This window comes from Humulus lupulus, chromosome 8 (genome assembly GCF_963169125.1).
Source record: "Humulus lupulus chromosome 8, drHumLupu1.1, whole genome shotgun sequence".
In the NCBI taxonomy this organism is placed as follows: Eukaryota; Viridiplantae; Streptophyta; class Magnoliopsida; order Rosales; family Cannabaceae; genus Humulus; species Humulus lupulus.
This window is the reverse complement of record NC_084800.1, coordinates 94,718,396-94,790,484: the sequence shown is the minus strand read 5'-3', so window position 1 is coordinate 94,790,484 and position 72,089 is coordinate 94,718,396. Positions and strand designations below refer to the sequence as shown.

Below are 72,089 nucleotides of genomic sequence, written 5' to 3'. Positions count from 1 at the left end.
AATCACATCTCTATCAGCCATTTCTCATATGGCTTTATGAAATCCAATCTCAAATGTGTAACATATAATATACACATTATTGGGTAATATTTGGGAGTTACAAATTTGTGATGAATTTGTAACACCAAATATGTTACATGTTTGGATTTTTCACATATATCCAAATAATGTAACTCTCTATTATATGTTACAATATGTGACACTCTATGTCACATTTATTTAATCTAAAACATTATATTATAAAATAATATAATATTACATTATATTATAAAATAATATAACAATAGCTAACGCCGAAACTCCAAGCAAGTTCAAAATGCCTACACTCCCAAACTTTGACGGGTATGGAGACCCAATGTCTCATGTCAACAAGTTTGAAATTCAAATGGACATTCAGAAAGTGTCCGAAGACACTCGGTGCAGGATCTTCCCTGCAACACTTTCTGAAGCCGTGCAGGAATGGTTTTTTAAGTTCCCTCCCGCAAGCATAGTTTCCTGGGAAATGTTCGTAAGGGAGTTTTACGGGCAGTTCTATGCAGGTCGTGTGCATCCGACCGAAGCAAACCAGCTGGTTGAAATTCTCCAGCAGGATGGAGAGTTAGTAAAGGACTACATCCAGCGCTTTATGCGAGCAGCGGCTGGAGCAAAAACGATGGGGGACGAAGGCAAAATGATGGCCATTACCGCAGGGGTTAAACGTCGTTCTCCTCTTTGGAAAAGTCTCCGAAAGGAAGGAGTGAGAACTACCCAAGAATTTTTGGACCGGGCTGATCGCTCCATCAAACTCGAAGAAGCCATTGCTGACGATGGAAAGCCCTCAAGCAAGGATAAGAAGGCTTCCGAACCTGCCAAAGCCGCCAATGGTTCCAAACCTAATGGCAATGGCAAAGGCAACGGCAATGGCAAGAATGGTGGAAAACGGCCGTATAACGAGCCTTCCACCTCTGACAATAAACGAGCCAAGGGTAATCGTTATGAACCTCGGTTCACTAACTACACTGCCCTCGTCGAGTCTCAGGGAGAGGTTTATCAGGCCACAAGTTCTAGTGTGCCTTATAAAAAACCTGGCCCCATTCGAAAGGATATTTCGAAAAGAGACACTACCAAGTTCTGTCGTTATCATAACGACTACGGACATGACACCAATGAATGCAACCAGTTAAAAGACGAAATAGAGTTCCTTATTAGACAAGGACACTTGAGAAGGTACGTATGGGCCTCGGGAAATTCCCAACGAGAAGCTCCGGGTAGCAACGAGCAGGCGCCCGCGCGCCAACGCTCGCCACCCTTACAGCCTGCCCCCGTGACTGGCACACTCTTAACCATCTGTGGAGTCCCGCACCTTGCGGGAAATAGCGGAAAGGCCAGGGAACGATATGCTCGGACTCTGCGCCACGACCAGGACATCGAGATGATGACTGTGGAGGACCGTGCACCAAAAAAGGCTCGGTCAGAGGAAGGTGAGATAACCTTCTCTGATGGCGATGCCCAACACGTCCGGTTCCCACATACCGATCCACTGGTCGTGGACATCCAGGTGGCCAACATGATGGTAAAGAGGGTACTGGTCGATACAGGAAGTTCGGTGAATATCCTGTATAAATCAACACTGGAACGCATGAAATTGTCCATTAAGGACTTGGAGCCCTGCAACCAAACAATATACGACTTCTCTGGAGAAGGACTCGCCCCCGCCGGATTGATCAAACTGCCAGTAACGACAGGTACAACGCCTGCAACAAGGACATTACTCGCCACTTTTGTAGTGGTCGATTGTCCTTCGGCGTACAATGCCGTTATTGGAAGGCCTATATTGGTTGATCTACGAGCCGTCATCTCTATGTGGCACTTGGCCATGAAGTTCCCAACAGACGCGGGGGTAGGATGCGTGTTAGGGAACCAGAGGGAAGCCAGGGAGTGCTACAACGCCTCAATCACAAAAGCAAAGAATGGAACGTCGAAGAGCACTACCTCAGATAGGTTGCAGATGGCAGTAGATACACAAGCCCAATCCGGTGATGAAGTCACCAAATAGGGTGTTGCCCAAAGTGAGGATAGAGACTTAGATCCTCACTTTGGGGATTTTGAAGAAAACGTTGGACCTGTCGAGGACCTGGAGGAGGTCCAACTCGACAAAGAAGACCCGACCAGAGTCGTAAAGGTTGTGAAAAACTTAGAGCCTACCACGAAGCACGCATTGGTGGAATTTTTGCGAAGGAACCAGGAGGTTTTCGCCTGGTCGCATAAAGACATGGCTGGGATAGATCCTGCAGTAATCAGCCATGTCCTGAATATAGACAAGACCTTTCCACCCGTGCAACAAAAGAGACGGCTGCTCGATAAAGATAGGTCGAGAGCCTTAAAAGAAGAAGTCGAAAGACTAAAGGAGAATGGGTTCATCAGGGTGGCATTTTATCCATTGTGGGTCTCCAATCCAGTGCTGGTTCCCAAGCCTAATGGCAAGTGGCCGACCTGCGTGGATTTTACAGACCTCAATAAAGCCTGCCCAAAAGACTGCTTCCCACTCCCAAGGATCGACCAGCTGGTCGATGCAACTGCAGGGCACGAGATCCTCTCATTCATGGATGCATATTCAGGCTACAACCAGATTAGCATGCATCCCCCTGACGAGGATCACACCAGCTTTTGGATCGATACGGGCTTATACTGTTACAAAGTAATGTCCTTCAGACTAAAAAACGCAGGTGCGACTTACCAGCGGCTAGTCAACTACATGTTTAAGGAGAAAATCGGAGTAAACATGGAGGTATGCGTGAACGACATGCTGGTAAAGTCTAAGAAGTCATAAGGACATGTGAGGGATTTACAAGAGTGCTTTGATGTATTAAACAAATACTAGATGAAGTTAAATCCCCTCAAATGTTCCTTCGGAGTTGGATCAGGGAAGTTTTTAGGATTTATTGTAAATTCAAGAGGAATCGAGGCCAACCCCGACAATATAAAAGCCCTAATCGACATGAAATCGCCAGAAAGGATCAAAGATGTACAAAGTTTAACTGGGAGAATCGCAGCCCTAAGCAGATTCATTTCAAAATCAACAGACAAGTGCGTCCCTTTTTTCAACCTACTTAGAGGAAATAAGAAGTTTGAATGGACGATAGACTGCGAACAAGCGTTCCAAGCCTTGAAAGCCCATATGGCACAACCTCCCATCTTATCAAAGCCAATCGAAGGAGAAACTTTGTTTGTTTACCTGGCGATTACTGAAGTTGCTGCCAGCGCAGTACTAGTGCGAGAGGAAGAAGGCGTACAGAAAGCAGTCTACTATGTCAGCAAGAGACTGATCGGAGCAGAATTGAGATATCCGCCAATCAAGAGGTTAGCATATTGCTTAATCCTGGCCTCTAGGAAGCTACGCCCCTACTTTCAAGCTCATCCTATTACAGTTCTAACTGACCAGCCCCTTCGGAAAGTCCTCCAAAAACCAGAGGCGGCTGGGCGATTATTAAAATGGGCAGTCGAACTAGGGCAGTTCGACATAACTTATTCACCACGAGCAGCAGTCAAGGGACAAGTTTTGGCCGACCTTATTGCAGAGTTCACCGAACTCCCAGACAGCGAATAGTGGGAACAGCCTGAAGCGCCTGAGCCTCAAGACAAAGCTCCTTCGTGGAAGTTATTCACGGATGGGTCGTCCAACGAATCCCACGCTGGAGCGGGAGTGATATTGATAACGCTGGAAGGGCATCGATTTCACTGTGCCATCAGGTTCGACTTCACCGCGTTGAATAACGAAGCTGAGTATGAAGCACTCCTCGCTGGATTGAGAATGGCAAAGGATATGAGCATAAAGACGCTTGATATCTACAGTGATTCACAGCTGGTGGTGAATCAGGTCCTAGGAGAATATCAAGCGCGAGGCTTAAAAATGGTGGCCTACTTAAATAAAACAAAATACCTGCTAGCCCAGTTCACTAAATACACCCTCCAGCAAATTCCGCGAGGTCAGAATTCAAATGCAGATGCCTTAGCCAAACTCGCAAGCGTGAAGGATGCTGACACTTTAAACATTGTGCCAGCAGAAAGACTGAGTAAGCCGAGCATACAAGCGGCCGAATCCAGTATGGAGATTCGAATGGAAGCTACATGGATGGCACCTTATTTGGAGTATCTAACAAATGGTACGCTACCAACAGATAGAAACAAATCCAGAACTCTACAAAGGCGAGCCGCTAGGTACATACTGGTCGATGGTGTTATGTATCGAAGAGGATATTCAATGTCACTACTCAGATGCGTTACACCAGAAAAAGCTAAGGAACTCATGAAAGAGGTGCATGAAGGCTTCTGCGGGGATCACGCTGGGGGGCAGAGTTTGGCAAAGAAGATTCTAAGGCAAGGCTACTTCTGGCCAACTATGAACGAGGATTCGATGGAGTTTGTACGAAGATGCGATAAATGTCAAAGATTCTCCAAGATTCCACAAGCAGCTCCAAACGAATTAAAACAGATGCAAAGTCTGTGGCCTTTTGCAGTATGGGGGATAGATTTGATTGGATCCCTACCTATAGGGAAAGGCGGAGTAAAGTACGTAGTCGTACCAGTCGATTACTTCACCAAATGGGCCGAAGCTGAGCCGCTCACTACCATCACGACCAAGAAAGTCCTTGACTTTGTTATCAAGAACATTGTCTGTCGATATGGTTTGCCTAGAAAGATAGTTTCAGACAATGGAACCCAATTTGACAGCGATTTATTCACCGATTTCTGCGAAAGACATGGAGTCATTAAAAGCTTTTCTTCAGTTGTACACCCCCAGGCGAATGGGCAGGTCGAAGCCGTGAATAAAACTCTTAAAGACACCCTGAAGAAGAGGCTCGAAGAAGCTAAGGGAGCGTGGCCAGAGCAATTGCCTGAAGTCCTCTGATCATATAGAACGTCTCACTGAACAGCGACAGGACATACCCCATTTTCCTTGGCCTACGGATATGAGGCGATGTTGCCTGTCGAATTAGATCCCCCCTCACATCGACGATTAACATACGACCAAGACTAGAATAGCCAACTGATGATGGAATCCCTAGACTCGATTGACGAGATACGGGAGAAAGCCCAACTCCGAGTTGCTGCATACCAACAAAAAGTCGCCCGGTACTTTAACTCCAAAGTTAAAGAAAGAAAATTCAATGTCGGAGACTTGGTGCTATGACGAGTTTTCTTAAATACCTGCGACCCTACTACTGGAGTGCTCGGACCTAATTGGGAAGGACCTTACCAAATTGAAGAAGTCCTTCATCCGGGCACCTACAAACTTGCACGCTTAAACGGAGATCTCGTTCCGCGTTATTGGAATGGAGAACACCTGCGCAAGTATTATCAGTGAACAGTTCTTTTTAAAGGACTGGCTTGTATTAATTTTTCTTTTTACAAGCTTAGCAAAGAGGGTTAGCCACGCTACATGGCTAATCGCTCGTATATGTAAGATTCTATTTCAGAATCACTCGTAAAGACATGTTTAGTCCATTTTTAATACGAGATTATAAGGGACTGTGCGCAGCCAGTCATTCTTTCCAACCTTTGTGAATTTATATTTACAAGTATTTGTTCATTACGTGTGTTGTTTTGCGGTATTACAAGTATTATTTTTCACCCGAGCAGAAATGTTCGAACAGGCCGTGGTCAAGGCAAGTGACCAAGGACCTAAAGCTCCTCGATCACTTGGGGGGCATATAAGGCACATCAATAGCAAAGCGTACCATGAGGTATGTAAACACATGAACAAAATGAGTGAAAGCATGCTGAGGTACTTAGAGTATTTTTCAAAATTTATATTTTGTTAAATCATGCGAAAGTACTATGCTAAGTTCGGTCATACAGACAAATGTTATAATAAATGAAAATGTTATAGCATCATGCAATCTTTTACACCGCAAGCATCACTGCTTGGATGTAATTGTTCAAGTAAAAGAAAAAGATTTACTGCCCATGCAGCAAAGTTTAAAATGAAAATATTGTCTTTACATCATGACCCGTGGGTCATGTAGTCAAAAGAAAAAATAAATGAAAAAGCTTAAGAGGCATTGGGAGCAGGAGGGTCTTTAGCAGCATTCTGGGTGACAGCATCCTCAGCAGCCCCTTCTTCCTCTACGCCAGCGATGCTTGGGGAAGAAGGGATCCTTGCTCTTGCCTCCTCTTCAGCCAGTTGGGCAGTGCAACGAGCCAGCTCGGCAGCCCTGACATCCTCTGAAAGATAGCTGAAGTCGGCTCCCTGATTGTGTTTCCAGAAGTTGTAGAAACATCGGAGCGTCGTCCTCTTATACCTTTCCAGATTTTTGGAATTGTCGAGCTTCAGCTGCTTTACTTTGCCCTCAAGAGTGGCGATGGCCTCGTCCTTGGGCTTAAGCACCTCTTCCAATCTTTTGACTTCGCGAAGATGGGTTCGGCTAGCATCTTGATACTCCTGTCTCGACTGTACCGCAGCCGCCTTTGCAGCTTCAACCTCTGACAACTTGGTCACCGCAGCATCCCTCTTTTGAACTATCACCTCCAACTCCTTAGTATGCCTGGCCTTTGCAGCCAAAAGCTCCTCGGCTGCTTTCACCTGATACCTCTCAATGGCCTTTGCCCTAGCCTGCTCGATGGTGGCTTGGGTGCGGGTGCGAGCAGTGGTGGCAGACAGCAATGCCTGAGAACAGAGGATAAAAGTTAGAACCTGTGGCAAAGACTAAAAGACTGAAGCCAAAAAGATTAAAGGAGTACTTACGCTGGCTATTTCGTTCAAGGTCCTGTTCAAGATTAGGTCGACCGTCATATTTTCTGCCTCAACCATTGCATCCTTGACACGGTCGTTTTTCCTGATATACGCAATGCGGTCTTTGGCTGCTCGTATGGCATGGCTCGAGAGTTTGGCCCCAAGAGTTTCCTCTCGTTTGTCTTGTTCCCTTCTGGGCGCAGCCAGAGGAGGGTTCATTGCGGCAGGGGGAGTTTCCTTCTCAGCAGGGGCCGGAGGATGAGCAGAAGTTTGCCCAACAGGCACGTCTCTAGGAGGGTCTTCTATTCGACTCTTTTTTGCAGGACCCTGGCTCGTCTCGCCAGTTTGTCTCCGTGACGACTTCCTCCGAAGCTGAGGAACTTCCTCTTCCTCCTCAGCCTGGTATAAGTCGAAGACATTGGGAGTGGCCATATCTGCACACAAGTAAAAACATGCAAAGGGTAAAGATAAAAGCAGATGAAGACTCTCTATCAAAACGAAAAAGAAGGTCACAAAGTTAGTAGCCGAGCTACAACTACTGGTCGGTATACTATTGACTCTATTAGTCACACACTCATTATCTGGCATGAAGAAGTCTGGCCCTAAATTTGAAGTATATGTAAAGTTGCCCTCCCCATCAAACAAATGACAGGGAATTGGCAAGCTACTTAAAAGAAAAATAACTTTACCATTTTCATCAGAGGATTCCCCCAGGTCCATAACTGGCTCTTTGGCCTTTTGTTTCCCCTTGCCTTGGGGAGCAGAAGGCCTTTCTGCGGAAAGATTGCCCGTGGGCTCCCTGATTGTAACCCCCGTTGGCCTCCTTCGAGGAGGGGACGCAGGAGGTTGCTGCTCGGGAACCCCCTTGGCAGTGGCATCGTCTACCACGGACCCTCTTGTTTCATGGCGAGGAGTCAGGAGGCCAGACAGCCTCAAGTTTTCATCGGTAACCAGGGACTTGACGTTTTTTCTGCGTCTGTCATCCTGGCCAGTCTATTGGACCTCAACACCATGTCTGGTGTTGGGGTCGGACGTAACCATGGGCCTGAAAGACAAAGTGCAGTTTGAGAAAAATGAAAGAAAACTCCTTGATTAAAAGTATCGACCAGTCAAAGACGGTACTTACCTCCTCGAGCGAAGGCCAGGTTGTTGCTGGTTATGTTCGGAGTAAGGAAGTACTCCTTACTGTACTGCCCCACATTAGATATGTGCGTAGTGTCACTCAGGAATGTCCGGTTTGTCTCCTGGTGATAGAAGTGGAAGAAACCCGTTCCATATTGTTGCGGGTTGGATTTTAGGTCGAAAAGATAATTGACCTCGTGGGGAGTAGGTTCTGGCCATTTTTTAAGTTTGTACAAGATATAGAGTGCGACCAGCATTCTATATCCGTTTGGAGTAATTTGGAAGGGGGCGACATCGAAATAATTTGCCACCCCCTAATAAAAAGGATGTAGAGGGAGGAAAGCCCCCGCCTCTATGTGATACCGAGACCAGGCGCTGTATATACCTCCGGGAAGGTTGGCCCTTTGATCTGCGGCAGGAAGTTTGATGGTGACCCCTGTGAGGTGATACTTCCTGAAATAATTAGCAACCATCCGAAGGGTCACCACGCTGGTCGGGGAAATATACCACTCGACATCAGGCAAATTCTGATGCCGAGGGCGGGCTCTAACTTGGAGGTTAGGGTCAGGAACAGGATTGTCTCGACCGCTGGTCGAGGGAGCCCTAGCCTATGAATCAGGCTGGGCAGGAAGGTTTGGACTGTTTTTAGACTCAGGTCTTTTCTTGCCTACGGATTTGGAACGGGCCATTTGAGGAGGAGAAGGACGAGGTCTGGTAGAGGATCGTGAGAAGGGAATCTCGTGGACTCGGTCGGCCGGTTGTTCTTCGCCTTCGAGCAACTGGGCGAGAAGATCGTCGTCGATGGGCCGTTCACCTCCCCACAAATCTGGCATCAATGTCTGCAAACAGAAGAATGGGGAGGTGAGGATAAAGAATTTCTAAAGGCTTTTTAGAATAACGCTGGTCGAGTATAAAAGCCAAGCTTTTATACAAACAGCATTCTAACAAAAAGCTAAGTTTTCCGCACGAACAGTTTGAAAGACGGATCAAAGGGTGAAAGTAAAAAGTTTTTTCAAGAAAGCTTTTTTCAACTCCCCTTAGGGCGGGAAAAACCTATTTCCAACTAGCCTAAAGATCGAATTTTTACTTCGATTTTACGTCCTAAAAGTATGATCCTGATTATTAAACGAACTCGTGACCCTTTTTTTTGCCTACAAAACATTCCACTCACAAGCGTCTCAAACCAGAAATAGATGAACTTAAACAGTCAACATACAGAGGCATGCATCATGAAAATTCGAAGCATGAGAAGTCGAAAACTTACCAAGAAAATGATCGTGGAGATGGAAAAAGGGTCTTCGGAGATCAAGGAACTCTCGGGCTGAGTCTTGAAAATGCAGAAGAACGGTCTCCGGAGAAGTTTAAAACTCTGGTTTTTAGGGTTTCTTGTGAAGGCAATGGCATGTGTAAAAAGAAAAGGAAGATTACGAAGGTATTATATAAGTTTGTTTGTGGCATTAAAAAGGTGTAATCATCAGTTTCCCTTTTTCGAAGTGTGGGGAAGCGGAATGGCCGTCGAATTATTACTAGGGAACCGAAAAGTCATGATTAGACAGAAGTAGGTCACTTTTTCCAAGAACACACGAAGGGTTCTGACACGAAAGGCGGGGTTACCGAAGAGTCGTTCGCTCAAAAGTTTATTTATTGCTCGTGATAAATAAACTTGGGGGGAAAATGTTATCCAAAAAAATTAGCATTGATGACGTGGCAAGTGATCCCTGGACACGTGGCTGACACCTGGAAGAGCTCTGCTAGGGTATCGACCAGAAGACGCATTAGAAGCAGTAAGCAGCCCAGTTTTACCTGCGACCAGTCTGGTCGATGGTTCCGCATACAAAGCAACATTACTGAGAAGATCTTTGTAAATCCCGAATTTAACTCACACAATCTCCTGAGTATCCGATTATTCAGGAAAGAATATCTGTAACAATCTTTTGCAATCCCCCTTGAGCCTATAAATAGCAAAAGATAGCTCAAGGAAGGGACTTTTGGCTTTTGAACCATTTGAGATTAGAGTAATTCTCCTAGTGATATTGTATTGTTCTTCAGAGGTTAGTGAAACTCATTGAACCCTTGTTCTTTGATCACTCATTTGATTCTTATATCAATAACAGTCTAAGTGGACGTAGGTTATTACCAGATCCTGGGGCCGAACCACTATAAAAACATCGTGTTGTTATTACTTTTTGTTATTACGTTCTTCGCTACACATTCATTCATATCAAGTATATTCTTACTCCATGTCAGTTGACCAAAATCTGGGTCAACAACTATTATTATTTTAAATTTGAATATGATATTAATTTTTTATTTATAATAATATGTTCATATCTATTTTTGTACACCTTTTTTTAAATTAAAGATATTTTATAAAAAATATATTTCTATATATGAATATAAATTTAAATTTAAATAATTATTTTTTAAATTAATTAAATATTATTCTCGATGAATATTATTAAATATATAATTATTATTATTATTATTATTATTATTATTATTATATGTGAAGTTTTAGTACAATTTGAATTGAATCTTATAATTTGATATAAAAGCCTATAATCCCTCTCAATAATTATTTCCTTTTTCCGAAAGAGATACGAATAAATAGAATGGAAAAAATATAAATTTACCATCTCATCAAGATATGTTGCTACATAGAAAATTTAATATATGTATTGTAATATCTTTTAGTAGCAATAGTATATAATAACTTATCACATCTGCCAACTTCCAAAACTAACAAGTATGAATAATGTCACTGATCAATAACATATACACGCATTTAGGAAGTTACCATACAAGGTAAACAATAATCATGTCCAGAAATCCAATTCATCAAATCTAAATGGAGTAAATTGACTCTATGCATAAATGAACTTAATAATAAGAAGCAAAAAACCCTTAAAACTTGGCTTTATAGAATTAAGCTACTCAAGTTTCATTTGTTCTTAAGCTCAAATAATTAACAAATCAAAATCTAGGATACTGTCATTGCATTGACAATAATGTTATAAACCAATTGAAGCAATTTTATTTGGCAAAAACATAAATAATACCTATAAAGTTTGTCGTCAGATATATTTTAAATGACAATGTAAAAATTGGAAAATGTCACACATTTTTTTAAAAATAAAAGGAGAATTCAAGTTAAAATCTCTAATCTATTTCTAATTTTCTACTGTTGACGCCGTTTTTCGTCAATCAGTGAAAGAAGAGCACGTAAACAACAAATAGTAATGAACAATTAAAATATAACAACACAAAACACGATTTTTACGTGGTTCAGCAGTTAAATCTGCCTAGTCCACGAGTCTCTGTTATTAAACTCAAGATTATCTCTGAAAATTCTTAAGCATGAATTCTTCAGAGTTTTCTCTCAAGGTTCAGAATTTCGGTCCTTTACAATGGTGCACGACTTCTCTATTTATAGAGAAGGATGCAGAATACTATCCCACATTTTTTGGGTAGTTACTCTTTTTGTGTAAATAAAATAAATGGCTTTAAATGCCTGCAATCCGATATAAAAGGAAACGTCCCCTGAAGACCAGGGGGCGTATAACTAATCGAATAATATCCCATGATTTTATGGGATTTACAATAATAAATGCAGAACACGCCCCTTATAAACAACACTTATAGATATTCAAAGTCATTATCATATACCTCCAGGGCCTTAATCTCCCAGATTTCTCATCAGCTTTCGAGCTAATGACATCTCCCGAGGTCACATGGCTTTGAGATCGTACATACGTCAGGCTCGGAGTCCCTGATCCGAGGTCATTCCTGAGGATAGAGGCATCTCGAGAGCTACCTTTCGAGATCGTGAACGTTTCGAGGCCACCGCATTCGAGGTCGTCTCGAGTCTTGCAGGCTCGATATTTAATCCTGGAGCATACTTCGAACTTTATGGGTTCATTCGCTGCGAATCCAGCTTTCGAGGTCACATTTAACATGGCTCGAAATCTGGGTATAACATCTTGCCCCCTCAAAAGTATTTGTTCGAATCCTAAGAGAATGAAACTTTTGAACTACTTTCTTCGGGAACCGTACCGTCATACTCCTGAAAATGGACATGCGTCAGTTGGGTATTGCTCACTTATGATACTTGAGTACCTTGGAAACATTCCCACGATCATTCGTCTGCCACCTTTTCGGTTCCATCTTATCAGTAATCCCCATCCGTTGGATCTTGCAAGGATTTTATTCAACACCCCAGATTAATCCCCTTTTTCCATCTATATATATGAGACCCCATTCATCATCTTCTTTTTTATTTTCGTTCACCAGGAGCAAGAAAAGAAAAGGACGAAACCAGAGACCATCCTAGAAAACCTCTATCCCGTGCATGTTCTCTCAGCCAAAGAAGCAAAGAACCCCCGGTTTGTTCGAGTCTGTGAGTTCATATTTGCAGCCTCTCCTTCAGTCAGCAATTTCTCTGCAATCGCCATTATTGTGTAAGTGTGCAATCTTTGTTTTCCCTTTTGCCAATTTTTGTTCGTACTGTTCTTGCTGTGTCTTTGAATGCACTAGTTTATTTTCTTATCATAATACGTTAGGGGATTTTTATCCGATAGGCTCATATGTTTTTTAGACTTCCATACTGAATTTACATCACTGGTTCATACCCAGTTTTGATGTTTGAGCAAGGTTCCTATTTTCTGGGTTTTAAAATTTTAAGAGACGTTTCTTGTACACCAAGATTTCGGGTAAAAAACCTTGGCTTAGACAAATGCACGAAACCCAAGGCTGCCTTTTGTGGTTATCCGCCATTCTTTTTCCCCTGATTTTCGGGATTTTCAAAAAATTACCCACTCTCCTCCCTTTCTCGTGGAACGCACATCCTGACTCTTTAGTAAGGATCTTAGTATACAGCTTGTTTTGTACCTAAACTCCGAGCTCGTTCTATCGAACTCGTAATTCGTGCATGCATGGCCCTCACCATTTTTTCTTTCTCGCTAGATGTCACAGAATCTGGAAAGACGGTGGGGGTCGTTGCTGGCAATCCCTTACGAGCCAAAAACCCCGAGCCCAGAATCGTTGTTCGCCCGGAATCAACGTCGGATATGGGAGTACGAGCTTGCGCGCGAGCAGGAGGATATTCGAGCTCATTATTTCCGCCAAATAAACGAGGTCATAGAGAAGAAGAGGAGAATTCTTCGGGAGGCTCTTTATCCAGAGTCCAACTCAGGGCCTAGGCCGATTCCCCTCGACCCTGCACTAAAGGTCACTGTCGCATTCTATCCAGGAGAACTTCAATTTTCACTAATGGGGGAACCTTCTTCCTCACAGCCGAGGAAAGAAATGTTCGAGGCCGAGCACTATTGGAGCTCGGTTACCTCGACTAGTCAGATAACTGACATCTTGGCCCACCATGGCCTTAGCTTGTCAGGTTCTTTGAAGTGTTGAGCTCCGACCGACCACGAACCAAGCTGTTTCGCCCCTGGGGGCCGCGACGCCAAGGTGAAATACGCGGCATGGAGCCAAGAACACATGAGGGTGGGGGCACTGTTGCCTTTGAAGTCTTTTTTCAAGGACTTCATGGATTTCGTTGGGTTGGCTCCGTTCCAGCTCAACACCAATTCTTACAGGGTGTTGTCTGCCCTGAGGTCGCTATACCACGAGCTGTCGTGGGAAGGGCCTTCGCCCCAAGAGATTTTATATCTCTTTTGTCTGAAAAGCAACCCCTCCCGAGCTCGGGGAGGAGATGGCTTTTATTATCTTTCGAGCTATCCCAAAGAGAGGAAGGTCTTTGAAGATCTTCCCAATCATCCGCCTGATTTCAAAAAGGCCTTCTTCTGGACAGACGGTCTGTCCCCGTCTCGACACTACTCGTTCAGGCGGATTCGTAAGTATTCCCATTATCTTTATCTCTGTGCTCGAGATTTTAGCTCTTAGATCCGTACTTAGTTGAAATGTATCTTGCTTTTCAGCAAATTTTCAGCGTCCCACTCCTGACGAGACAATGAAGGGACATAAGGAGACCCTGCTCCAACTCCCTCATGGTAGAAGGTCTCTCCTGTACCTTTTACATGACAATAAGCTCCGAAAGTGCGGACTTTTGGGGGAGGGCCAGTCTACCTCGGACTGGTCCAATAAAAAGTATGAACGCTGGGAGCAGGTGCCGCTGCCCACAAGCGTCCTCCCTCCGAGGAGAGAGGTGAGGTCCCCGCCTCCAGTTCGCATAAGGGGTCTGCCGTCAGGGAACGAGGCTAATGACGAAGCCTCGAGCTCAAAATCGGATGAAGGTAAAGCCCTCCATACTTCGAGAATGTGGTCCCCCACCTTACTAAGGCATAAGCCCAATAGGTTAGTCTCATGCCCACATGATAGATACCACTTCTACATATGGAGTTGGGTAGACGACTGTGTTCATAGGTTTGATAGTGGGCTCGGGAAGTATGACACAATGTATACTTCGGACGAGGTGTGGAACGGGATAGCTGTCCAATACGGGACCAACAATTATAGGGACCTTTCGAGGTTATCACCCACCTATAGGGAAGGTACTCCCCCTGCTTCTTCTGAAGATGGGGGAATTTCATGGTCCCCGAGCCCTAGTTCGGGGAAGAGTTCCAGTTAGGTCTTTTCTTCACTTGTTTTTTTTTTTTCCAAGCTTATTATCATTATGTTTGACTCTGATTGGAACTGTGCAGGTGCGATGGACTCCGACCTCGACGTTGTGCTTTTTAGCGATGAGGGATCCAGAGCTCAGAAGAGTAAACGTCCGAGAATCCCGCGGAGGTCCGACCGTCCATCCAAGATCCCCAGATGCCACGAGAAGAGCCCAACGGCCCAGACTACTGCGAGCACAACCGAGGAACTGACTGTTCAGGTTGATGCGTCTTGCTCAACCGCGCCCATCTCGCTTCCTCCGACCGGTACTCAAATAATAGTCGGTCGGCCCCCGAAGAAACCTTCTGTCTCCAAGGTTCAGCTGCCGACGGCCCGACCTCATATTGAGGAGTTCGTGCTTGATGGCACCGCTGGGACCCAAGGGGCTGTGCTCAGCTCGGATGTCCTCTCTCGAGTGGGTCAGAGCTTTTCAGGCTTCGGCGCCGACCATTGGGACCTTGTGCACAAGGCCTCGGACTGCAATACTCTTTATGATAAGAGTATCGAACTCACTGCCGCGGTAACCTTTGCAACTCTCCTTTAAATGTTTGTGTATCATCTCGCGATCTAATTCTTTCTTTGTATTTCAGGCCCTTGTCGTCTCAGCACAACTTAACTATAAGCTGACCAACGAGGTGCACACGAGCATGTCTCTGGCCCAAAAGTCGAAGGATCTCGAGCTTAAGATGGCTGACGAACTCAAGGACTTGAAGTCTGAACTTGAAAAAATGAAGACCCGTCTCGAGGAGCTGGAGAAGACGAATGCCGAGCTTGAACAGGCGAAGACTCGTCTTGAGAAGGCCAATGCCAAGCTCGAAGAGGAGAAATCTGCTACCTTCAACATCATGGAGAGCGAGAAGGCCCGCCTCCTGGACGAGTTTAAGGAGCAGAAGGAGAAAGCGGTCGACCAAGCCATGTACAAACTTTGGGCTGATAATGCCGACCTCGATACCAACTTCCTGGGTCCTCTCGAGGCCAAGTATGTTGAGCGGTGGAATGCCCGTCTTGAGGCAAGTGAAGCTGCTCGAGTGGCTGCTCAGAAGGATAGTCATGCTATTCGTCCTGGGGGGTCCGGTGCTATTGATACTGAGAAGGCCAAGGAGACTCATCTTCCTTAAATCTGATCTCGGGGAAATCACTTATTGGGGCTGCGTCCCCTTATTTTTGTAACTATTTTAATTTATGCCCATGGGGCTGATACAATTTCTTTTTAACATTGACTTTCATATGCTTTACATTTCTTGGCTCGAAATATTTTGCACATTTTATATGGATGAATCATTTATGTTTATTTATTCATACAAACATATTGTGGATTTAGGCTCGAAACTAGATGCATTCATGCATAGTTTGTTCAAATTATCCGCTCCCGACCTCGTTATTCATCAAAGTCGGATGTTACTTTAACCATGAACTCGAAAGTACTTATTTGATATGTAACGTGAATGGTTTGGTTATATCTTTTTTTGCTTAGTTACTTTTCCTCGTCCTCGGTTTTTATTCCAAGGTTAAGAGTTTGAAACTATTTTTCTTTAAGATATTCCAGCCTCGATCTCGACTTATCCCGAAGTAGGTTTAGGTTCCTACTTATTGTCGATTAGTTTTTTGGCTGGTTTGTTCCAAACCTGTTGAGTTTCCACATCTGGTTAATTCCAAACGTTTTCTGTTTTTGATAATTCGGTTATGTCCGAACTATCTAAGCTTGCGCATCTGGTTATATCCAAATACTTCATGTTTTTGATAATTCGGTTATGTCCGAACTATCTAAGCTCGCGCATCTGGTTATATCCAAATACTTCATGTTTTTGATAATTCGGTTATGTCCGAACTATCTAAGCTCGCGTATCTGGTTATATCCAAATACTTCATGTTTTTGATAACTCGGTTATGTCCGAACTATCTAAGCTCGCGTATCTGGTTATATCCAAATACTTTATATATTTTTTATTTTTTAAGCTGATGGTATATATACCAATGATGCCCCCTTAATATCCTATGAGTGTGACCATAGGTTATTAAATTAAGATGCAAAAATAAAAAATAAAAAGAGATAATATACTGAATGAAATAAATCTTTATTTGATGGAAATCAAAAAGCAAACAAACTAATACAAATAGAACTCATGGTTATAGGCAACACTTTTCCTACACTACTGATAGTAAGGTCTAAGGTGTTCGCCATTCCATGCTCGTGGTACTAGGCTCCCGTCCAATCTCGCAAGTTTGTACACATCGGGACGGATGATTGACTCTATCTGGTATGGTCCCTCCCAATTCGGCCCGAGCACCCCAGCTGCTGGATCTCGCGTTGCCAAGAATACGCGTCTTAACACCAGATCTCCCATTCCGAACTTTCGATCTCGAACCCTCTTGTTGAAATACCTGGTAGTTCGTTGCTGGTAAGCAGTGTTTCTCAGCTGAGCCTCTTCTCTCTTTTCTTCAATCAGGTCTAAGGTTTCCTCGAGCTGAGTGTGGTTTGAACTTTGATCGTAAATCTAAGTTCGGATCGTTGGAATTTCGACCTCGATGGGCAACATTGCCTCGCAGCCGTATGCTAGGGAGAACGGGGTATGCCCCGTTGATGTCCGAGCTGTGGTCCTATATCCCCAAAGGACTTGGGGCAATTCTTCGGGCCACCGTCCCTTCGATTCCTCCAACTTTTTCTTCAAAGAACTTTTGAGAGTTTTATTTACAGCCTCGACCTGGCCATTCGCTTGAGGGTGGGCTACTGATGAAAAACTCTTTATTATGCCGTTCTTTTCACAAAATTTGGTGAACAAGTCGCAATCGAACTGGGTTTCATTGTCGGATACGATCTTCCTTGGTACCCTATACCGGCACACGATGCTTTTTACCACGAAATCAAGGATATTTTTTGAAGTTATAGTCGCCAATGGTTTAGCCTCCGTCCACTTTGTGAAGTAATCCCCGGCGACCACAGCATATTTTACTCCGCCCTTACCAGTCGGGAGAGAGCCTATGAGGTCGATGCCCCATACCGCGAAGGGCCATGGGGAAGTCAACATGGTCAGCTCGGACGGTGGAGCTCGGGGTATCGTGGTGAATCTCTGGCATTTGTCGCATTTCTTCACGTACTCGAAAGAATCTGTTTTGATGGTTGGCCAGAAATATCCTTGGCGTATGATCTTTTTGGACAGGCTATGCCCCCCGGTGTGATCTCCGCAGAACCCTTCATGAATTTCTTCAATGATTTTCTTAGCTTCGGGAGGGGTTACGCACCTAAGTAATGGCATGGAATATCCCCTTCTATATAGCTTTCCATCCAAAATGGTGTAACGGGGAAGTTGATACATCAACTTTCGAGCTTGGTTTCGATCTTTTGGAAGGACTCCATTTTCGAGATAATCCACTATTGGGGTCATCCAGGTCGGCTCTGCTTCGATCATACACACATCTTCCTCTTCTGGCTCGTTAATGCTAGGTGCTGACAGGTGTTCTATGGGTACAACATTCAGCTCTTCATTTTCGGTGGACGTGGCGAGTCGAGCTAAGGCATCTGCATTCGAGTTCCGTTCTCGGGGAACCTGTTCGATTGCGTAAAACTTGAAATACTCCAATGCGGATTTTGCCTTCTCCAGATAAGCTGCCATTCTTGTGCCACGAGCCTGGTATTCTCCTAGGATTTGATTAACCATGAGCTGGGAGTCACTGTAGCAATGTATAGCTTTAGCTTTGAGCTCCTTTGCTATACGAAGTCCCACGAGTAAAGCCTCGTATTCAGCCTCATTATTCGACGCTTTGAAGCCAAATCTTAAGGCAGAATGAAATCTGCTCCCTGCGGGGGTAACCAAAATGACCCCTGCCCCCGCTCCATTTTCATTTGATGAGCCGTCGACGTAAAGTTTACACAGCTCGTGGGCCGTGGTTATTACCTCGTCGTCGGCTATTCCAGTACATTCCACTATAAAGTCCGCCAATGCCTGTGCCTTAATGGTCGTTCTCGGGTGGTAGGTGATCTCGAACTGTCCGAGCTCAACAGCCCATTTAAGAAGTCGACCTGAAGCTTCTGGTTTAGACAAGACTTGTCTAAGCGGTTGATCAGTCAGCACATGGATGGGATGCGCTTGAAAGTAGGGGCGGAGTTTACGAGATGAATGAATCAAACTGAGCGCGAGTTTCTCCATCAATGGGTATCTTGACTCTGCCCCCAGTAATCTTTTACTGATGTAGTAGACGGGTCTTTGCACCTTCTCTTCTTCTCGAACGAGCACTGCGCTTATCGCGTGTTCGGTGGTTGAAAGGTATAGGTACAGTATTTCTCCCGTTTCAGGTTTCGACAGGATGGGTGGTTCCGCAAGGTGCTTTTTGAGCTCCTGAAAAGCCAGCTCGCATTCCTCCGTCCATTCAAATTTCTTACTTCCCCTTAATAAGTTAAAAAATGGAAGACCACGGTCCGTAGATTTCGAGATGAATCTGCTTAGGGCTGCCATCCTGCCAGTCAAGCTTTGGACATCTTTGTGCCTCCGAGGCAAGGGCATGTCAATCAGGGCCTTGATCTTGTCGGGGTTAGCCTCGATTCCACGAGAGTTTACAATAAAGCCCAGAAATTTTCCTGAAGACACCCCAAAAGTGCACTTCTGAGGATTTAGCTTCATGTTATACTTCCTGAGCACGCCGAAGCACTCTTCGAGGTCATCAACATGGTTCTTGTTGAGTTGAGACTTGACAAGCATGTCATCAACATAAACCTCCATGTTGTTCCCTATTTGTTCTGAAAACATCATGTTTACGAGCCGCTGGTATGTGGCCCCAGCATTCTTGAGCCCGAATGGCATGACATTATAGCAGTATAGCCCTTTATCTGTGATGAAGCTCGTATGTTCTTGATCGGGGGCATGCATGGGAATCTGGTTATATCCAGAATAAGCATCCATGAACGACATCAGGCCATGCCCCGCCGTGGCATCCACGAGCTGGTCAATCCTTGGTAACGGAAAATAGTCTTTTGGGCAAGCTTTGTTGAGGTCTGAGTAATCAATACAGGTTCGCCACGTCCCATTGGGCTTCGGGACCAACACCGGATTGGCTACCCAGTCAGGGTAAAAATCATCCCTTATGAATCGGTTTGCCTTTAACCTGTCAACCTCCTCCTTTAGTGCTTTCTTTCTGTCTTCGTCCAGCTGTCTTCGCTTTTGCTGCTTCGGGGGGAAGCTTTTGTCTATGTTCAGTGCGTGGCTTGCTACATTCGGGCTTATCCCCACCATGTCTGAGTGTGACCATGCGAAGACATCCTGGTTCTTCTTCAAAAAGCAAATTAATTGCTATTTTGCCTCATCTTGGAGGTGTTTTCCGACCTTCACCTTCTTCGAGGGATCAGCTTCCTCGAGCTGAATTTCTTCGAGCTCCTCTAAGGGTTCGAGGTCAACTTTCTCCTCAATCCTTGGATCAATCTCCTTGTCAATCTCTAAAACCGTTCCGTCTTTGTTTTGTATGATGACGAGTGCTTGTGCGCTCGTCTGTTTCTTTCCTCTCAAGGAGATGCTGTAGCATTCCCTCCCTGCTAACTGGTCTCCTTTCAATGTTCCGACTCCGCTAGGGGTTGGGAACTTAAGGGCCAGATGCCTTACTGATGAAACTACCCCCAGCCCGACCAGGGCGGGTCTCCCGAGCAGCACATTGTAGGCTGATGGTAAATCTACTACCACGAACTCCATCATCTTGGTTACCGAGACTGGATAGTCTCCCAAGGTCACGGGGAGCTCGATGGATCCCATGCAGGCGGTTTCTTCTCCTGAAAATTCATACAAAGTAGTTGCACACGCTTTCAGGTCGCGAAGGGAGAGTCCCATCTTCTCGAGGGTTGCTTTGTAAAGGATGTTGACTGAGCTCCCATTATCTATGAGAACTCGGTGGACCCTTTTGTTGGCCAGCTGAAAAGTAATGACCAACGGATCGTGGTGAGGAAACTGGACATGGGATGCATCTTCCTCAGTGAAGGTTATTGGTTGTGTCTCAATCCTCTAACTTTTGGGAGCCCTAGGTTCGGGTTCATAAGGAGACCCGTCCCCAGTCTTCAGCTCGTTAACATATCTCTTTTGGGCGTTCCTGCCCACTCCTGCGAGATGAGGCCCTCCTGAGATGGTTATTACATCCTCTCCATCTATCGGCGGGGGCCTGTCTTCTTCCCGAGCTCGGGAACTATTGTTTTGTGTCGTCGAAGGCGCGACTACTCTCTGGCTCGCGGCTGCCTGACTAGTATTCTAGTTTTTGACATACTGCTGGAAGTAACCTCTCGAGATCAATCCTTCGATCTCGTCCTTCAGTTGTCGACATTCATCGGTTGTGTGGCCGGTGTCTCTGTGGAACCGGCAATACTTACTGGAATCCCTCTTGGATTTTTGATTTCTCATCGGGTCCGGATGCCTAAAGGGGACCTGGTTTTCATTAGCCAGGTATATGTTCTCCCGAGACTCATTGAGCTCGGTGTATACTCTGTACACGGAGAAATACCTCTCCCCTTTCTTTTTCTTTCCTCCCTCGGCTTCGGGGTTACTTCCTTCGTTCTTTTTCCTCTTGGAGGGGTTCTCCGTGGCAGGCTTTGGAGCTGTTGGGTCCGCCGAGGTTGAGGCAGAGTTGATGTTTATCGTTGTAGTTTCGGGCTGGGAAGTCGCATTGAGCGTCGACCTCGCTTCCTCTACATTGACAAACCTCTGCGCTCGTCTGTTGAACTCGGTTATTGACCTTACCCGTTTCCCTTGCATGTCGTCCCGAAGGGCACTTCCCGGCAATACACCAGCTCAGATAGCCATTAGGTGCCCACTGTCATCCACGTCCCGAGCTCGGGCGACTTCCAGATTAAATCTTGTTAGGTAACTTTTTAGTGTTTCGCCCGGCTGTTGTTGGACGTTAGTTAAGGTGGATGCCTCTGGTCTGACCCCCATCATTGCTCTGAACTTCTTCTTAAAGTCTTTAGACAACTGCTCCCAAGAAGTTATTGAGTGTCTCTTATATTTTTCGAACCAACTTTTGGCAGGTCCTGCCAATGATGTTGGAAACAACATGCACCTGAGCTCGTAACCCACGTTACTGGCTCTCATGATAGTGTTGAATGTGCTCAGGTGACTACACGGGTCGGTCTTTCCTTCAAATGTTGGGACGTGAGGGATCCGAAACCCTTGAGGAAATGGAGTGTTGGAAATATGGGGAGCAAACGGCTCGAGCTCCTCGTCAGAGTCCTCATATCAACCATTTCCTCGTTCATTCTTCAAAAGCCTAAAGGCTTTTTCAAGCTGATCGATTCTTTCTTGGACTGGGTTCGTAGGAGGTACTGTCTGGAATTGATTGTCATTGATCGTGATTCCAGGCTCGCGTCTCCGCAAGGGATCTCTACACCTATTCAAGTGATCCCTCAGGTCCGGATTTGTTTGATCTTCTTTACCACGACTCTGATTCAGGTGATTTCGCAGGTCGGAACGATTTTTGCGGCTTCCGGTATTCTTACGACCTTGATCATGCTTACTGACCGACCTGGTATCTCCGGACTCATCACTGGTAAAACTCATTGCTTGGTTATTTTGTGATGGATTCTTCCCACGTCGCCTCGTCTCTGCCGTGCGAGACCGAGACGTTTGACTTTTCTCAGATGGGGCGCCTCTCCGCTCCTGGAAAGTCTCCCTGTTTCCTTGTCTTTCCCCCGCACGCCCTTCATTCTGATCTCGAACAGGTTGAGCGTTCCTGTGGGGGGGCGAAGGATATCTTATGGGTGATGGAGGGAATCGTATAGGCGACGGTGGCTGCCACCCTTGTCGTGGCCTAGAGGGTCCAGAATTTGCCCGAGATGGGTCGGTCGCATTTGGTGCGCTCCCAGGTACCTGAGTCCGAGCCTCTGCAGGGGTTCGGTTATTCTCAGTTCCTGCAGGCACTTCCACAGGCGGGTTAGCCGGGGCCCGAGCCCGAGTACTCCTCTGGGGCCTAGGTGGAGCGGATGGCTCTGCTGGTGTCGGAGGTTGAGTCGGCCTCCTTGTGGCAGCGTCTTTTCGTGGACGCCCACGGGGTCTCCGGGGAGGAACATGCCCGTCCCTTGGAGGAGGGACTTGGTTTTCACGCGGAGGCGGGGGCTGAGCCACCTGCGCCTCTGCGACTATCCTTGTCAATTCCTCATTCCGTTTGTTGGCCTCTGCCAACAGCTGCTTCAATTGCCGGTTTTCAAGTTCCACAATAGGAACGTACCACTCCGGATTGTAGTACATATCCTCATCTCTTGGTGGAGGAGGTGGTCCCCGGGAATCAGAAGACCCACTTCTCTCTTCAACATCCGGGTTCTCCATTGGTTGTTTTCCAGGACGTCTTGGGTAATTTTCTTCAGGTATGTTCTGATTGTTTGTGGCCATGACTTTTTCAGGGATGAATGCTTAAGGCTCTCAATGAAAGCACCAAACTGTTGACGCCGTTTTTCGTCAATCAGTGAAAGAAGAGCACGTAAACAACAAACAGTAATGACCAATTAAAATATAACAACACAAAACACGATTTTTACGTGGTTCAGCAGTTAAATCTGCCTAGTCCACGAGTCTCTGTTATTAAACTCAAGATTATCTCTGAAAATTCTTAAGCATGAATTCTTCAGAGTTTTCTCTCAAGGTTCAGAATTTCGGTCATTTACAATGGTGCACGACTTCTCTATTTATAGAGAATGATGCAGAATACTATCCCACATTTTTTGGGTAGTTACTCTTTTTGTGTAAATAATATTAATAGCTTTAAATGCCTGCAATCCGATATAAAAGGAAACGTCCCCTGAAGACCAGGGGGCGTATAACTAATCGAATAATATCCCATGATTTTATGGAATTTACAATAATAAATGCTGAACACGCCCCTTATAAACAACACTTATAGATATTCAAAGTCATTATCATATATCTCCAAGGCCTTAATCTCCCAGATTTCTCATCAGCTTTCGAGCTAATGACATCTCCCGAGGTCACATGGCTTCGAGATCATACGTACGTCTGGCTCGGAGTCCCTGATCCGAGGTCATTCCTGAGGATAGAGGCGTCTCGAGAGCTACCTTTCGAGATCGTGAACGTTTCGAGGCCACCGCATTCGAGGTCGTCTCGAGTCTTGCAGGCTCGATATTTAATCTTGGAGCATACTTCGAACTTTACGGGTTCATTCGCTGCGAATCCAGCTTTCGATGTCACATTTAACATGGCTCGAAATCTGGGTATAACATCTACTTTTTTATTTTATTTATGATTATTAAATAATTAAAAAAATATCTAAAATCATCAATAACGATAATGTCTCTTCCCTAACACTTTATTTTTAATATTTATTAATAACTAATTTTCTAATAATTATTATAATAAATCAACCTTGTATAAATTCATATTTATTTTGAAGACTTTCCAATTCATGATAATCTTTTTATTGTTTCATATTTCAAATTATAAATTATAAATATCTTAATTTATTTATAAATAACTAATGCTTTAATAATTATAATAATAAATAATCATATATAATTGACATTTATTTCAAAAAAATTCATTTGCATTTATCTTTTTATTGTTTTGACATTTCAAATTTCAAATAAAAATATTTTTATTTATATTTAAATAAAATATTAAGAAATAACTATTTTTTAAATAATTATAATAATAAATGAATCATATATAAATTGACATTTATCTTCAAGATTTATTGTTTTGATATTTCAAATTTAAAACCAACATGTCTTAACAATTAAAAAGCATCAACATGTATACACGTGATATTAATTCGATTAAGAACATTATTAATTAAATTAATAAAAATATTTATTTTAAAAAAAATAAATGATTGTGTAAAAGGTCATGATTTATAAATTTTTTACCCTAAAAATATAAAAATCTTAAAAAATTTATATAATAAACAAAAAATCTATGTCAGAGGGATCATTTCCTCTTAAATACCTTGGTGTCCCTATGACGCCTACCAAATGGAAGCATGAAGATTGTGATATCATCATTCAAAAAATCAAAATGAGATTACACACCTGGGCTAGTAGGCACTTGTCTTTTGCTGGCAGAATGCAATTAATTCATTCGGTTCTGTTTGGGCTGAGGAACTATTGGATGAGTATTTTTGTTCTTCCCCAAAGCATAATAAAGGAAGTTGAGAGGCTCTGTCGTGGATTTCTATGGGGAGTTAATGGCAATAAGAGCAAGATTCATATGGCTTCTTGGGCAAAGGTTTGTCTTCCTAAAGCATATGGGGGGCTCAGATTCAGAAATGGACAAATTTGGAACTATGCTATCTTGGCTAAGTATATTTGGGCGATCTCTGAGAAGCATGATTTACTGTGGGTAAAATGGATAAATTCAATCTATCTGAAAGGCTCAGACTTCTGGTCCTATAGGCTGACTCCGGATACTAGCTGGTATTGGAGGAAATTATGCAATCTGAGAGGCAAATTCAGTTGTGATGATATCAAGGCTGCTGGTGTAACTGGGAAATTTCACTCCTCTATCCTATACAATAGTACTCTGAGCCAACAACAGGTTGGCTACTACAAAGCAGTTTGGTGTAGATTATCTTTGCCTAAGCACAGGTTCATGTTATGGCAGGTAGTTAATGCTCAGCTGCTTACTTGTGATAACATGCTTCAGTTCAGAGTGCCTCTTGACTCTCTGCTGTGCCCGGTTTGTGGTCGTTTTGATGAAAGCCATTCCCATTTGTTCTTTGAATGTACTCTGTCAAAACAGGTGTTGGATCAAATTTGAAAATGGATGGCATTCAGAGCTTGGCCTTATGAGTTTGATAGCTAGAGGAACTGACTCTCTAGCAAAAATAATGGCGTCCTTTTTCATATAACTAACATGATATTAGCAGCTAAAGTATATAGCATCTGGAGGAATCACAATGGTTGTATTTTTGACAATTTCTCTAGGTCTGCTACCAGTATAGCTTCTGAAGTAAAATCATTAATTCAACATCGACTCTACATTGTTAGTAAGAAGAAGCTATCTTCCTAGGAGCAAAGAGTTTTATCACAAATTACTATGTAAATTTTGGTTGAGCTGGTCTGTTGTTTTCCTGAATTTGTGTGAGTTTAGAGTGTTCTGTTAGTTCAGGTGAGGCTTGCTGTTCTTCGCCTCCGATTGTTTAGCCTGGATTTTGTATTCATTTGCTTGTTTGATTAATGAAGTAATTCCCTTCTTCTTGATCAAAAAAACAACGCAAAGCGTAAAAAATAATACTAATATTAAATAAAATCACACGTACAACAAGTAGTTTGAATTTTATTTTTGGCATTTTAATTATTCAGAATTTTTCGAAAACCTGCAGGAGGCTCGAAATATAATGAACATTATCATGAAAAAAAATTACGGTCAAGACGCCCTTACATATCCATAGAAGGAGCATGTTGTACGTGTAAAGTGAAAAATAATCTCTTACACAAAATCTCCCAAAAAATATTTTAAAATATATATTTTTTAATTATTATAAAAAATTGTGCGAATCGCGGCTATGTTTTCTAGTTATATAATATAAAATAGTATAAACATATATCTTAAGTTAACAAGCCAAATTTAATTTTAATATGATTAAAATATCTTTATTTTAATTACTTAATAAATCTAATATATTAAAAAAAGTTCAAGTACTAATATAATTTTATTTAATTAGATACCTAAAACTAGAAAATTAAAAAAAATCTAACTTTCTCTTTTTAAAATTTTTAATTAATTGAAATAATAATAACATTTAAAAAAACAAAATTTTACATTGTTAAATATATTAATTTTTTAAAAATAAAAAAATCAATAATTTTGTCGTTTTTATTCTTCACGTTTTGAAAATGATTAGCAAAAAGTAACTAAATAAAAACTTAAAATTCAAGAAAATCTGTCATTATTTTAATTAATTAAAAATACAAAAGAGTAACAATTTTTTTTGTAGCAAAAATTAATATTATTTTGAAATTCAGATTTCTAATTCATAAAAATTATTTGTTTATTTTTAAACAAGGATTTTCTTTTATTATTTTTACAAAATTGACATAAAACTTTAATTTTTTTTTAATATATTATGTAATTGAAATAAAAATATTTCGGTCATGAGAATAAATTCAACCACATTTTTATTATAATTTGTAAAATATAAGATAATATTTTGGTATTAACTAAAGATAATGACGGTAAACGCAAGGAAGCAAAATAAGAATTTATGAAAATAGTTATTCCCTATACAAAATTATAGATGAATATGATGTAAAAGTTGCAAGCGACTAGCAAATTGAGACAAAAACAAGGGTCTCATCTTTTTTTTTTTTTTGGTTATAAATCTTTGTCTTTTCTAGACTGAATCTTATTGAAGATTAGGTTTTCTTTCATTTTCAGTGGAAATTGTAAGATTGTATACATTTTCTATATCTTTCCAAATAATTTATTTTATTAGTGGTGAAACTGATTGATGAAAATAAATTTAATCTCTAGAAGTTGAGTCTTGATTGGCCTCATATTTTATATGTAAAAACGGAATTAAAAACTCAAGGAATGAGTATTGTTCAATTTTTTTTTATTATAACTGGTTATTCTATGGTGATGTAAATTCCTTGGCAGTTGGCAGCAGATGATCATATTGATGAGTACTGATTCCAACTGCTGACATATGTTAGTGTAAAGGAGAGGAACTGTATATATAGTATATATAAATGTGTATATCAATCCAAATTACATCCTCAACCGTCATGAGCCATGTCAAATAAAATGAAAATAATGTTATCCAACAAAACAATCAAAATATATGTCAATCAAACATTAATAAGAAAACTCAGTTGTGCTTCTAAAATATTAGTGCCCTTCAAATGTTGTAGGCATTTCTTTTCTAATTTATTTATTAGGCTTATTATCATACCAGGTCCCTAAACTTTACCTGTTTTGGCAAGTTGGTTCCCAATTTTTTTTTTGGTAAATTGGTTCTTAAACTTTCTGTTTTGATACAAATACGTTCCTAGGACTTGCATTGTTAATAATTATGTTAAAGAAAAAACATTAAATACAATTTGGCCCCAAACTTTGTGTGTACTGGCAAATTGGTTCCTCAAACTTATTATTGTTAATATATTTTGAATTTTTTATGTTAAAAATAGAATTAAAAAAATATAAAATTTAAATTAAATTAACAAAAAAAATTATAAAGTTAACTTTTATAGTTTTATGAGATGATATTTATGATAAGAAAAATTACCATTTTAGCTGTCAATTACTAAGTTTTACTTTGGGATTTCAAAAATATGAAAATATTTTTTTGTTATTTAAATTAGAATAATCAACTCCACTCTTTAAATTCATTCATATATTTATATTTTAGACTTTATTAATCCATTTTATAATTGTTTACAAAATATTATAAATATATAATTTTTTTGTCAGGTATAAATATATAAATTTGGTAATGAACTTACCATAGGAGCCAAAATGGTAATTTTTCCTATCTTAAATATGATCTCATAAAATTATTAAAGTTAACTTCATTGTTTATAGATTTTTTTTGTTAATTTAAAATTTATATATTTTTTAGTTTAGTTTTAATTCTACTTTTAACATCAAATGTTCATATTAAAAATAATAAGCTTGGCGACCAATCTGCCAATACTCACACAGTTTAGGGACCAAATTGTATTTAATGATTTTTGTTTAACATAATTTGAACATTGTTTGTCCTAATGATGTATTTGCATTAAAATAAAAAGTTTGGGGACCAATTTGCCAAAAATATAGTTTGGAGACCAACTTATCAAAATGTGTAAAATTTAAGGGCCTGCTATACAAATAAACCTATTTATTAATATAGCCGATTTTGAAAATAACTATGCACACTTCAAGATTGTTTCTATTTCCATTTGGAATTAAATATAAGTTATGTAGATAAAATATTTATATATAGGATATTTCTTAAGGAAGGGCAACATTTTTGTCTTGGGGGAATTTTTCTTGTGATTGGTTGAATGCTAAGGGTGCAAGAGGTTAAAATATGATGTGAAGCTGCTAATTATTTGCCTTAATGTTATTTTAGTTTGCTTTTTCCTTATTCCTTATTCTTCGGTTGCTTTCTAGACCGATGAATATTTTATTAAATAAAAATGAATTTCAAAAGCACATCATTTAATTTTAGTAAAATGAAATCCTTAACCTTTATGTCCTCTTCTCTGTTTTGAAATTCTTTATTTTATTTTTCACCATCTTTAGTTTGCAATTAGGCAAAACGATCCTTTTGAATTGGTTAACGGAGTTGACAACTCACCGTTTTAGCGATTAGTTATTTCTCAGTATCATACAAAATATAAAATATCTCCATATACTTTGGGTCTACTGGGCAACCTTCTTCGTGAGACCTTTTGGTCTCAACTGAAGTCAATGTGTAATACATATTTATTGGCTTATGTTTGATTAGTGGATGTTTATGTTAGGATTAGAATTTAAGATTTGTAGTGTATTGATAGAGATCTTGTATTTAGTAAAGTTTGGAGTCTGGGCAGCTTCTCTTAGTTATTTTCTCAAATACCTTTCATGCATAAACCAAATCGCTACAATGAATTTAGAAACATAGTTAACCAAACCAAATCCAAAAATTGAGAAATGATGAGATGGAGCATAATAACAGAGAAACCTTGAACAACCATTGTAATACATCGGGAAATAATTTAATAATCAAATAAATCAAACAAAATGGAGAAAAACACGGAAACGATATGTGGTGCTTTTAAATAGAAAAACTTAAGGGAATTAATTATATGACAATTCTTTTAGGGGCTTCACTTTAAGCTCTATTAGTGGGGCTCTCAGTATTTCTCGACTCATAAATAGTTTTCAGCGCGATTTTTTTTATGACCATGTATATTGTAGCTATTTGGCGTATCCTGCAAATTTTCAGAAAATTCTGAATTGTTTACAGTACCGAAAACTAGGTTCAAACATGTTGCTTTTCACGTGCATAAAAAAAATTAGTCACGCGTGCAACAACATGTTTGAACCTAGTTTTCAGTACTGTAAACTATTCAGAATTTTCTAAAAATTTTCAGGATGCTCTAAATAGCTACAATATACACTGTCATACAAAAAATCGCGCCGAAAACTGTTCACGAGTCGAGAACACTGAGAGCCCCATCGGTAGGGCTTAAAGTGAAGCCCCTATATGAGAATTTCCCAATAATTATATACAATCAACGCTATCATAAACAAACATATCTCAGTCTTCTCATTATACAGCAATGGGTGAAAATTTCCCCCCCACAGGTAAGGGCAAAAATGGTGTCCTATATATATTATTTTAGCCTCGTGTATTCAGCTTAATATATTATATATTAGGTGTAGACAATGTCTAATGCATGTTTGTTTAATTTTATTAATTGTTTATGATTGTCATATAATTTTTAAATAAATAATATTATATATAAAAAAAATGATATAAACATATTAAAAAAAATTAACTAAGACAATGTTTATGATTTTAAAATAATAACAATAATAATATGATAATATTTTAGATCACAAACTACTATATTTAATGTATAAAATATTTATGATATTATTCAAATCACACATCAATAATTGAATAAGAACCTTGCTTATTCTTGATAAAAGAGAAATGTTATGTTAATTTTTTATGTAGTTACATAGTCATACTATTTGTACACACGCGACACTTACATATAATATATTTATAATGTTTGTTGTTATTTAATTTGAATATATATTTATATAAGTTAGATTAAGTAATTAAAAAATAACATGTTTTCTTTTTAAATATAAATGGTAAAATTTTAATAAAAATTAAGATTATGTATTATATATTATTATAATAATGATATTTTATAACATTTGAATTTATATTAATATAATTATAAAATATCTATTTTTGTATTAAATATTATTATAATAATGATATTTTATAATATTTAAATTTATATAAATATAATTACTAAAAATTTATTCTACCAAAATTTTATAAAAATTAGGATTATATATTATTATAATAATAATGATATTTTATAACATTTAAATTTATATTAATATAATTATTAAATATCTAGTCTTATATTAAATATTATTATAATTATGATATTTTATAATATTTGAATTTAGAATAATTAGCATTTTTACCTCCCGAACTTATGACACTACTAGATCGTGCCCCCTAAAATATACAGCATGTTAAAAACTCCTCATGAATTATATCATTTACAGAAATTTAGTTATTCTATTAGATTCCATTCCATTTTGTCGTTTAAGCACTGATGTGGCATTGTAAATTCTGATATAGTATTGTCATGTGTAGAATAATTAATATTTTTGCCCCCTGAACTTTGACCATTACCAAATCGTGCCCCTTTTTATTAGAAAAAATTAATTCAAAAATTAGAATCAAAATTAAATTAAAACAATAACATTTAAAAAAGTTAAATCTATGAAAAAAAATCTTAGTATTAGTTCAAATTTATAATAATTTAATATATAAAAATCCAAAGTTAAATGAAACTAAAACCTAAATACCAAACTAAATATGCATTCTTCGTAAAAAAAAAAAAACCAAACATACATTCAAATTCAAATCAAATTACACTTTTTTTTCCTTCTTTTACAACAAAAAATATAAGAAAATGAAACGATTGGAGATGTGCAACTCAAAACCCAACATGAAGGAATCGTTTCATTTTAATTTATAACAAAAATAAATAGGTTCCTAATATGATTTTATTGAATTAATTAAGAACTTATTTATATTTAATTTATTTATTTTATTCATATTTGATTTTTTAATATCTAGAGTGAATTTTAATTTGATATTTGATGTTTTATTTCATTCATATTTGGTAGATGTAACACCTTGGATAGCCAAGACCGTTATACTGTGTGTTTTAAATAGTATTAGACTCGCCAATCGAGTCTCTTGGCCATAAATGTGTAACTATACGTGATTAATGGTTTAGGGTTAAAAATTTTGGCCAAGAAGAACAATCATTTCATTAAAATGTTTACATTCATACATGGGATCCCAAAACAACGTTTAAAAAAGGGTAATTACAACTTAGAAGTTAAAACCAGCCGACCTAAGTGGAAAAATAGGGTTGACCCTAGCTCCTCTGAGAAACATCGACCATGGTGATCAAGCAGTCGCATATGTACACGTTGCCACCGAAACTCTCCAACTCATGGTCGGTCCAACTTCTCTTTTCCCTTACCTGCACCACATAGCACCTGTGAGCCAAGACTCAACAATAAAACTTAACACATGCTCATAAGCAGTTAATAACATATCATAGAATCATAATAAGCATGTCTAGCAGTAATAGCTCTACTCATGCATGCATTATATTCAGATAAGTGACTACAATGTCACATCGGGCTCGTTTCCCTAAATACGTGACCATAGAGTCACCCCGGGGCCGCTACCCTAAATAAATGACTAATAAGTCATACCTTGGCATGTTGCCCTAGGATATAGGACTATTAAGTCACCCCAAGGCCCATTGCCCTGTCCTCTGTATAACCAGCCTTAGAGCTGGTCCAGCGTACCAAGCGCTTTAATTTTCCAATAACCATAGGGTCAAGAAAGCGTATATCATGCTCTTGATTAGGCCTAACCATGTCGGCCAACGCTCAACGCTCAGCGCACTATTGTCGTCCTTGACTTATAAGTCAATGCTTTTGACCAGTGCTCAACACGCTACTACCGCTCTTGACTTATAAGTCAATGCTTTTCAATCAAATAATGCAAACATGCATACACCATTTAACAATTATCCACATACAAGGTATTCAAACATGCTTAATTAAGCAATCATAGACACAATCATAATCATGCCCATTCACAGGGGCCCGAGCCCTAATTATGTCTATATTTAACAACCGGGCCAAGCCCTAATCACATACATCACGTATTGGGTGCAGTTTTCTTACCTCTGGTCCAAGCACAAGTTAATTAACAATGACCCCTGAGCACGATCCCATCCTGAGCCCTAGCGGTACCCTAGTCATAACCATAATAAACAATATCCATCATTATCGAGTAATTAAAGACCTCCGGACCGAGTCCTAGTCTCCGGGACCTCGAGTTCTACTCAACCGAGTAGTGGAACCCTTCCCGAGCCCTTAGGTTTGAGTTACCGCCACCCAAAACCTAACTTGGCCAAAATTTCCAATTTGAGCCATGGTGCCCCTCACAGGCGTCGTGGCTCTCCTCAAGTTAGAGAGCCCAGCCCTCTTATCCTCTGGACACGGGCTACGGCACAGCTCAACAAGCGCCGCAGCGCGATGGCAGTTCAGGGAACCGCCTTGACCTTTGAGTTCATGAGGATCGCGACGCGGCCCTGGGAACCTAGTTTTTTCCAACATTTCCCTAAGCCAAAACCCTGCAAATTCATCACAGTCCTAAACCAAAACCAAAACTATAGCCCACAAACATTTCCAAGCGTCATAAACAAATTATAAACCTCAAAAACCAAGCCAAAACATCAATAAAACCCAAAATTCAACCCTTGAGTTATAGAACTCAAGCACACTCTAAAACTTCAAAAACTCATAATTTAAAAGGTGGAAGACATTACCTCAACTGATAAGAATGACCCTAGGATGTTGTTAACCAATTCCTAGCATCAAACTTCATGCTTTCAAGCCTTAAATTCCACTAGTTTCCTCTTCAAACCCAAACCAACATAGAGAGGGAGAGAGAGAGAGAGAGAGAGAGAGAGAGAATGTGAGGGAGAGAGAGAGTTGAGTTCTATTTCCGAGTGCTCCTTTGTTCTGAGAGGTTCCAAGTGACTAAGTCACTCCAAGCTTGGAAAAATACCAAACTACCCCTTGCTAAATCCTTGCTCTCTAACGCCCTCAAGGGCAATAACGTCTCTTGCCACATTTCTCGCTATTCTCAATTAACGCCTCATAATTCCCGTTACTTCCAATATCCTCAATAATCACCAAATAATTTCTCATTACTCGATAAATCCCGGTAATGTACTAAGTTACTAAAGTACCCTTAGGCTCACCCCGAGATGGATATTTTAACTCCGTTATGACTAAACCGCTAACTTGCTCCCTAGGATCGCCTCATGTCGAATAACTCAAATATATTCACATAATAATGTGGTCTCAATCATATAACATACACACACACACACACATATATATATATATACACACACACAAATATGCCATCAACGGGTTAAAATTACGAAAATGTCATTCTAATAAGAAACAGACCCACATGCATGTTTTATACGCCTAAACATGCCAATATAGTCATATTACAATATAACTCACACAATTCATATAATTGGGCATATAATCACATAATAATTCGATTAAATCAATTATTGCCCTCCCGGACCCCTAATCAAGACACTAAGCCTTATTAGGAAAATTTGGACATTACAGTAGATATTTGATTTTTTAATATTTAGAGTGAAATTTAAAGAATTAATTAGAGTTTAAATGACTTTTATTTAATTTTTTAAAGATTTGAATTATTTTTATAAGAATTAATAAAATATAGTTTTTTAATTTTAAATAATTTTTTTAATAAAAATGGGTACAATTTGGTGGTAATCAAAGTTCAAGGGACAAAAATGTTAATTATTCTATACGTGGGATTGATGTGGCAATGTTACATCAGCGTTTAGATGAAAAAAAAAGGAAAAGAAGCTAACAGAAGGACTATGTTTCTATATATGAAAAAGTTCATAGGGAGTTTTTAATAGATCGTATATTTTAGAGGCACAATTTGGTAGTGTCATAAATTCGAAGGGTGAAAATGTTAATTATTCTTGAATTTATATTAATATAATTAATAAATATTTATTTTTAATTAATTTTAAAATTATATTTTGTTAAATATTTAGATTATTCTATCAAAATTAATAAAAAAAGTAGTTAAGACAAAAAAAAAAAAATCCTTAAATACATTATATATATATATATATATTTATAAAGATAAAGATATTTGATCTTTTATTTTTGAGAATTCCAGTTATAACATTTTGTTGTATAAAAGTAACATACCAAAATTAATAATTTACCTGATTTGGCCAAATTAATTTTTCAAAAGATATTTTTATTCTTATTTCATTATAATTAATAAAATTACATCAATCTATTATATTTTTAAAAAATTAATAAATTTATTGTGTATGTTTATTTTTTGACACTAAAATTAATTTTTTAAAATTTTGTATGGAACTTGTTTAATATTTTTATTATTATTATTTTAGTTTTAGTTTAAAAAAATATAATAAATTAATTGAAATTATATTAATGTAATAAAATAATCTTATTATTTAAAAAAATACCATAATTAAGAACATAATTAATTTTGGTATGTTTTGTAAAACAGAAGGTTATCATTGAAATTTTTAAAAATATATAATTTAATTGGTCTTTAGTTATTTTTTTTCTTATTCATTATCCTTGTATTTAATTATTTAGTGTTGTTGTATAAACTAGAAATTCACTTGATCTCGTGTGTGTATTGTGTCAAAAGGTTATTTGATTTGATTGGGTAAAGTGGTTGTGAAAGTGTGAGGGAGTACAGACCTAACTCAACTCCATTCACTAATAATAAAATTAGAGTATTTGCCAAACATATATGGTAAAACTGCCACCTGTACATGATATCATATATTAATGCTAATAAAACTATTTATTGTAAATTGTATTAATTAACATGATCATGATATCGACTAGTGGTGCCAAGGAATTCAAAGTTTGGTAAGCTCAGTTTTAATTTCTTACTTATTCATTTATTTTAGCAGGACCAGGCTACCAAGGTTGGTGAAGTACTTAGTTTAATACAAAATTGCAGATTCTGAATATTAAAAAAAAAACTTGATTGATTCATTTTATTTGGTTATTTCTACATAATAATGACAATTTCAATCTGTGCAGGTAGCAAGATATGTATGTTCCAAATTAAATATTATAACATCACTGGGATGTGTTCAGATTTTGACATAGTATATAATAGTACTAGTTATTTTGAACTCCTAAAGGAAGAATATATATATATATATATATATATTCATTTATTTATATTTATATTGCTAATAACATGTGACCACATTGGAGACGATGTTAGCTACTTTATTTTCTAAGCACTTCTTTAAATAAAAGTTGATTATTCTGCTTTGTACGCACATGACTGGAATTATTCTACTTATTATATATATTTACTTATTCAAACTCTATCCATTTAAGAAGTAAAATATTAAGCAACTTGTCATATAAAAACAAACTCAGTTAGTTGAACTGTGTAGCCTAATGTTTTGCAAGAAGGAAAAAAATTCTAAAACTGGCCGGAAGTAAACAAAAACAAAATTGTGATAATTTTTTACACTTTTGTTAAACAACAATTTTAATAACCATTACGTTTACTAAAGATATTATATATAGTATTATAAATTTTGATAACTAATATTGAAAATTTCTCAAAAACAAAATTAGGATATACTCGAAATATTTGGAGCTTCTAAGCATTCATTAATTTAGTCATTTACATTTCATTTATTTTAAATTAAAAAAAAATGAAATATGTGAGTAAATTGAATTTTTGGAAGATTCAGTGGTCAAAATTTGAATGAGGCACTCTGATGGTATAATGGTTATAAATTTTAAATCTAAACAATAATATCCATATATTTTGTCTGGTAATCTAAAGAATAATATTGATAAGAAGCAAAAGTATAAATTTATATATAAATATATATTTTTTTTCTCAAAATATCTCTTCTATATAATAAGTGTATAAATAACGAAATTTTTTTATTTTAATAATTTTTGATTTTTTTTAATGTTAACTTTAACGGAATGTTCTTATATTTAACATAATATTATTATATTTAACGGTAGTTTATAAACACTTAAACTTAAATAAATAATTAAAAAAATTAAAATAGGATATTTTGGATATATTTTACAATAATAATTATTTAAAAATAATAAATAAATAAAATATGATATTTTTGAGATATTTTACAATGATAATTATTTAAAAATAATAAAATAATACGTTTTATAACTTAAATAAAATTTAATTAAACTTAAACTCACTTATTAGAATAGTATCATATTAAACATATAATATAATTTATTGTCAATTAGCAACAAATTGCTTTATAAAAAAAACTAATAAGAAACTTAAATTTAAAGTCCACGTATAATATTTAATATTACATTAAAGATATAATATATAATCTCTTGTTGTCACTCCCAAATTAAAAAACTAATAGAACAAACATAAACTTAAACAAAATAAATACAAAATAGGATGTTTATTTGCAATTTATATGACAATAATATAAATTTAATAAAAATAATTAATAAATTTTATAAATAAAACTAATCAAACATGCATATTGCACGTTGTTTATATCTAGTAAAAAATGTGTAGATAAAAGAAATTCTTGGTTTTAACAACTTTTTATTTTTTTCATTAACTTTAACGGAATATTCTTATATTTAACTGTAGACTATAAACATTACTTAAATTTAAATAAATAATTAAACAAATTAAAATAAGATATTTTTGAGATTTTTTACAATAATAACTATTTAAAAATAATAAAACCGTATATTTTATAACTTAAATAAGATTTAAATAAACTTAAATTTAATATTATATTAAACATATAATATATAATATTTTGTTCTCACTATCAAATTCAAAAACTAGAACAAACATAAACTTAAACAAAAATAAATAAATTAATTAATTAAAATAGGATATTTTTAAGATATTTTATGATAATTTAAATAATTAAATAATATTTATTTATAAATAATAAATGCATATATATATATATATTTTTATTTTATAAATTTGTGTGATAGTTTGTTTTTTATCAAGTGATTGAAGCTCTTTATCTTCATCAAATTCACCAAAGGATATTGTGAGATATATTAAAAACTAAAAATAATTAATGCATGTATACTATTGTCTACACTATGAATTTTTCTATTCTTATTTTATTTCTATTATTAATTTTTTTAAATATTATTTTATTTTATATATATATATGTCATGTAGCCATACAAATATATATGTTTAGAAGTCATATATATATAGAGATTATTGATATAAATATTTATATATATTATAGAACTATAATTTATTCTATTATATATATTTATATAAATATATATTTTTTAAAACTAAGTAATTATATATTATAGTTATAAATAATGTTTATAACTTTGAAACTAAGCAAATTTGTTGTTTGTACCTAGTATATAAAAAGATATTAACCTAAAAATATATATCTTTTAACTTAATATTTTTTTGGTCGATTTTTTTTTCAGCCTTATTTTCTCTTAGGTTCTATGCAAAATTCAAAAACGAAATTTAAGCAAAGGCTTTATTTGTTTAAATAAATAATCAAGAGGAATCATCATTTATGAGTTGCGGTATTTTTAAATTGAACAATGTGTAAATTGATTCCTTAACTAAAAAAAAATGATTGCAATTGCACTGCCTTGAAATGAAAAAAAAAAATTTTGCGTGGGAAATCTTATCTTAAAAGTGAAGATATATTATATTAATTCAAAAAAAAAGTGAAGATATATTATCTTTTATAGTTTCTTTATCGTCTTAATATTTTATTCAAGGCATTATCAATCAATACCTTAATAAAGGTACCATAAAAAGTTTTGCGATACCTTTTTACATTAAATACAAATATTGCAACTAAAAACTTAATTAATTACTTTGGGGATGCTTGGTTTGAAATAGAATAGAATGAAAATTATATTTTTTGTTTGTTTGTATTTTAGAGTATTGGAATGAAAATTATATTTTTTGTTTGTTTGTATTTTAGAGTATTGGAATGATATTCCAATAAAATAATTTTTCAACAATTTTAGTAGAATGACTATTTCATTAGGAAACATTATTTCAATATAAGATAATAATTTTTTTTATCATTTTTTATTAATATTAATTTTTATTCTATTCTATTGCTAATTCTTTTTCGTTCATATGGTTTAATGATTATTGTGATTACAAAGAAGAAGAAATTTGTCAAAAAATAAAATTATTTCTTATCGCTTTTTTATAAGATAAATTTTATATTTACAAGCTAAATTCAACATATCTTATAAATTAAAAATATATACATTTAATTCTAATTATACCATTATATTTTCTATATTAAATTTTGAATCGTGCAATTTCTTTTCAAATAATAAATTAGGCATTCTATTTATTATAAATTACGAACTATGATGAATTCTTAACAGACGAACTTTTTTTTTAAACAAGATATTACCTATGAATAAAATTAAACACAAAAAATAAAATAAAGCTTATTATGATCTCAAATATAAATTTATATAAGGCTTGTTTGGAAACAATTTTGTGATTACTTGATACTATGGTAGTAATTACATATCTAAGTAATTAGTATTATATTTTAAAATACAATTTGTATTTGAATGTGATAATTACTTGTGAATCCATATTATCATGTTTTGCAAAATAATTAGTAATTATACAGAAAAAAAATTAATGTAATAAATACTATTTAAAATATACTCAATTCTTATGGGAGACTATGAGAATTGGAAAGTATAATTAAGACCTCTCAATTACCTCAAATTACATAGTTATTATGTAATTATATGGTCAAACAAATACATCAAATTAAGTAATTATTCTAAATTACATCTAATTTAAATTACAGAGTGACTTTCCAAACACTTTCATAATAAATTTACTTTTTAATTTATATGATTATTTCAATAATGAAATTCATTATATGGTTTTGTTAGGTATTAGAGGGCTCAATTTCAATGTATACTATACTAATTAGGATGTCCTTACCTACTAAAAATGAAGTTTTATAAATGGAATTAAAATACTTAACATTATATATTTTATTCATTTATTTGTGATTATCTCTCTTACACTATATATATGGGTCTACATCATTTTTACTTTAGTATTTTTACTTAAGTGTAAAATAGGTCTTATGTTTATTTATTTTTTTTTTTTTAACTTTGTCTATTGTCAAATGGTTAAAAATAATCCTCATAAAGATTAATTCTTGTTAGAGGTACACAAATAAAGTTCGATGGCAGAAATATTTTGACCAAATTCAGATTCAAAAGATAATTTTTAACTATTTGATAAAATATAAAGTTCAAAAATATATATTTTTTTAAAATAGGGAGTTTATCGTAAAATTAAACTAAAACATGAGACCAAAATAGTTTAAATCCTATATTATATATGAAAAACTAAAAATATTTACGTCCAAATAGTAATACTATAAGTCTTATAATATTATTATTATTTTCATACATATCTCACATTTTTATTAATTATGTGCTGGACAACTATTATTGGCACAAATTATGTTTCATAACAGCACATGTATGTATCTATTAAAACAATGTGAATAAAGGTATATTGATTTTTTTTAATAACTACCTACTCAAGAGTGATGGCATTAATTTTTTTTACAATATCTAACCAAACTAAATTATTAGAGCAGTTACCACTAATAATTAATTTTGATCACTATACCTAAACAATTATTGCTAAAATTATTTAAACTTTGTAGAAGTTGTTACCAAAAAAATATTTGACAAAGAATACGAAAGATATTATCTATATATGACTGTTTTTATTTTTGAGCTTTGTTATATGACACTTATGGCGTCCAATATCATCTTATTTTGATTGATGTAATTTAATAAAATAAAATATATGAACATACTAGTAAATTGTATTAATATTATGCTATGTAAGGAAAATATTGAGTAGTATTGGTGCCCCTTAATAATATTTTTTTCTTTCATTATTTTTAAGATATAGATTTAGTGACGTGTAATGAAAGTTCGAATTAGATTGATTTAATACCTTATCTAGTGTTATTAAATACAAAATAATAATAATAAACGTATGAGTTGTATTAATAAGATATGTATTAAAATACCATCTTCCAAATGAATTATTTCTTAATGAGTCAACAAATTTGGATGAACCTACATTGATGTGAGTTGACTTTGTATACCTAGTTATCTCCTGTCTTTTATGTATGCGAAAGTACCTAAAAGACCTTGAATCTTACCCTTATTCGGAATCTACATATATCTAATGACACAATTTCCATCCCATGGTACAACTGGCTAGTTAAAGCTCTATCAGAAGTCTTAATTTCATAATTATTCCATTTGAATAGCCGACATTATATTGAAAATTCTATAATAATTTTGCTAATTTTTGTGACACAATAAAATAAATTTAATTTAATTGGACTAAATTTTAGGATTAAAAGAATGTTTGTTTTATGTGTGGAAAAAAATGGAATGATGTCCGATTCCAATCACAAGATGAACGCATGTGTTGAGAAAAAAATGCTTTTCTTTCTTTTTTTTGAATAAAGAAAATATATTAGACCCAAATTTTCCAATTAATTAATCAACTAAATAATTATCACCATGATTAATGATTCATTAATAATTACAATTCCACACTGGCCAGGAAATGTCTTGGAAAGTAGAATCCAAACCATTCAAACAAGAAACAGCTCACTAAATCAAAAACGATAATGCATAACAAAAATAAATAAATAAATATTCAAACATATATTACAATAATTTTGCATGAAAGTGGCCTGTATATTTTTCTAAAACATACAAATTAATGAAATTTCTTAGGGGTAGACTGATACAGACATATAAAAAAAGACAAGTTGTTAAAGCCAAAAAAGAGAGAGAGAGAGAAGCAAAGTGAAGGTGTTATAGTTTTACTGAGTCAAATAAGACTTGAAAGAAACGAAGGAAAAAAAAGGTGTGAGACTTGGCTATCAATTTCTAAAAGTCGTTGCCGGCAACTGACAATACTTTATTATTATTATTATTATTAAGAAAGAAACGCGTTATAGTCACTCCATTTTCTACTATTCCAAGGCGTTGCCTTTGGTTTTCAGCTAGTTTCTGTCTTTGATTTGATTGGATTGGAGTGGACCATTAAGATTTAAGTGCTCCATTTTCATTATTTACCTTTATTTTTTAAGAAAAAAAATAATTATTTACATATTTTTTATATCATATGTTGTAACGAAGAATATTACAATATCATACATAATATGTTATGATGAGCCCAACTTTTACATCAAAATTATCTTTGGGGATATTTCATCAACTACCATCACCATAAAACGACAACATAATATACATTACATTTTGTAGATAAAAGTAAAAATTAATGTAAGAAAAAAAAAAGAGAAAAAATTCCAAGTCAAACATGTAGATTACAAGAAGAGAAGTATATTATATGAATATTACAAATACTTACAGTACACGCGTTTTGAAATATTTTTTGGGGGGTCTTAATTAGCCAACAAGCACGCGAACATTGTTTTCGATCTTTAGTTTACCCTTTTGCTTGTTCAACTAAGATTGTTCGATTTTGGTGTCTCTGATTAGTTCCAACCTTGTTTTTCTCTGTCCTAATAAAAAAAAGAAAGAAAGAGAGAAGAAGAAAGCTTGTTTTTGCTCCGAGTTTGGTTCGTGAAGACAGCATTAAAAGAAAATGGTCGAGAAATGGAAATTCAATCGGTTCAGGAATCGTATGAGATTGCTGGCTATGGTGATGACGGCATACTTCTTGCTTCTTAATTTGAGTTTTTGTTGGTCTATGGATGATGAAGGTTTGTTTTAGTTTATAAGATCAAATCTTCTTCTTCTTAATTCTCTGTTTGGTTAGCTAGAAAGTTGTGAAAACTGGTGGGGAAATGTTTTAACAACCTTGTTGTTTTGTGTTAAGGTTTGGCGCTTTTAAGGTTTAAGGAAGGAGTTACAAGTGACCCCTTCAACGCTTTGTCTAATTGGAAAGATGATATTGGAGAGGTGAATCCATGCTCCTGGTTTGGGGTCGGCTGTTCTTCAGATGGAAAAGTCGTCGTTTTGTGAGTACTTTTAATATCTGAACGATTTTTTTCCCCCATATAAACATATATTACTTCTTTCTTCTTCTTCTTCTTGGTTTCTCAGGACAATTGTGTTGTAGACTGCATAGTCAACAAATAGTTTGCACCCTAAAATGATTCAGATGGTTTCATCCTTACGAATATGTTATTTCATTTATTTCAGTATTGACCAAATTGCATATTTAAGTCATATTTGTTTCTTGGAGCTTTCATACTCTTTTGTATGCGTTGATCCTATCAGATGACTTATAGTGAAAATCAACATATGTTTAATGTTATCAATCACTCAATCCATAAATTTGATGAGATGTTTACCAAGCTGTAGATATATATGATTACTCTTCTCTCCCTTCATTCTTTTTTTCTTCTGCACAAATTTATATAAACTTCATTGCTCATACCTGCTCATCCTAATATTAGCATTATGCATTGTCCAGGAACTTGAAGGATCTTTTCCTTGAAGGAACACTAGCACCAGAACTTACAATCCTAGGCCACTTAAAATCAATGTAAGCATTTGTTTTTAATCTTGTCAAATCAGATGACTCCATGTATACTTGTAATTTGTGCATAAGTACTTATGTTCTCAAATCTCAAATCAATTGTCTCCTGCAGCATCTTGCGAAACAACTCCTTCAGTGGAGTGATTCCTGAGGGGATCGGTGAGTTGGAAGAGTTGGAGATACTCGATTTAGGATACAACAACTTCAGCGGACCACTTCCGAAGGACCTTGGCAGAAATTTGTCACTGACAACCCTGTAAGTTATTATAGAGTGGCAGCCATTTGTGTTCAGCTCATTCTTTCTATATCTGCTTATTGACATACTTTTCTGCCTGTTCTTGCAGACTCTTGGACAATAATGCTCTTATTGGTAGCTTGTCCCCTGAACTGAATGAGCTAAAAATGATTTCTGAGTTTCAAGTTGATGAAGCCCAATTGTCTGGAGCAGCTAGAAAATCATCTTGCAACCAAATATCAAGTTTTTGGTATGTAACATGAGCTTTTAGATTGTTAAAAAAAAAAATCTTTTGGGGGGTCTCATTAAAATACTTTCATCCCAAGAGAAAATATGGGAAATAATATATCAAACAGTTTCATTTTTCTTTTTTATTCTCATTTCAAAGTGGGAAGGGAAATAAGTTATTCCCTAGAGATATTTATTGCCGAATGTAGTATCGTGCCTTCTGAAAACTTAGCTCTCTAATCTTTTTTCTGTGTGTGGCTTTTTTTAATTTTTTTATGGACATTGGGCTAGTACATGTTCTGCTTTGTGACATTATAAATGCTCTTATCTCTGCCAGGAAGCAAGCTGAAGACTTCATTCACCGACGAGTGCTGCAGGCCAAGTCCAGCGACTCCAACCCAGCAAAATCACCTAATGAAGCTCCTGTTAATGCAACATCTCAACCTCAAGAAGAACTTCCCCCTTCGCAGTCTCCATCTTCACCATCTGCTCAAAAAAATACTGCACCACCACCACAAACACCAAAATTTCTAGCACCACCTTCCTCTTCACCACCGCCTTCCTTATCACCGCCTACAGGTTCTGATAATAAACCAGTTGTACCTACCAAAAACATAGGATCCTCTGGGAAGAGTAATCACATTGCAATAGTGGCTGGATCCATTGGAGGAGCCACAGTGCTTGTAGTTGCAATAGTTGCCTATCTGTGTATAACAAGCAAGGTAGCTAATGTCAAACCATGGGCAACAGGATTGAGTGGACAGCTTCAGAAAGCATTTGTAACAGGTAATTCTGTCTGACTAGTAAAAAGAAGTATGTCTATTTTATGAATTTAACCTCATGTCCATGCTGCAAGTTTTATCACAGTGAATATTGATTCGGACTTTGATTTCAGGTGTTCCAAAGCTTAAGAGATCAGAGCTTGAAGTAGCTTGTGAAGATTTCAGCAACGTAATAGGTTCTTCACCAGTTGGTACACTATACAAAGGGACATTGTCCAATGGAGTTGAAATAGCTGTAGCCTCTCTTACAGAGACATCTGCAAAGGAATGGTCAGAAAAATTACAAATCCAGTTTTGCAAGAAGGTATTGGACAGAAAAAATATCTATTGGATTGCATCGGTTTATTCAGTGTGACAGCTTCTAATAGTTTTACAATTATCTTTTCAGATCGACATATTATCAAAGGTGAACCACAAGAACTTTGTCAACCTTATTGGGTTCTGTCAGGAAGAGGAACCTTTCACCAGAATGATGGTTTTTGAATACGCTCCAAATGGAACACTCTTTGAGCACCTACACAGTGAGTGTCTATCTAACTTATTATCGTTTAGTATTTCATGAAAATAGAAAATATTTCTGATCACTTTTATTCCAAACCTGTAAGACTAGTGTACTAACATTCTCCAGATTTCTATGCTGAGTGTGCTACTTTCTACTGGCATTCCATGAAATCTAATGCTGGTGAAATGTGATTTTGCAGTAAGAGAAGCTGAGCACCTGGACTGGGGAATGCGGTTGAGAATTGCAATGGGCATGGTTTACTGCCTGGATCATGTTCACCATCTGGAACCACCTACAGCCCACAACAATTTGAATTCATCAGCTATTCGTCTCACAGAAGACTATGCTGCAAAAATTGCGGAATTCAGTTTCTGGAATGAGATTGCTGTAACTCCAACAGAATTTCCCCCCCAGATGAAGAAGCTTCCAAGTACAACTATTTCAGCAAGCCCAGAAAGCAATGTCTACAGCTTTGGAGTTATACTGTTTGAAATGGTCACAGGCAGGCTTCCTTACTCAGTGGACAACGGCTCACTTGAAGACTGGGCATCAGACTATCTTAGAGGAGATCAACCCTTGAAAGAAATGGTGGATCCAACTTTAAGTTCATTCCAAGAAGAACAGTTGGAGCAAATTGGGCAAGTCATCAAGTCTTGTGTCAATTCTGACCCATGTCAAAGACCTACAATGAGAGAAGTTGCTATGAGGCTGAGAGATATAACTGGAATAACACCCGATGGAGCTTCACCTAGACTCTCCCCTCTTTGGTGGGCAGAGCTTGAGCTTATGTCCACAGATGCAATCTAAAGGTTGTAACTTAGAAAAATGTAAGTACTAAAAAAAGTTCTTCAGTCTTAGTTTCGGCAATGCTTGTACTTATAGCAGTTAGAGAATCTTTTACTTGTACATAACTGGAATAGGAGGGAAACATGGGAAATTCTTCTTCCCTTTTCCCCACTTTTTTTTTCCTTCCGTTTGGCTTCAAAATCAATGTGACAAATACACAACAAAAATTCCATCTACTTATTTTTCGGGAGTATCTGTAGTTCAATATTATTTTCTTTGGGCCGCATCTTATACAGATTTTCTCTCTAGTCGCACCTCTCTTTCTCTTCCTTTCACCAGTAATACCTCTTGTTTGTTCCTATCACAAGACATTTGCAGCAGCAGTCAAGAGAAGTAGGGGAAGCAATTCAACCATGTTTCTCATTTGGATTAGAAAACTGAATAAAAATGACTATAGCCAAAGTGAGAAAAGGGTAGCGACAAAAATACATTTTCTCTGGCAATTTGGAATAAACAAGCGAAATGAGAAAAAGTGTACTTTTAATGCCTCGTGCTGTTCTAACTCACGTACAAACTCCCGCATGAACACCAGATTAAAGAGGTTCAAACCTGTTTATATATTATCTGTTCTCATCTCTTTCTTTTTTCTTTTTTTTCTTTATTTGCTGATGGGAAAAACCAAATACAAAGCAACCCAGACCAATATCACCCTTAAACAGAAAATGGCATATCAGCAAAGAGAGCTGACAATACACAAGTGGGAACTCCCACCTTCCAACAAGCTGATGCCTTACATTCCAAAGCATATTTAGCTAAACAATGTGCGACCTCTCATTTGAAGCTCGAGGCCTAAACAAAAAGCCCAAACAACCTGCATTTTGATAATCAAACATAATATCTTTGACGATCATATCCATATCACCAAAACGAAGGTTATTCGAATTAAGCATTCTTATCGTCACCAAGAAATCTGAAATGATATAAAGATTTTCACATTTGCATGTAGTTCCACTACAAGAGGTCTGAGATCCGAACCGTTGTTATAGCAACTGGGCATATCTTTTAAGCTGATATTATACTATTAGAACAAACTGAAACTTGTTAAAACCAAATTTTATTAAGTCAGATTTTGAGACCATTAACTTTAAGGTACGATTTGAAATCTCCAAATGATTGGCTGCACACTTCTGTTAGACTGATAAAAAAAGTTTCAAATCAGATAGCACCCGGGAAAGATCATGTTACCGTAAATAATGTTACAAAATATCCTTAGATTGTTGACTGACGTGTATTATATTATTTTGCATTAAACAAAAGGAAAGGTGGCCTTCACGTATTATATGGCACGAGCCATGACATGGAATGGAAGCCATTGACAAAACATGCAATGCAAGCTTAGTTGCTCCCACGTCGATCAAATATCTTCTAAAATCTATCAATATTTTCTCATTATCCAAACAAGCTAAGACTCCTATAAATATCAATCAAATCAAAACCACTCACCATTCGAACGGAGCTTCCCTTCTCTCTAACAAGCTTTAGTGCTTTCCAACAACCCTCAGGAAAAATGGCAAGCCACCAACTTATGTTCCTTGTCTCAACAATTCTTCTCCTCCCCTTGGCCTTCCCTTCCATTGCGGCCAGCAAATATGCCCCGTCCAGTGAATATGTCCCAGCAAAGCAGGTGGAGAAGGAAGTCACCGTGGTGGTGGAAGGAGTGGTCTACTGCCAGAGCTGTGACCGGTTTGGAAGCTGGTCTTTGACTGGTGCCAAGCCCATTCCTTCAGCTAAAGTCAGCGTTGTCTGCAAGAACTACAGAGGTCAAGTGAGCTACTACAAGTCTTTTGAAGCTGACAATAAAGGGTATTTCTATGCTCAGCTTGATGGCTTCCAAATGAGCCACGATCTGCTTGATCATCCACTCCAATCGTGCAAAGTCAAGCTTGTTTCTTCTCCAGATGAGAAGTGCAACCTTCTTTCCAATATCAACTATGGAATGTACGGTGCCCCTCTTCGTTTTGAGGACAAAGTGTTTAGAGGTGGGAAACATTATGAGGCTGTGATATACGCTGCAGGTCCTTTGGCTTTCCGCCCTAATTATTGCCCTCCTGCCACTCATTACTGATATTTGCCACCAATTTTCATCGACCCATGATTGATATTTATAATGATATCTACTTTCTCTTTTATTTTGTTCCCTCTTCTGTTTTGTTCAGTTGACTGATGTATCAACATTTTGTTCTGTAAGACTTTTCGAAATATATAAATAAACTATGCTGCTATACATTACAATCTCTCACTTGCCCATTTCTTGATTTTTTATGTTCATGTTCCTTGAGTTTTTCACTCACCAACTCCAACATATATTGGAAACTAAAATTACACTCTTGTAATTGTTTACATGAAAAACATAGTGCACAAAAAATCACTCAAGTTTTCACATTTCAATGCTGCGTTGTAACACGCTATCAATTCTTACAACAACAGACCAGAAAATAAATTCATATACCGTACTAGTCCAATGGCATTCCAAACATCTTGTTAATATCATCCAATGCCTCCTTGGTAACCAGAGTAGGCTCAAACAAGTCAGAACCTCTTGATTTCCCTGTCGACTTCAGCATTTGCTTAATTGGTTCATTTTTCAAGTCTTCATCAGGAAGAATTGAAAAGCCACCAAAGTCATTTTTTGATTTAGGAGTTTTGTCCTGCTTTTTTGATCTCCTGTTCCTCACAAAATCCATGGGCTTCCCAAACATGTTATTGATATCATCCATGGCCTCCTTCAAGTTGATGGTGGGGTCAACCAAGCCATGGTGACAAGCATTTTCCACCTCTGGCTCATCCAAAATAGCAGACCCAACAAACCGACAAACAACTGTATCCTCTCTAAACCTTGGTCGATGTGAGTCTTCTACATCCATATCATCAGATCCTTCTGATTGGAGATCCTTTGGAGTTGGAAATACAAATATGTTTGCATGTGAAGCAGATCTATGATCTTCTCTAGAATTGCAAAAATTATTCTGATCAAAGTTATCTTCCTCAGGATTTCCATCTTCGTCAGGATTTCCATCTTCATCATCAATAAAAATGCTAAAAGGTTCCTGATGAAGATGGAAATTTCCGTTTCTACTACTCTCCTCTTCCATTTGGTCTGCTAATTTGACTCCTTTATCCAAGCTTTCATCAATGAATACAGGGAATTCATTGTTTCGATTGACGTCATTATTTGGTAATCTTTTGCGTGATCTACCAACTGTAGCAGTCTCCAGAGGTTCACTAAACATACTGTTTATGGCATTCATTGCTTCTTTCATATTTATTGTAGGCTCAACCAACCCATGATGACAAGCATCTTCTGCTTCAGATTTTCCAACAATTGCAGTGTCTACAAATTTCACCACAACTGTATCGTCACCACAAAACATATTAGATTTATCCAACTCTCTTTCAGCAGTTGCGTGCAGCTTATTTATAGGTCCAGGGAGATCGATACTATTAGAATCAATTAATGTCTTCACTTGCTGAGAACTTCCCTCTGGTATTTTCTTTGTTCTCCCATCTTTCTCATGAGGCATTTGATTGTTTTCTTCAGTCTCACTGCCACTGGGAGGGGCACCCCTCCCAGACAGGTGCCCTTTTGTAGTTTTTTCCTGGCGCTGCCAGACATTAAGATATGGTAAGATGACAGATGACTTTCTCCAACAAAAGAACACAAAACAAACTCACAACATGTAGCATTAAAGAACTACCTTGATTATTTTGTTCTTGTGTCTCTTCACGCGACAAAGGAATTGCTCATAAGATTTTTGTAACTCATCAGCGGGCTCTGCAAGGCTGTCAACAGTAGAGAGTTTAGACTTTAGATGAAAATCACAGCTTCGTAAGCTTCATAAATAAGTCCATATCGCTCGAAGTCTAGCACATCATTTGACTATTATTTTTTGTTGATGGGGAAGAAAGTATTCATCAAAGACAACTTGGATACATAATCACGTTGAAGGAAAGTAGAAGTTTTAAAAGTTGAACAACTTCCATTAAAGAAAAGCAGTATTACATCAATGTGGCATCTTTCTTTGGGTTCAAAACTGCCGATATTTAGCTAATCTATAACATTTGTAAAACATGAGCAGAGTTCACAAATGCTTCATTAAGATACTTGGACAGCCAAGTTATGAGACAACTGAAAAACCACCTTGATTTTATAGTAAAGGAAAGAACAAAAGAAGAAGCGGCATGGAATCAAGGGAACTTAAACACTCGACATATCAGTAAGCATAAATATAATACAAAATAAGCACAAAAATCGACGTCCTTTGTGCCTGAGATAAACAAGCCAACGAAATGCTTAAGAAGTAGAAAACATACTTCTGAACTCCCAAATGGTACATCTTCTCAGCCTCCTCAAACTTCTTGTTCTTTTCATAGTAAAGAGCATATGCTTGGTAGAATAGAGAGTGCTTTGTCCCAATATGTTTCGACTCCATGGCCCCCAAAAGCGTTCTTGGTTCATCCACAAAATCCATCTGGTCCACGGATTACAAATAATGCCATGAAAAAATGTACTACTCAATCTTCATTTTTCACTATACAGTGTGCAATTAAAGAACTAACCCAAATTAATTACTATGCATGGCTATAAACCTAATACAATGATTTCCCCAAATTCACTTCCGTAAAATTTCCACGGTTTTCTCATCATCCAAACAACGGCTAAGAAATTAAACGAAATAAGATCGACCCAGAAATTAAAATCATCAAAATAGAAAGATGGTTGGGATATTTAAGTTACCAACTGCAACCAAACGCGAAGGTAGCGTATGTCGTTTCTGTAACGGCGATCGGACTCGAAGGTCTGAGTGCATTTCTGGAGAAAACGAGGGAGTTTCTCGTTTAGACGTTCAGATGGAAGGGAAACCTTCATCTTTCGGATCCCTCTGCACAAACATAGAGCGAAGAACATTAAGTATATTTACCCAGAGGTAGAGAGAGATAGAGAAGCAGAAAAATGGGGTAAGTTTGAGCAGGACCGAATCCAAGGAAGAAGAGGGTCTTTGCCAGTGTAGGTCTTTATGTCTGAAACAACGGAAGCAAAGAAGTCTTTATTGTCCGCCATTGATGTTCAACAATCAAGCTCAATGGTGGTGACGACGATACAGTGGAGGCATTGAACCAGACAATATTTGAATTGAATTGCGCTCCATCGGCTTTCCAAATTTTGATGGGTTAATATCAGTAGACGGGCCTTTCTAAAAGGTACAACTTTAGTCTCCAATATCACTTACGTCCCAAAAAATTATTAGATGTGTCACTAGGTGGTACACTAGTTAATTAAAAAAATTAATTTTCTGTAAATTATTTTAGAATAATTTACTTGATACATATTTAATAAATTTAGTGACTTAAATGATATAAAATAAAATTTAGAGACCTAAGTAATATTTTTCAGAATAATTAGGGATTTCTATTTATATAAACCTTTTAGTTATTAATAATTACCAAAAAAATATAATAAAAGTATTTTTTCTTACAAAATAATAAAGGTTTTTTTTGGTATTTATGTCTCCATATCCACAATGTGTAGTGAGCTAAAACCATTCTTAGTTTAAGATGGTTGCTTTGTTGGGAATTTACGCTTATGTACTATAAATCAACAATGAATAATAACAATAAATTCAATGATATAAATTTTAAAGACTAATCAAGAATTATATGCATAGTATAAAGACAAATATTGAAAATTAAAAAATTAAAGCAAGATCTAGAAAATAATGTAAAATGTTACACTACCTAGATCAATGGAATCATAGTATAAAATATAATATAATTAACAAATGTGAAAATACAAAATATAATAAGAAACTTAAAAACAAAATCAAAATAATTTATCTCGAATAATTAGAGTTTTAGAAAGATACAACAATTGAATTAAACAATTTAGTTTTCAAATTTGGGGAAACATCAGAGGCTTATACACAAGGAGTAACGTTATCCAAAATCTCTATTCCAAACTTTCTCAAAGTTATTTGAAGATTCACCAAGATGGAATGAAAAGTATGATTAAACAAGTCTTTGAAACTCACATAAGTCACAAGCAATTCCTGGTAAGTTTTTTGGAGATAATTTATGATATTTGAGAGCTAGAGAGAGAGAAACAGGTTAGAGAAAGTTGAAAAGTGCGATCAATGTTTTACAACTACAAATGATTAATTTTATAGTGTAGGCACCATCATTAAGTCTAACAGATAGGATTAGAGCTTTTAAACGCATCATATTGGAGCCAAAATCAGACTTTCCCAAAAAGCCCTAAGCAACATATCGCCACCTAGGTTGCAACATGTCGCCTCCCCATTACCTAGGGTGCCCAAAATCACCCTTAAGCACATCCAAATGATTTCAAACTTCTAGGGAAAGCTTAGATACCTCACTATATCATTTTAGGCCCATAAACGTTAATTTTTAATGCCTACTGTTGACCGCGTTTTTGGCTAACGACGTGTAGACGTCAAAAACGATAAAAACCTTCAAGAGAAATAAACGACACAGACGATTTTTATAGTGGTTCAGTCCCAATGTATTGGTAATAGCCTAATCCACTTAGAGTTGTGATTATAGATCTGTACTCAAGATCAGATGAACCTGAGTCAACTGAGTTTCTTCAGTACAGATTACAAGAATACAAGAATTCTCTCAAATACAAGTACTCTCTCTCTCTCTAGAAAATAAGAATTCGAATCAAAAGTTCAAAAGTCCCCTTTATGATGCCATAAGCCTTGTATTTATAGGCTTAGGATCGTAAAGATGATATCCCCCCATAGTCGGGATATTTTGTTATTCTCATTATATTCAATTTACAATAATAGTCAAAATATAACAATATACTATATTCATGGGATAAATGAGAGATTCCCGCGCAAGCCAAGACCGATTCTTGTTGAAGAAGTTTCTGGGATCTCTTGCGTAGCCTTGCTCTGTCTAGTCGATCCATATCTCATTCAAGTTGGTCGACCACACCTTCTCTGGGCAGACACGCACCTGACTGGGCAGACATGCACTTGGCTAGGTAGACATGCACTTGACTAGGCAGAAATGCACTTGGCTGGTCGGACATGGTCATGACCGATCGGCCAAGGTCATGCCTGGGCAGACAAACACTTGACTGGGTGGACAAGATCATGCCTGGGCAGACAAACATGTGACTGGTTGGACAAGGTCATGCCTGGGTAGACAAACATGTGACTGGTCGGACAAGGTCATGCCTGGTCGGTCATGACACTTCTCTGGCCAGTCAAAATTCTCCACTGGTCTACCAGGTCACTCCTAAGCCAGGTCACCCAACCATTCCTTACCATTTGTCACTTCTATTGCCACGTCATCGTTTTCAAATTTTGGGGATAACATTTGCCCCCCCAAGTTTATTATATGATGTCTCACATAATAAACTTTTTTCTCCACAGCTGACGGCACTATATAATAAAATCAATTGTTCATCTTCCCGCCATGCAACAAACCACAACTCCACAGACCACGATTACTGCAATTAACTGCTCATAATCGTGGGGAGAAAAAATATCCCAGGAATCCCAAAGGTCCAAAAGTAAGTGGTAATTCCCACTTTTTCCCTTTAAATAGATCCATACACTCCCACATTTCCACACACACACAAGAGAACTAAAAATAAAAAAACCCTCTCATCTTCTTTTTCTTCCTTGGCCGAAACCCTCTCATCTTCCTTTTCTTCTTTGGCTGAAACCCTCTTATCTTCTTCTCTTGGCCGAACCTTCAAGGGTCTTCAAGGGGAAGCCTCTCATTTCTTCAAGCAAATCAAGGGCTCTTCAAAGTTGGGTAAGTCTTCTCTTTCATCTTTATTTGTGTTGTATTTTTTTTCAAAAATCCCCATGAAAAATACAAGTGGTGGTTGAAACTTCATAGAATATTTTTCTTGAATCTATGTGTGAATTTTAGCAATACAATGTGTTTGGTGGCTATTTTGATGTTGTTTAGGTTATAAGTAACCCAATTTTACCTTCAATTTCATAGAAATTTAAAGAAAAATGAGTCATTTTAACCTAAATCATGAATATGGGTTTTGGATATTTGATGGCATATATGGTCCCAAGAACATTGAAAAACCTTTCAATTTCCCCATTTGATCTTGTGGTTGTGTACTTTGTATGAGAAATAGTGTTTGTGCTAGGGATTTTAGGCTTAGCTTTTTTCGGCTTAGGGTTTGGGTTGTGGTAAGGGACATGGCCGATTGGCCATTGCTCTTTCTTTTTGTAAAAAGTACGGTCCGATCAGATCAGACAATAGTCACTCGGTCTCAAGGATGCATCCGATCAGATGCTTGGTTATGGCTCGGACTAGGTCCCTCGGAACCCTCGGACACACACCTCGGACATCAAGTGTTTGATCGGACCAGGCACACCGTGTGCATCTCCTCGGACCAGCAACTCCCCGGCGCGAATCACACCACTCCTCGGGTGTCTCGGCACCAACAGCTCCTCGAACCCCCTGCACGCGCGCGTTAGCTCCTCGGCACTAGGCACGCACATCCGCTCGGACCAAGGTGTCCGCTCGGACACCACGGCTCCTTGACATCTCTTGGCTCCTCGGACCAAGCATGGCACGCCCTAGGCACTAGGCACGCCACTTGGACCAAAATTTTTGCCTATGTCCAAAACTTTTAATTCATGCTCATCCTAGGACCTTAAGCACTTTTTAGGCACTTTCGGTACTTTTAGACACTAAAATTATTTTTTCTCCATGCATGCTAAATTTTCACTACTTAGATAAATTTTTTCTAAGTATAAAAATAAACATTGCTCTTGTTGATTTTTATCTGTATGGTTACTCACCTCCCCATTTTTATTTTTTGTAGATGAATCGCTTCGACTATAGGGGAGGTGACAACCACACGAATTCTGATACATTCGTCCTACAGCAATTAAGACCCCTCAAAGCAGCGACTCTTCGTCAAAGTCTCCTAACAGTCGCACTCCTGAGGATCGCCTCCGCCGCTTTAAGAAGATCCTTCCCCATTCATCTTTGTACTTTCTTCACGAAGAGCAGTTCCTTCATCAGGCTGAACAATCGACAATGAGGGTGAAGAAGTCCAACAGACTCCCGCAGGACCAGGATCCTCAAGTGGCCTGCAGAGCGGTACAAAAAGTGGTAGAGTGTAGTGAGGTCCAAACTATGGCTTCTTCGAGACCACCTCGCCAGATGCCGAAACCAAACAAGCCTCGGAGAAAAATTACCCAGAGATTTGCTACTAAGATCCAGCATCTAGCCGTCCAAAAACCAAGGAAGGAAGGAGAGGATACACCTTCTTGGTTTACCGCCAAGCCCACGAAGCTTAACCCTGGGATGTTTGAGAAACACATCCAAGCATTGGGCTTGAGAGGGGTAAATGTAATATGTTCGCGCCCTCATCAGAGAGCTAACAGACCTGGCGGACCATACTGTGCCTGGTCGAGGCACCATATATATGCAGGAGCGACTATCCCGCTGCACCCCTTTTTCGGTCAGTAGCGGATTACTTCAACGTCTCCCCTTTCCAGATCGCTCCTAACGGGATTCAGGCGTTGTCTGCCCTGTTCATTCTTTACTATATGCAAGGCTGGATTGAGCCTACTCCTCACGAGATACATTACTTGTTCGACTTCAGAACCAACCCAAGCCATAAGAACATAGGTTTTTTCCACCTCTTTCACATGCATAAGGGGGTTAAATACCTTTGTGGCATCGCTCACAAGTCGAACCCTGGGAAATACTACACAGAGTATTTCCTCACTTCGGACATTAAAGCCAACAACCTGGCTTTTACGCATGCGGGCCCATTCCAGCAACCCTTGCCCACAAAAGACATGTTCGACCGTGTAGAGGAGTTGGCCAACATGTGCATTGAGGAGAAGGATGTTAAAAATTTGGTTACTGTAGATAATCTTCACATGGTGGGCCTGCTACCAAGTAACCAAAACATCACAGTGGATAGCACTACTGAGGAAAATAATGCAACTGATTAGTCTAACGCTGGCACTGAGGTAGTGACTGACCAGTTCTCTCCTGGACCATCTCCTCACTCCCGTAGACCAGGCGATCTCATAATTAGGGAGCCCCAGCCAGAGGATCAGCGCAAACCTGCTATTCCCACCTAGCTTGGGAAGGGAAAGGCCATCCAACCTGAGAGGGACTTGAGCTCATCATCCGACGACGAGGACGACTTCCTCGACCAGATCCTTAACTCAGGTCTAGTAGTTATAGTGATATGTTTGATAACTTGGTGATATGGGATTAATTGAACTGTCTAGTAGTATGTCTAGTAGTAGTAATGTATTTATCTACATATTGCTTTGCTAACAAATCTTGTGCTTTCTTTCTTGCAGATCCAGAGATGTTTAGACATTTCAACGCCCCCCTGCCCCGAAGAGGAAGTGGCTCCACTCCTCCGAGCAAGGTCCCGAGGATAGTACCGCCCAGCCAAGGGAGACAACCTAAGGGGTTGATTACACTCCCGCAGTTGACTCCTTCCTCGCTTTCTCCCTCTGCGAGCCTAACTCCTACCCGCTTGGCTAGCTCGAGTGAGGTCCTCCGCATTGCTAGTGGCCTCGGAAAAGAACTACTCGAGGAGACTTCCCATGATACTTCAATGCTTCAAAGCTTCGAATCCCTTCCTCAACTTAGCGTTGAAGTCATCTTAAGAAGAGGGCTTGCTCAATTGATGAATGTAAGTGTTTTATCTTACGACAATTTGTTATTAATATTTTTACTTGTAATAACCTCCTGTTTTCCATGCAGTCACTTGTCACCATCATCACACTCAGCTCCGAGCAGTTGATTATAAGGAGTTGATCAAGGTCCTAAATGATCAACTAGTGGATGCCCAAGCTAAAGTGGAAACTCTAACTACTTCGGAGAAAGACTCCAAATCCAAGCTGGAGCAGTCAAAGAAGACTGTGGCTGAGCAAGAGGAGTCTCTTAGGAGGTTGGCTGATGGGAATGATAAACTAACCCAAACCAACAAGTCGCTGACTGATCAGCTAGAGAAACTAACTGGTGAGAACGAGGGGTTGGCTCGCGAGAACGAGGGACTGATTCGCAAGAATGAGGAGCTGAAGCAGGAGAAAAAAGCTGATCTTACTCGCTACGAGGAGATCTGCTTCAACTATTTTTATCAGGCGTGGAAGCTAAACAAGCCTCTCAACCTCGACTTTCTCACGGAGGAGGTTAAGGCAGAGGAGCTTGCTAAATGTGAGGCTAGGGCTGCCGAGGAAGCAGCTAATCCTGCCGGCACCACATCCGCTTCCCCCACGCTATCATTCCGACTGGAAGGAGCAGCTGAAGCTGAGGAAGAGGTTGACCAACCTGCCAGAGCCGACCAGTGACCCCTCATCTGACCAGAGAAGCCTTCGCTCGACCAGACAAGTTGTCATCCTACCAGATCTCTATCATACTTTTGTTTTGTATTTTGTTACATACTCTTGCTCGTATGATCGAGCTGTTGCCATTTGTACTTTGGTTTTCTATTTTTGGCTAACTTGAAACATTTACGCTTTTTTATACTTAAAACATTACAAGTTTATTGTGAATAGCAAAGTCACTCTAATGTATGCCTTATATTCTCGCATGAGTACTTAGTTTTCTAACTTGGAAATTCTAGACATTTCATAAGTCCATACTAAGTATACTTTCTCACACTCTTATTGCTCTAACATTTTATGAGCATAATGTTTATTGTCACACGAATATCTGTTTCTAACTTAAAATTTTAAAAAATTCCAAGTTACTTAAGCTTTGTCAAACAAGTTAGCTTAATGGCCTTTTTGGACTTCAAAAATTTACAAGTCAGCCTAAAAACAAATATCTTTGCTCGTGCTCTTATTGCCTGTGTTGAAGTGTACGCCAGTATACCCTATGTGCCCCCCAAGTGATTGAGGGTTGAAATATCCTTGATCACTTGCTACTTGATCAAATTTTTCCGAGCAGTTATTACTCGTGAAATACATAGAATATACAAAAATATTTCAGTAGTTAACCACTGCAAAACACATGCAACTATTTAAACGTTGGTATTAACCGATGGATACCGACCAGTTGAACATTGCCCGGTATTTCTTTTAGAAGACCTTTTTTGTTTTAAGTTGTAATGACAGTTGAACACTGCCAAAGCAAGAATAATCAACATATATGCAAAATTTGTAGCAAGATACGACCACGCTGCGCGTGATCTCTTTTATTACTCGTAAAAAAAAAGAAAGACAAAACGTGTCTAATTACGAGTCTCAAACAAAATAACATTGTTCAAAATAACATGACTGGTTAGCAAATAGCCAGTTCACAAACAAACTTAAATAACAAGTTAAGCACTTGATACAAAGCTACTACTCTGCAAGCAGTATTCATTGATAATATTTCCTCAAGTGCTCGCCATTCCAATAGTTCCTGATCAGCTCTCCATTTAACCGAGCAAGCTTGTAAGTGCCGAGTGGCAAGACTTGCTCAATTTGATACGATCCCTCCCAGTTTGGTCCTAGTACTCCAGCCGCCGGGTCTCTGATGAACACCTTTCTGAGGACCAAATCTCTGACCTGGAACTTTCGATCTCTGACTTTGGAATTAAAATAGCGCGCCACCTTTTGCTAATGAGCAGCAACCCTCAAGCTTGCTTTTTCTCGTCTCTCCTCGAGGGAATCCAAAGATTCTGCTAGCAATTGATGATTCTCCTCCTGGTTTTACATGGTCCTTCGATGAGATGGCGGGTCTACTTCCACAGGTAACATGGCCTCATACCCATATGCCAAGGAAAATGGGGTATGACCAGTTGCTATCCGGGCAGTAGTCCTGTATGACCAAAGGACTTCTGGAAATTCTTTCGCCCAAGCACCCTTAGCTCGCTTCAGACGCTTTTCTAAGGTGTCCTTCAGAGTTTTGTTTACAGCTTCAACTTTCCCATTGGCTTGTGGATGGGCTACCAAGGAGAAACTTTTTGTGATGCCATGTCGAGTGCATAAATCGATAAATATGTCACTGTCGAATTGGGTGCCGTTGTTAGACACTATCTTCTTGGGCAGTCCATAGTGACATATTATATTCTTAACCACAAAGTCTAACACTTTCTTTGAGGTGATCATGGCTAGTGGTTCAGCTTCAGTCCACTTAGTGAAATAATCCACAGCAACCACTGCAAACTGCACTCCTCCTTTCCTTTTGGGTAATTTCCCGATCAGATCAATGCCTCACACTGCAAAAGGCCATGGGCTCTGCATTTGCTTCAAGACATTCGGAGGCACCCTGGGAACTTTAGAAAATATCTGGCATTTATCACATTTATTTACGTACTCCATAGAATCCTCGTTCATTGTAGGCCAGTAAAATCCTTCCTGCAAAATCTTTTTAGATAGACTCTGCCCCCCAGCATGATCTCCACAGAACCCCTCGTGCACTTCAGCTAATAAAGTTTTTGACTGGTCGAGTGCTATGCACCTGAGGAGAGGCAAAGAGTACCCTCTTCTATACAGCACCCCATCCATCATAATGTACCTAGCAGCTTGCCTCATAATCTTCTTTGCTTCATTACGATCATCTGGGAGGGTTCCTTGCTCAAGGTAAGCAATGATGGGTGTCATCCAAGTGTTAGCTATTGTGATAGGCATGGCTTCTTGTTCATTAATGCTCGGCTTTGCCAAGTATTCCATCGGTACTATGTTCAGAGTTTCAACATCTTTTGCACTAGCTAGTTTTGCTAGAGCGTCTGCGTTAGAGTTCTGCTCCCGTGGTACCAACTTAATGGTGTACTCCTCGAATTGTGCTAGCAGATCCTTGGTCTTATTTAAGTATGCCACCATGCATAGGCCCCTTGCCTGATATTCCCCCAAGACTTGGTAGACCACCAATTAGGAATCACTGTTCACTTCCATCGACCGGGCACGCACATCTCTAGCCAAGCACAAGCCTGCTAGGAGCGCTTCATACTCCGCCTCATTATTAGAAGCATTGAATCCGAACCTTAGTGCAAAATGAATTCGGTGCTTCTCTGGCGTGACCAATATAATTCCAGCTCCTGAATGATGCTCGTTCGACAACCCATCAACAAAAAGTTTCCAATTAGGAAGTTCCTCTTTCTGCTCAATGACACGCTCTTGCTGGTCGGGAACATCAGCGATCCCAGTACATTCAGCAATGAAATCTGCCAAACCCTGACCCTTAATAGCAGATCTCAGTTGGTACTTGATTTCGAATTGGCCCAATTCAACCACCCATTTAAGTAGTCGACCAGACGACTTTGGCTTCTGCAAGACTTGACGTAGGGGCTAGTCGGCAAGGACTTTATTGGGGTGTGCCTGGAAGTACGGACGCAACTTATGTGATGCAAGTACCAAGCAATAAGCCAACTTCTCAATCATGGGATACCGGGATTCTGCTCCTATCAATCGCTTGCTAACATAGTACACTGGGTGATGCACTTTATCTTCTTCTCGTACTAAGGCAGCACTGACAGCGTGCTCCGTGATTGCTAGGTACATAAAGAGATCTTCTCCATCAACTGGCTTCGACAGAACATGAGGTTGGGCCAAGTGTTCCTTTATGGATTGGAAAGCCTGCTCACACTTTGCTGTCCATTCAAACTTCTTGCTCCCTCTAAGTAAGTTAAAAAATGGGACACACTTGTCCGTTGATTTAGAGATGAACCTGCTTAGAGCTGCAATCCGCCCAGTCAAGCTTTGCACATCCTTAATTTTGGCTGAACACTTCATTTCTGCGAGAGCCCCTATCTTTTCTGGATTCGCCTCTATTCCTCGGGAGTTCACAATAAACCCAAATTTTTTTCCAAAACTTACTCCGAATGAGCACTTGAGGGGGTTCAACTTCATGCTATACTTTCTCAGTATTGCAAAGCACTCCTCCAAGTCTCGTACATGTCCTTCAGCTTCCTTTGACTTCACCAGCATATTGTCTACGTACACCTCCATGCTCTTGCCAATTAAGTCACGAAACATACCGTTCACCAAACGCTGGTAGGTAGCTCCGACGTTCTTCAATCCAAAAGGCATGACCTTATAATAGTACAGCCCTATGTCCGTTCGGAAGCTGGTATGCTCTTCATCAGGAGGATGCATGCTGATCTGGTTAAACCCCGAATATGCATCCATGAAGGACAATGTTTCATGACCAGAGGTTGCATCCACTAGCTGGTCTATTCTTGGCAAAGGAAAGCAGTCCTTTGGGCATGCCTTGTTCAGGTCAGTAAAGTCTACACATGTCCTCCATTTTCCATTGGGTTTGGGCACTAACACTGAGTTTGAAACCCAGGCGGGGTAATATGCTTCTCTTATGAACCCATTCTCCTTTAGCCGCTCTACTTCCTCCTTGAGAGCCTTTGCTCGATCCTTGTCAAGCAATCTCCGCTTCTACTGCACTGCTGGATAGCTTTCACCCACGTTGAGCATGTGGCTGATCACAGTTGGTGAGATACCCACCATATCCCTGTGAGACCAGGCAAAGACATCTTGATTCCTCCGCAAGAATTCTATCAGCTGTGCTCTCACCTCTGCCTTCAACTTTTTCCCAACCTTGACTCCTCTGGTCGGATCATTCTCATCTATTGGGACCTCCTCTAACTCCTCGGATGGTCCCACATCACTTTCATAATCCCTAAAGCGAGGATCAAAGTCCCTTCCCTCACTTTGGGCAACGCCCTATTTGGTGACTTCATCACCGGATGGGGCTTTTTGTTCTCTTAAACCAAAAGTGCTTTCTTGGCCAAAATCCTCTAACATCTCTTCCCGATCGGTTACAACTGCAAAACTTAGGTCGACATCCATCTCATCTACCTCCTCTTTCTCAACACATACAATCATGTTGCTCTCCTTGGCCCCCTTCCTTGCTTTAGCTACTGAGGCATTATAGCACTCCCTAGCCTCTCTCTGGTCTCCTCGGACGCAGCCTATGCCTGCACTAGTCGGGAACTTCATGGAAAGGTGCCATATAGAGACTGCTACATGCAAGGTGGTGAGTAGTGGTCGACCAATAACCACATTGTAGGCGGACGAGCAGTAGACAATCAAAAACTCAGTCATCACTGTCTCATGTTTGGGAGCCTCCCCTGTTGTGACTGGCAACTTGATTGTTCCAGCTGGTGACAATCCTTTTCTAGTAAACCCATAAATGACTTGAGAGCATGGCTTCAAGTCATTGATAGATAGCTTCATCCTCTCAAAGGATGACTTGTAAATAATGTTCACTGAGCTCCCTGTGTCAATCAAACACCTCTTCACCTTCATATTTGCAATTTGGACTGTCATGACGAGAGGATCATTGTGAGGATACCTCACATGTCGAGCATCATCTTCAGTGAAAGTGAGGGACTCACTTTCGTATCATGGGTTCTTCGTGGGCCGTTCCTCCACAGCCATAACTTTGGAGGTTGATGCTACATCCAACTCATGACGAAGGGTGCGAGCATACCTCTCCCTTGCCTTATTGCTATCTCCACCAAGATGTGGACCTCCACATATGGTATCTAAAGTGAAGTCCACGGGCTCAGGTTGCAAAGGTGGGGATCGTTGCTGCTTGAACCCAGGATTGTTGTTACTTCCCTCTCCCTGGGTCTTCTCTGCTCGATACTTCTTCAGTTTTCCCGAACGGAGGAGAAACTCTATCTCATCCTTGAGATGATTACACTCATTCGTGTCGTGTCCATAGTCCCCATGGAAGCGACAAAACTTGTTCATATCCCTCTTACTCATTTCCTTCTTGATTGGTGGGGGTTTCCGGTAGGGGACCTCTTGATAACTTGCCAAATATATCTCCGCTCGGCTCGCCGAAAGAGTGGTGTAATTGGTGAACCAAGGTTCATACTTAGTTGGCTTGTCGTTTGATCCCAACTTAGCCTTCTTTTCATTGTGGCGGTCAGAACCGTTATTCCCACGTTTCTTACCACCACTTTGCTCATTTCCACCATTCTTGGGAGGATCAGTCGATCCGCTCGGATTGTTCAGGCCCTTCTCTCCCTTCTCAATCGCATCATCCAATTTCATGTACTTGTCCGCCCAGTCCAGAAATAGTTGTAATGTTGAAATTGGATTGCGATGAATGCTGTCCCACAAAGGACTCCGATAGATAATGGCAGAAGAAATTGCCACCATCTTCCCCTCATCTCCAACTGCAATAGCTCGGTTAGCTTCTCTCATGAACCTTTGTATGTAGTTCTTGAGAGACTCATCCTTTCCTTGCTTAATATCCGCCAAGTGATTGGCGTATACAGGAGGGGTTCGAGCAGTACTAAACTGCCTGCAAAACTCCTTTCTAAAACTTTCCCAAGAATTGATAGAGTTAGGCTTAAATTTCCAATACCACTCCTGGGCAGTGTCGGACAATGTGGTGGGGAAGACTCTGCACCGATAGTCATCACTCACTCCGAGCAGCTCCATCTGATCTTCGAATTTCCCCACGTGCCTTATCAGGTCTGCCTTTTCTGTATAAACTGGCAGTACCGGTGCTTTATACTTTGCTGGTGGCTGGGCTGCTCTAATTCGAGCACAGAATGGGCTGCCACTTCTGTGGTCTACTGGATCAATCGCAGAGGGTTGTTTTGATAGACTCTAAACTGCTGCTGTCAGAGCATCAAGCTGGGCTTGGATGCTTGGGGCCACTGCTTGGGCCTCATTCTCGGGACCGCCTGGTCAGGCGTTCCTATCCGGCAGACCATCATCAAGTATTTATACTTAACTGGTAGGTCGGATTGGATCTCGCCCTTTGACCGGGACGATCCTTCTCCTATCAGCAATGATGTCTCTTAGAACCTTCTGAGTGGTGTGCTTTCCTAATCGATCGAACATAGTACTCCGAGTTTTCTCGGAAGGTTTGTTATGCGGAACATGCTCCTTGCCACTGCGCTGGTTGGGATACAGTGGTGGCCTTCCTGTCTGAGCTGGGCGATCTTTTCCTCCTCGATGATTGTTATCATTCTTCTCCTTCGACTGGTCAGTGTGATGACTGTCAGCTTCATCACGACCATGCCCATCTTTGAAGTGGGAAGTTTCTTTACCTCGAGGAGCTCTATTTTGCTCCTGATCAGGTGGAGTTTTCTTGCTACCTGACTTGTGACTTCCTGACCTAGAAGTCTCTGATCGGTGGCTTCTTGAGGGAGTTCTGGAGTTCCCCTTTTGAGTTGAGGCAGTGCGCGACCGAACCCCATCTTCCTCTCGGCCAGGTGGGTTACTATCACTCTTGTTTGGCCCTCGAGAATGGGGTCTCTCAGTGTTCTTACGACCAGCTTCTGTGGTCCTTGCTCCTGGGGTGGCTGCCACTCCTGCTGCAGCTTGGGCATTGGCCTGTGTCAGTTGCGTAGCTACCCCCAGAGCGACTGCAGCCTCGCGATGCGCCTATCGGCCTCCTCCTATTTTCGCCGGATCTCCTCACTCTTGGCGTCCATTTCCCGTCTTTGCTGCTCGAATGCAGCCTTTTGCCTGGCCATTTCTTCAACAAATGCCTCCTACTTGGCGTTGAATTGTGCCATCTCTTCTTGGAAGGCCTCCATGGCCTCCTAGAGTTCTTCAACTTCTGGAGTCACGTCCTCGAGCACGACTCTGGGCTCAGTATCATGATCTTGTGGGCCAGGACCTTCTGATCTGGTGGGCTCTTTAGAGGACCCCATCTTCTTAGAGGCCGCATTGGTGTTCTTAGGCGCCATAATACTTCAGGGACCGCCTGTCTTTCTCTTTAGGCTCTCAATGAAAGCACCAAAATGTTGACCGTGTTTTTGGCCAACGACGTGTAGACGTCAAAAACGATAAAAACCTTCAAGAGAAATAAACAACACAGACGATTTTTATAGTGGTTCAACCCCAATGTGTTGGTAATAGCCTGATCCACTTAGAGTTGTGATTATAGATCTGTACTCAACATCAGATGAACTTGAGTCAACTGAGTTTCTTCAGTACAGATTACAAGAATACAAGAATTCTCTCAAATACAAGTACTCTCTCTCTCTAGAAAATAAGAATTCGAATCAAAAGTTCAAAAGTCCCTTTTATGATGCCATAAGCCTTGTATTTATAGGCTTAGGATCGTAAAGATGATATCCCCCCATAGTCGGGATATTTTGTTATTCTCATTATATTCAATTTACAATAATATTCAAAATATAACAGTATACTATATTCATGGGATAAATGAGAGATTCCCGCGCAAGCCAAGACCGATTCTTGTTGAAGCCGTTTCTGGGATCTCTTGCGTAGCCTTGCTTTGTCTAGTCGATCCATATCTCATTCAAGCTGGTCGACCACACCTTCTCTGGGCAGACACGCACCTGACTGGGCAGACATGCACTTGACTGGGCAGACATGCACTTGGCTGGTCGGACATGGTCATGACCGATCGGCCAAGGTCATGCTTGGACAGACAAACACTTGACTGGGCGGACAAGATCATGCCTGGGCAGACAAACATGTGATTGGGCGGACAAGATCATGCCTGGGCAGACAAACATGTGCCTGGTCGGACAAGGTCATGCCTGGTCGGTCATGACACTTCTCTGGCCAGTCAAAATTCTCCACTGGTCTACCAGATCACTCCTAAGCTAGGTCACCCAACCATTCCTTGCCATTTGTCACTTCTATTGCCATGTCATCATTTTCAAATTTTGGGGATAACACCTACAACAAAAAACTCATATATTCACTTCAACTTATGAGAAAACCGTTAAATGTTATACACCACATTGTGTAAACAATTTAACCAACTCAACATGCTCCCTTGGGCGAAGAAGTACAAAGTCTTTGTCAATGCAGCCTTCTTTAATGCATGCAATTCTACAACTGTGAGGGTCCGGGGTGGATCCGAGAAGATTTATTCAATCTTCACAAAGCACTTCTTAGTGACTATTCCTATTGAGGTAAACTTCAGGGTGTTTCCCTTGAGTCTCCTTCTCCATTCAAGTGAGCCTGAAAGGTTTTTCTATCTTCTTTGACTGCAAGTTAGTTCTTGATGGAATTACCATGTTGAAATTTCCTATGTCAGTGGAAGACTCTTATTAGTCTTTTTTCTAGTTGTAATGCTTCTCATAATGTGGCAACTCTTGCTTCGAACTCTTATTTTTCGAATTTTATTTTATTTTGGGAGGTTAGTAGGTTACCCTTGATCTAGTAACCACACTTGTTTGGGAATTCTAACACATTCCTTTTATAGAGGAAAAAAATGTTGCTTTACATATTCAATAAATTAATAAATGATGTATTTTAATTAACTTATCTTAGTTTTCCTAGGGAAGGACATAAGAATATATTTATATATATTGTGAAAATAGAAATCACTATTCAAATTGAAATGAAAAAAAATTACAAAATGGATGATGGAATTCCTTCAATCAAATAACTTTATTGTATAGTTAAAGGGCATACTAAGTCAATCCATAAGTCTACAAGCTTGGTCCCAACTGAATCTCATCGAAAATGTGAAGTAACTACTTAATATTTAATTATGATTGCTTTAAAATTATATAAATATTTACATATGTATACACTAAAGGAAGTTATGTGCCATGTATATTTGTTTAGTTTATATTTAATTTTATTTTACTAGGAAATTATTTGTTATAGGTATTAATTTTATATAAATAGATAACGGTATTATGTTCTTGTAATTTATAAATAATTGAATAATGCAATATATTATAAAAGAAGAGCATTGGTATAATCTATAACATAAACCTATATAAAATATGATCAAATAAATTAACAACTTTTTCATGAAAAGTATGAAAAGTTTTGGTAAAATATGTATGAATAATATATCATAATAGGGATATTGGCGGCGATAATATTAAAAAAATTTCAAAAGTTACACTTTAATACCCAAATCTTTTTTTGCGGTAATAATACCTAAATCTACAATTTTGGTGCAACCGTTAGTACTCATCGTTAAATATCCACGTGGCACATTTTTATTAGTCTAATTGGCAGCGATAATACACAAATATTTTCAAAAGTTACACTTTAATACCCAATTTTTTTTTGCGGTAATATTTAAATCTACAATTTTAGTGCAATCGTTAGTGTAACGTCCCAAAATTTCCTAATAAGGCTCAGGGCCTTGATTATGGAGACAGGATGGCAATATGTGGAGTTATATGTTTATTTGATATATTTGATTGTGATTATGTGATAATATAACTAGTGGTGCATGTTTAGGAGTATTAAATAAGCATGTGGGTCTGTTTTTTATTAGAAGGGAAATCTTGATAATTTGGCTCGCTCTGGACATAATTGTATATTTATGTGTATATATGTGATATATGTGTGAGACTACATTATTTTGTGGGTTTATTTGAGTTACTCGGCGTGAGACGATCCTAGGGAGCAAGGTAGCAGGAGAGTCACAATGGGACCCAATACCCGACTCGGGGCGAGTCGAGGGATATTTTAGGTATTTAGCATTTAATTGAGTTATCGGGTAATGGAAATGAATAATTGGAGATATATTTGGAGTTAGGAAGTTTAGGAGGGAATAACAGAGAATTTGACCATTTTGCCATCGGGGACGTTTTTGGTACCCCGAGCCTCGGGATTAGCTTAAGTGAAACTTAAGCCTTAGGAAACATAAAGAAACACTCACAACCTCCCTGAACTGACTCTTTCTCTTTCCTTCACTCTCTTTCTCTCAAAAGCTTCTTAAGCTAACCTTTGAAGAACTATGGAGATTTTTGGCTAAAAACCAAAGAATTGAAGGCTTGGAATTGGGAATTGGATAGCTAGTGGTTAGAGGATCTTCATTCACAACTAAGGTAACTATTTAAACTCTCTGTTATAGTTGAAATTTTATAGAATCCATGGGTGTTTTGAGGTGTTCTTGAACCTTTTAGCTCAAGGTTGAAATTGGTGTTTTGATGAGTTTTAAGACTAGATTTTTGTTGGGTTTTGCTGCTGGGAAGATGTTAGAACTATTGTGGTAATTGAATTATGGTTTTGGGGTAAAGTTGGGATAGTTTGGATTGAATTTGGCTATTGGAAAGTATGAAAAATCTAGGTTCGCGGGGCCAAGTCTCAACTCTGTTCTTGAGGGACTGCGACTCAGCTTGAACCCATGGCCCTGGGAGGTCTCTGTCTAGGAGACGTGTCGCGACCCTCAAGGGCAAGTCGTGGCCCGCATCCCTTTGACAGAGGGGGAGGCTCTCGGATAGGAGGGGGCGCGCCGTGACCCACAGGGTCAGGTTGCGGCCCGCCTGGGCATTTTTGGCCTTGGGGATTTTTTAATAATGGGAACCTTTACCTTAGGGCTCGGGATCGATTCCACTACCTGGTTTAGTGGAATTCGAGGCCCTGGAGGCTAGGACTCGGTCCAAAAGCCTTTTTTTGCTCGTTATTGATGGAATCCTATATTATGGTTGTGACTATGTTATCACTAGGGGCTCGAAACCGAGATCGTGCTCGAGGGTCGTCCTTATTTTACGCTATACTCGGACCTGAGGTAAGAAAACTACACCCAATACGTGTTATATGTGGTTAGGGCTTGGCCCGATTGTTATCAAGTATCATAATTAGGGCACAGGCCTCTGAGAACGTTTATGTTTAAGTTATTGTTTCGCATGCTGGTTGATCCTACTTGAGTGTTCCATACCTACTGAAGTGTTTCGTGCTTGTCGTATGAATTTTGTGGTTAGGGCATGAGGCCCCGTTAAATAAATATGACTAGTATTGTGGGTACGACTGTTCGATAGTGTTATGTGATTAACATACATGCGTGCTTGTTTTATTAGGATATGCCTATTCATATATGTTCCTGTATTGAGGTTTGAATGCCTGGATCAGGGCTTGACATATTAGTCAAGGACGGCAAAAGCGCACTGCGAGTTGGTCGAAAGGCTTAGGCCTAAACCAGCAACATACTACTATGTTGGTCGACCTTATGGTCGATGAAACATTAAAGCGTCAGGTACGTTAGACTAGCTCTACAACTAGTTACTCAGAGCTAAGGGCAAAGGCCCCCAGGTGACTCTATGGTCATGTAGCTTGGGCATAGGGACTCGGGATTGACTCTATGGTCAACTGTTTAGGGAAGTGGCCCCAAATTGGTCAAATGACCACTTTTTTGTAACTAAATGACTGTATGTGTAGGTTGATATTGCTGGTCATGCTAGATAAGTATCTCAGAATTTGTATTAATCTATTTACGCACATGTATAGTTTTCTTACTGAGCCTTTGCTCACGGGTGCTTTGTGGTGAAAGTAAGGGGAAAGAAAAGCTTGGCCATCCATGAGTTGGAGAGCTTCAGTGGTGACATGTACATATGTGGCTGTTCGACCACCACAGCCGGGGATATCTCAGAGGAACTAGGGTTGTAGCCCGGTTTTTGCCTCTTAGGTCGGCTGAATGTAACTTTTGATGTATATACACCTTTTTAAAAGTTTAGTTGTAATATTTTGGGATCCCATAACTGTATGAATCATTTTAAATAAAAGTTAACAGTTCTTTTGACCAAAATTTTCAACCCTAACCCTTGACATTAAATATAGTTACACATTTTAAACTAAATGACTTGGTTAGCAAGTCTGACACAATTTTAAAGTACACAGTGTATCGGTCCTGGATTAGGAGGACATTACAACTTGGTATCAGAGTTGCCAATGTTTAAGGGTTCCTGAAGACTGGTCGGGCATGTACACTCACCACTAAAGACAAGCTCGACTCAGGGTTCAGTAACTATTATGTGTTTATATGTTTAAATGCTTAAACATGATATGAATGTCTTATTTGCATGCCTATTTAGGAAGCATGAATGATAAAGGACGTGCTTATTAGCATTGTTGCTGCTTGTGAATGTAAGGGAACCGCTTATTAGCGCTATTTTTTATATATGGGCCAGGAAATGCTTATTAGCACTGTTAATACTGGCAGGGATTAAAAGAACATGCTTATTAGCAATGTTATACTTGTGAAAATGCTTGGATATGTTTATGTCCATTGTTCACTGCTGATGGATATCAAAAAGTGCTTATTAGCACCATGAATGAATATATTGAGTGATGGCATGCTTATTAGCATTGCATTTGTTTGCTTATCTGTTGATCTTGGACCATCAGGCGACAAGATGTATAGATATTACTTACCTAACGGTCGATTTGATCACTGTAGGGTGGATTAAGTAACAGTATGAATCCTCGAATGTCAGAGAGATTGGTTGGCCAGTGAAGGGAATGACCAGGGCCAGGCCCCACCGCCAACTCCAGAAAACTGGCATCAGGTGCTTACTGATATGCAAGCCAGATTAGAGAGGTAGGAAAAAGAGATACGCCTCTTGAGACAGCAACGGGTTCTAGCAGGGAACCTACAGCCCGCGATACCGACAGTGATTTAGCCAGGGGTACTAGTAGTTGTACAGCCCTAAGCAGGGAGAGATAGATGGGAACCCCTGTATGAAAGGTTCAGGAAGCAACACCCTCCAGTCTTTGAGGGCGGCTCAGATCCACTGAAGGCTGAGTAGTGGATGACTATGATAACCACTATCCTGGATTTTATGAGGGTAGGTGGTAACGAGAGAGTGGCATGCGCCACTTATATGCTTCAGGAGGATGCCCGAATATGGTGGGACGTGGTATCCCAGACCAGAACAGTAACCACTATGGAATGGGAAGAATTCATAACCTTGTTCAATGAGAAATACTACAATGATGCAGTTAAAGCTGTGAAGGTTGAGGAATTCAGCAAGTTACTTTAGGGTAACATGACAGTGACTGACTATGCCCTGAATTTTGACAGATTGGCAAAGTTTTTGGGGATCTGGTGCCCACTGATGGGATCAGAAGCATTAGGTTTCTTTAGGGGTTACAACCTATGATAGCTTGGGATGTTCGTATTACCACTGTGCCGGGATTGACCACCTATGCACAGGTTGTGGAGAAGGCGCTTACAGTTGAGAGCATAGAGAACAAGATCTGGCATGACAATGCAGCCAGAAGGGATTCTAGGAGGTCGGGACCTCAATTGTTAGGTTTTGGTAGGGGCGGAGGCCCCAGTGATCGGAAGAGGAAGACTTTGGACACAGTTTCAACTCCAGGGCCAGATAGGAGGTCACGAGGCATACAGATGAGCCGCCAGGGTGGCGATGAGACTTTGAGAGCATTCCCAGAGTGTGCTAGGTGCAAGAGGTGCCATATTGGGGAATGTCGAGCGAAAGCCTGTTTTGTTTGTAGTAGTGTGGGGCATCTGAAGAAAGACTGCCTGAGAGCTAGAAAGGAGGATTCGAAGAAGGTGGATGGCCTGACGCTAGCTCGGGTGTTCACCTTGACCCAGGCAGAGGTCGAGGCTAGTCCCTTGGTAGTTACAGGTCAGCTTTCTAGTGCTGGAACCTTCTATACTGTTTTGATTGATTCGGGTGCTACACAGTCTTTTGTTGCTAGTAAAGTTATAGATGGATTGTGTAGACCATGTGACTTTTTTTTTGTGGGGTTTGGTACGATGTTGCCTACTAGGGAGTTAATGGTTTCAAGGAGATGGGTTAGATCACTACCAATTACAGTGGATGGCTGGGAATTATTAGTTGACTTGGCAGAGTTGAACATGATTGATTTTGATATAATTATGGGTATGGATTGGTTAGAGAAGTATGGGGCAATGATAGACTGCAAGAAGAAGATGGTAACCTTTGAGCCCGAGGGTGAGGACTCCTTTTGTATTTGTTGGCACTATACATGGACCCCGTATACCTATTATATCTGTACTTAGAGCTAGAGACCTATTGCAGGGGGGGATGCATATGGTTCTTAGCTAGCGTGGTGGATACCACTCAGGTCATGCCAGTGGGGCCAGAATAGACCCGATTAGTCTGTGAGTTTTTGGAAGTATTTCCAGAGAATCTGCCAGGGTTACCTCCACACAGGGAGATTGAGTTTGTAATTGAATTGGTGCCAGGGACAGCGCCAGTGTCTAGGGCACCTTATAGGATGGCTCAAGCTGAGCTGAAGGAACTAAAGGTTCAACTGTAGGAGTTGCTAGTCTTAAGTTTTATCCGGCCTAGTTTCTTGCCATGCGATGCACCGGTTCTCTTTGTGAAGAAGAAAGATGGTTCTCTGAGGATGTGTATTGACTATAGAGAACTGAACAAGTTGACTATCAAGAACAGATATCCTCTGCCAAGGATTGATGATATGTTTGATCAGTTGTAGGGTAGAACAGTATTCTCTAAGATAGATCTTTGAACTAGGTATCACCAGCTGAGGATTATGGAGTTGGATATACCGAAGACAGCTTTTCGTACCGGGTACGAGCATTATGAGTTTTTGGTGATGTCTTTTGGGTTGACTAATGCCTCGGCAACATTTATGGTTTTGATGAACAGGGTGTTCAAAGACTACCTGGATCAGTTTATGATTGTCTTTATTGAAGATATATTGATATACTCTCTGTTGACCCACGATTTGGCCAATGACACGGAGTCAAATGTATGACAGAAGATAAAATGACAATTAAGAATATAATCCAATGGAAAAGAAGAAAACACCAAGGATTTATAGTGGTTCGGCCCCAAAGAATGGTAATGACCTACGTCCACTTAGTGCTATTATTGATATTGAATCTCAAAGCTGTGATCAAAGAACTAGGGTTCTTGAGTTTCACAAACCTTCAAAGAAATACAATGAAACGATGGATAATTGCACTATAGTTATCTTTCTC

The 72,089-nt window shown here is 38.7% G+C and overlaps 3 protein-coding genes and 1 long non-coding RNA gene across 4 annotated transcripts; 3 read left to right on the top strand and 1 right to left on the bottom strand.

Annotated features, from left to right (window-relative positions):
* The first annotated feature begins 41,760 nt into the window (after positions 1-41,760).
* LOC133798159 (probable inactive receptor-like protein kinase At3g56050) lies at positions 41,761-45,652 on the top strand. Its single transcript, XM_062236369.1, has 9 exons — positions 41,761-42,101; positions 42,218-42,359; positions 42,818-42,889; positions 42,996-43,139; positions 43,228-43,368; positions 43,684-44,132; positions 44,242-44,432; positions 44,517-44,649; positions 44,830-45,652. The coding sequence occupies exons 1-9, from the start codon at positions 41,984-41,986 to the stop codon at positions 45,435-45,437; spliced, it is 1,998 nt and encodes a 665-aa protein (XP_062092353.1). The 5' UTR covers positions 41,761-41,983; the 3' UTR covers positions 45,438-45,652.
* A 128-nt stretch (positions 45,653-45,780) lies between these two features.
* On the top strand, positions 45,781-47,661 carry LOC133798161 (non-classical arabinogalactan protein 30). Its single transcript, XM_062236371.1, has one exon. It carries the CDS (start codon positions 46,984-46,986, stop codon positions 47,539-47,541), a length of 558 nt encoding a protein of 185 aa, XP_062092355.1. The 5' UTR covers positions 45,781-46,983; the 3' UTR covers positions 47,542-47,661.
* A 169-nt stretch (positions 47,662-47,830) lies between these two features.
* Positions 47,831-50,683, bottom strand: LOC133798160 (uncharacterized). The gene is made up of 5 exons (XM_062236370.1): positions 50,450-50,683; positions 50,212-50,356; positions 49,788-49,945; positions 49,172-49,256; positions 47,831-49,078 (listed from the first exon to the last, which is right to left on the bottom strand). Exons 1-5 carry the CDS (start codon positions 50,533-50,535, stop codon positions 47,930-47,932), a joined length of 1,623 nt encoding a protein of 540 aa, XP_062092354.1. The 5' UTR covers positions 50,536-50,683; the 3' UTR covers positions 47,831-47,929.
* A 4,658-nt stretch (positions 50,684-55,341) lies between these two features.
* On the top strand, positions 55,342-56,924 carry LOC133793968 (uncharacterized). The gene is made up of 3 exons (XR_009875051.1): positions 55,342-55,670; positions 55,808-56,148; positions 56,220-56,924. It is a non-coding gene; the product is annotated as an uncharacterized LOC133793968 (long non-coding RNA).
* The last annotated feature ends 15,165 nt before the right edge of the window (positions 56,925-72,089 follow it).

Coding starts and splice junctions, on each gene's coding strand:
- LOC133798159 (XM_062236369.1), top strand. CDS start 41,984: ATGGTCGAGAAATGGAAATTCAATCGGTTCAGGAATCGTATGAGATTG. Junction 44,433..44,516: donor AAATCCAGTTTTGCAAGAAG/GTATTGGACAGA, acceptor TTATCTTTTCAG/ATCGACATATTATCAAAGGT. Junction 44,650..44,829: donor ACTCTTTGAGCACCTACACA/GTGAGTGTCTAT, acceptor GTGATTTTGCAG/TAAGAGAAGCTGAGCACCTG.
- LOC133798161 (XM_062236371.1), top strand. CDS start 46,984: ATGGCAAGCCACCAACTTATGTTCCTTGTCTCAACAATTCTTCTCCTC.
- LOC133798160 (XM_062236370.1), bottom strand. CDS start 50,535: ATGGCGGACAATAAAGACTTCTTTGCTTCCGTTGTTTCAGACATAAAG. Junction 50,357..50,449: donor CCTCTTCTTCCTTGGATTCG/GTCCTGCTCAAA, acceptor ATGTTTGTGCAG/AGGGATCCGAAAGATGAAGG. Junction 49,079..49,171: donor ACAAGAACAAAATAATCAAG/GTAGTTCTTTAA, acceptor AATGTCTGGCAG/CGCCAGGAAAAAACTACAAA.